Consider the following 72,089-nt stretch of genomic DNA (forward strand, 5'->3'; position numbering starts at 1 on the left):
TATGGGGAACAAATTTAATGGCTGCTGGTTTTCACCGCAACACCTTTAACTTGCAGCAGTTTGCACTAGCCATTCAAGTGATACCTACTAATTGGCAGTTGAAAGAACGCATACCCTAAGGAGCCGATAACAGCAAATTTACTACGTATTCAAAAGAAGGCCAGGGATCGCTTTTAGCAAAGTGTTTTGAAATAGATTTTCACATTCTTACATCATTTAGAAGTACATTTCCTTGGAAGGGTTGAATGGGTTTTGTCCACCGTCTACCTACGGATGTGTGTTCGTCCCGTATCGTATGAGAAAAAGAGTGACTGCGTTCGTCGTTTGTTATCTCGTTTATGGAAATTTTCCGGAACGAACAACGGGGGGAAGTTGTGCGTACTTCACCGAAATGGTCCCTATAGCCATGGATGACATGCAGCGAACCTTGAAGGAGGAAATTCCTTACAAGGATACAGACATGTGTAAGAAGTCGACGAAGAAAAATGACACGAAGTAGGACTGCGATAAACTATTAGCCTCGTCCTGAATGTCCGTTGTTGGGTGGACATGGAGAGTGAAATTCCTGTTGTTTATCGAATTGGAACGGCTTTGATTGAATGGAAATTTCTGTTCGATATGGACGAGCTATAGTTGCGTTCAGCCTGACCTGAACGAATCCACCGTGCAGTCCATTTATGTTAAAGTGCATTTGTAATTTTATTTCATTCCTGAGGGGCGTTTCATAACGTAGACCGTTTTTTAGAGGTTTTAGTCTCCAGTTCACCACGTACACACTAAGAAAAAGTCATGTAAATTTCGGTTCCCTGAGACCGACACATGTACTATGCGTGATAATGTTTGCACCAATAAGCAATGTCAAAATTTAAAAAAATTCTAAAAAATTTCATTTTCGAGTTTTTTTTTTAATTATTCAAAGGGGGTATGTTTCTCAGAGTCTTAAACTATGTTAATCATCGATCGAGTTTCCACTTGCTGCAATTATGGCCTCCACATGCTTCCGGAATGCATGGCAGCTTCTAATAATGTTTGATTGAGACTTGCTGTACTCGGGCGGCGTTTAGAACATACCTTGGCCTTCATATTGAGTAATCCAGCGGATTAAGCTGGATGGCGGCCACATATCCTTCGCCCAGAACGGAAGATGTTCCTGCAACCACTTCTGAGTGTGATTCGAGGTGTGGCATGGAGCCCCATCTTGTTGAAATACAACATTTGGCTTCGGACCGTACTGTTCTTTGATCCACGGAAGAACATACTTACTTAAAATCCCGATGTAGACCTCCGTGTTGACCTTGTCGCCTTCTGGAATGAACACCGGGTTCATTTTTTTGCCATCGGAAACCACCAATCCAAACACCATAACGCTAACAGGATGCTTGTTAAGATACACGTTCTTGTGCTCGTCGGCCACGTATTTTACCGGAAGAGAACTAATATACCGGTCGGTTCTGGAATTTGATACGGGATCGACGGTAAACATGCTCTCGTCGGTGAACAGGATTACCGGATATTTTCGCTTAAGGAAGTTCAAGATTTTCTTGCATCGTTTGACTCGTAGCTCCCGGATGCGGTTGGTAATCATGTGAGTTTTTTTTCCGTGCCCTCGACTTCGCTCCGCAATCTTCCTTTACGATCTTCCGTGCCGTAAAGTCACTGATCCCGTGTTCCTTTGCCATTTTCTTATTAAACGCACTGGATTCACCCGAATCTTCCTTTTGATAGCAGCGATAACCCTCGGAACCCGAGCTGACCTCGGACGACCTGTGGCCACCTTTGCGGATAGTTGTCCTTTCTTTTCTCAGTCTAAAACCCTTTTCACGGTCCACCGGGACACTCACACAGCGATTGAAATGTCTTTTTGCGACATTTGCGCGTGGGACAAATCACAAATACAATGCCACTTCGTCATGGTGCAACTGTCAAACTAAGTAAATCATTTTCTTTTATACACAGCCTACTACCATAGAGGTAACTCTAAGACTAGAAGGTCCCGAAATAACTTGCTCAACTTTTTGGTTCAGCTCTGGTACTCTCTTCGGTCCCAAGCTAATCGATTCACCCCTCGAAACATACAAAAAACCAATAACCCCTCATTTTATCTGTCAAACTTTCCTAGTGAATCAAAACAAAAATTGCGTAGTACAAGAATTTCGACTAGAATAGGGTACGAATAAACAGAATGCGACTGAAATTTAAATTAACTAGCAAACGAAGGAAATCTATTGAAATTTATTATGCTCATCCTTTACGGTAATTCTGGCAACTGAAACAAGCTGGAAGCGTACAAAGTGAAGTCTTTGGAATTTATTCAGAGACGACAGAAATTTTCATTTTAACTCAGGCAGAGAGTCTAAGAGATTCCGAATATTTCTTAGCACTTTGACAAAGTCTGGAGAATTTCACATATGTTTATAGATTATTATGGCAGTTACTTGATCTTCAGTACAGTTATGATAAATAAGTCTCAGATAGTGTTATGGCGAGCTGAATGCGGACTAGTGTTACTTACATGTCAGTGTCAGTTTTGAGCATGATTGACCGCCCACGGTTGCTGCTCTGTTAATGCCGGATCAGCTGCAATTACACAGAGAACCTACAGATGATGTTTGGGACTAACATTTCCTCAATGTGAAAAAAAAACTGAAGATCTAATATTTAGCAATACCAGCGCCGGCCGTGTCCGAATGCAGGTCAAATGGGAAGGAATGAATTGACGTGATACTCGTTGTGAAGGGAACTGAGAAGTCCTCAGCGCTTCGACGAGAAATCACTGGGATGTTGAATGTGGGGAAAGGTTTGCAGTAATTTTGGTAAACTAATGCTGATAATGACGTACCTTAAATACTAATGGATATGACGTAACAAGAGATAAAAAGGAAAGATCTTACCACAGCAATCAAGTGTACCTGCAACAAGCTGCCGCGTAGTTTTTTTTTCATATACTGTCCTCAAATCATCCTTCTTCTTGAAGTAATAGTACCAGCCGTAGACGGTCCATGGGGATCAACATGAACTGGTCCAGGGTTTTCTAGAATTTATTTGAAATACCCCTACTTCACTTCTGATAAAGTTTCAACGTTCATTGATTGACCATTCTTGAAATTCGATTCTAGAGGCAATCCAGAAGCGAGAAATTGTTTAATGGTTGTTTGTAGCTTGCGTGATCTCATTTGCTGCCACAGTAGCCAATTTGCAGTAGCTAGTTCCGCGCGGCCAGCAAACTGGAATTCATTGTGGAGCCCGAAAGTAGTTCTCTTGCTCTTGACCCCCGCAACTCTAACTCCAAACTTCGTGCACGATTTGGAACTAAGGTTCAACACACTGTTAAAAGCACTTTTATGGAAAATGTTATGTTAGAGGAGAAAAAATATGCTGAAAACATTCCTCATATCTCAGTGTCAGTTTTAGGAACCAAATTGTTTGTACATGCAGTATACAAAAATTCCTATATTACATAGAAGTAGGGGCCCCTGAATGTGGATGTATGGCTTTGAGGTGGGTAGGGGGCGCGCATCTAAGATATCAGTGAGTAACCAGCTCTAAATTTACCACGGCAGTACTGATCCGAGTGGTACTATCATCTGCGGTGGAATGTCATGAAGACCATTAGGGCCAACCCAAACAACCTCGAGTTTTCTTTTTTATGGGAAATCCGTTTAGAACGTAGTGCAGCATACACACTTAGAAATAACTAATTTTACGCGTGACGGAATCCATCGTTGACATAAAGGATGAGACGTAAACAAACATGTCATGTAAAGTTAAGTGCTCCGAGACTGAAAAGTTCGTTATTAGACAAAAAGTACGTTTGATTGAGCTGAATTTTGCGTCTATTATGGCTTCTTCTTCTTCTTCTTCTTCTTCTTCTTCTTCTTCTTCTTCTTCGCATTTCAAGCTTATTGCATATCGCATATTAACTTATTGCGTGCTCTCAACTTAGTGTTCTACACAGCAAAAAAATAATTTTGATATCACATCAAAGTGGATGCACTACAATCATGTCGAAAATTTCATGTAATTTTTATGACCACATAAATAAACAAATGCAGTAAAAGCAGCGTAATGTCAGTTCATGCATTGTATTAATGATAATTTTGTCCTTTTTAGCAAGTAATATTACACCATATTTTCGACATGATTGTAGTGCATCCACTTTGACGTGATATCAAAATTATTTTTTTGCTGTGTAGATGCACTTCCACAGTTATTAATTGAGAGCTTTCGATGCCTGTACCATTTTTGCATTGGTATAATTGTGTGGCAAGTCCAATCATACTTCTATGCCCAGGAAAGTCGTGAAATTTTCCAACCCAAAACATTCCTACACCGGACCGGGATTGAACACAGCCACCTCCAGCATTGTTTGCTTTGTAGCTGCGCCTTTACCGATTGAGCTAAGGGAGGTCCCCAGTCTCAAAACACCTAAATTTACATGAACTTTTCTAAGTGTGTAGGATAATTGTAAACTTTAGATTTGCTCCACTACTTGCACTACTACTGTAAATTTGGAAGGGTAGTCCATGTTGACATCCAACGATTTGGTCTTGTTGACGTCATCAGAGAAATTGAAGTCGTTAACGTCACCAAGCTGAACATTTTCTCAACTTTGCTTCAAATGGCTCATTTCAGGGCTTCAAACGACCTACGATCCATCAACCACACTTATCCCGCTTGCAGCATCGCATTGAAAGTATCTGCAGTTCCACTTCAGAACACGCACTGCTTCGATATGTAAATGGGAAATGAAATTAAATTAATCATAAAACACATTACAATTTGAATCCGACAACATCATCTCACATATTATACAGCGATTGTCTTATATTATGTTTATTATCGTGTCATTTGAGGCCACCCAAGGATATTAAACATATGTATCTCTTAATATACCTACTTCTGGTCTCGGAAAGTAGCAGTCTGCCGTATCGTTGAGACATGTCCCATGACAAAAGTAAGAACACAGATGATAGAAGAGCCCCGGTCACATCGTCGAAATGCAAAGTGGGCGGTCAAGGGGTGGGAGGGTCCTAGATTGGTACGCATTATACATATTCAAACAAAATAATTGCGAATGTGTTTTGTTTTGATTACATTCGCCGCACATTCTCTCTCACTGGTATCACTCGGATGATCCGAATGAGGCCTGGTGGCGATGCTGCATTGCACGTGGCTGACTGGCACCACATGCCAGCAGCCTATTTTAAACGTCTTCTCTATATATTAACCCGGATGGGTACGCACGCATTTCCAACTCCAACCACATTGCACAGTCTCCAACCAGAATGGGTAGGGAACGTCTTCGGTCATTGTCTTAGATGGCTGCTCTGCAAGGAAGAGAAAACACAAAGGATTTCGTAAGACCAACGGAACGGAACCGTGTGTATGATTATTGTTGTTGTTGATGGTGTTTAGCTGGTGGAATTTAATGACCGGGCGTCGGCTGTTTCGAAGGAGGCTATTCTAGCCCCATCTCACAATGTGTGACTCGAAAACATCTTAACCAAATTGGAAGGCAATGGTCGCTAGTGATTGCGGTAGAAGCATTTTAATTACCGTTGTGAAGCATGCCAAAGCCTTCAGCAGGAGTTTGTTGCTAGTATTTGAAGTGGTCGTTTGCTGGTGATATATTTTTCAGATGAACCTTGATTAGATGTTCGGGGATGCTTGGTATTTGACAAAATGAAAACCTGCTTTTCTGCAAAATTATGATACCCCTATGTCCCAACGGTGGTAGCCAACACCTTCATTCGAGTCTTAACGTTTGAGATACTCGTGATCGCATTTGTGCACTGATGCAATTTGACAAATTGAACTCTATGACATTAACAAATCAGGCTCATGCGAGATTAAGAATAGATACCCGAGCAAAGTCTGAGATCAAATTGAAATCTAAATTTGATGTTGTGATTTCGCTGATAACACTAGTTTACAGCATTTTTGAGCTCGGTAAGGTGATGATCATTTCCAATGCAAAATCCTACGCTGAATTCAATGCCGTGGTCAGAAAAAATTAAAGTAGAGCCATTTTTGAGATATACAAAAATTTTGATTTTTTGAATTTTGGACCAAAGTACGATTACTAAAATGTTAATATCTTTGGAACTAGTGCATCAATTTTAAATCTTTTTTTATGAAAGTGAAGCTAAATAAATTTGCTATCGTTTACTAGAATATTATGTCTTAATTAAAAATTTAATTTTGAAGTCATTTTAAAATTTACAGCATTTTTTTTTATTTTTCCTGCGAATTTTCCATAAAAATCTTGTTTCAATCAACATTTTTAATGGGATAAAAAGATTCAAAAAATCATTCCATAATTTATTCTTCAAGTCCATTTAAAACCGGAGAAAATGAGCCTTTACTGGATGAAATCGTTGGAAATTGTCGAAGTTATGAGCATTTTTGTAAAACACTTAAAAATGTTGCTGAAATACAACAGCTTTAGAGTTCCTTTTCTAGGTGTCGTTGTAGGCATCCAAATCGCATGTAAAGTTTTCATGAGAGATTCTTTTCTCTACATATCAATTTGATTAAGGCATATCAGGATTTAAAACCGAGTTGATACAAAAGAAATTTATTTAGGTTTTATTAAAAATGATTGAGAATCGAATGACTTTGTCTTCGATGTTTTGAACTTGTTTCTCGAATCAGAAACCAACAATAGTCACCCATCATTGCTTCATCCCAAAACCCTTGGTATCGACGTTCCATCATCTTCATTTGTTGGTGAAAACGTTCGCCGTGCTCATCACTCTCGTCACCAAGATTTTCCGGGAAAAAATCCATGAGAATGTAGGAAATGTATCTTCAAAGACATATTCACACCTGTGTTCAGTGAAATAAAAGGATTTGAAATTAATTATATGTAACAAACACAATATTTTTGATTTATACCTATTTTGTCATAATTTTTGAGCAATTCATCGACGGCTTCTTCATAATCTGGGCTTCTGAAATTTCCTAAAAAGGTTGTGACAACACGCTGGAACGATTTCCACGCTTCTTCCTCATCTGGTGTCAAAACTGTATTGAATGCGGAATCATTGAGCAGTTTTTTGATCTGTGGGCCAACAAATACACCTTCCTTTATCTTTGCGTCAGATAAATTTGGAAATACTGATTTCAAGTACTGGAATGCCGGCCCTTCTTTTTGCAACGCTTTGACGAAATTTTTGAATAGCCCAAGTTTTATATGTAGTGGTGGAAGTATTATGCGTTCTTTTACCACAAGAGGATCATTTTTAACGTTGTCTTTACCAATTGTGAAATTATCCCGTTTTGGCCAATCTTTTCGGACGTAGTGTTCCTTACGAGCTCGACTGTCCCATTTACACAAAAAACACATATATATTGTGTATCCCTGTTGCAATCCAGTCCACATGGCAACCACTTTAAGATCGGAACAAATTTTCCAATTGTGTTGATTGTAATTTATCAAATTGAGCAATAGAGCCATTGATTCATACGTTTCCTTCATATTAACGGCATGAGCTAATGGAATAGAAGGTTTCTCATTCCCTTGATGCAGTAAAACGGCTTTCAAGCTCAACTTGCTGCTATCGATGAATAAACGCCATTCAGCTGGATCATATGGCTCACCAAACTCTTCAAACAAGCCGTTTACGTCATGGCAAAAACATGCCTTGTCCTTTGTAGAATAATATTTGTCAAATTTCTTGTGACGATTCCTGTGACAAGAAATTTTGAACTCCTTGCTCAGCATGTTGTGTTCTTTCAAGCGTGATGCCAGCAATTCGGATTTCTCCTTCGATAAGTCGAGATCTCGCACCAAATCATTAAATTCGGATTGTGTAAACAGTTTTGGGTTTCTTTCCAATTCCACCTCGAAGTCTTCCTCGCATTCCTCCTTGAATTCCTCCTCACTTTTTGTAACGGTCGATTCAACAGAGGGCGCTCGTTTCTGCTTTGGATAAACAGGATACGGGACCGAGCTTGAATGTGGAACAGGTTTTGTCATAGAAGCCACTTGTGGATACTCAACTGTTTTGTGACGTCCTTGTTGCTTAACTTTTGTCAAGCAGAAATAACAATCCGTTGCATGACAAAACGGTCGACGTCATATGGTGGGCATGTCAAAGGACAAATAGCGACTGACAGATAACAAATAAGTGAGTTAGTAAGTAAGACATTAACACTTATCAAAAATAGATGAAGTAAGATAATGTCGATCAGGAAAGAACAAAGCACCACCATGCTGTACATAAATTGTTTATATGAAAGTTATTCAAAAAATCAATTTACCTTGCGCCTGACATCCACCTAGCCAAGCACGTTTTGCACGAACTACATAATACTTTTGGAATCCACGGTTCGTCAAAGTCTCCAGGATCAATTTTAAAATAAAGCCTGTATGCAGTTTGCAACGAAGCAGTGAAATTGACCGATTTTGTAAATATATAGTTGCCACACGCGTAACAAAACTTTTGAGGATCATTTTTACACTTGAATTCACGTTTTGTCGTATACATCGTTAACCAATGTTAAAGAAAGAAAGCTGTCAAATTGAGTTGGTTGCGTTAGGTTCTCGCCGAGCGGTCTCACAAACACTAGCGTATTGTTGAAAATATCCCATTTAATTTTGCGTGACAGCTGGTAGTGTTAGTGAAATGCACCGTACACGTCCGCAGAAAAGCTTACTGGAAGTGGTGCATGAACCTAGGAGCGGGACAACGGCCAATCTTGGAACGTTCAATTTCCATGATTTTACAAAAAATTTCATAACTTCGACAATTTCCAACCGATTTCATCCATTAAAGGCTCATTTTCTCCAGTTTTTAATGGACTTTAAGAATAAATTATGGAATGATTTTTTTAATCTTTTTATCCCATTAAAAATGTTGATTAAAACAAGATTTTTATGGAAAATTCGCAGGAAAAATAAAAAAAAATGCTGTATATTTTTAAATGACTTCAAAATTAAATTTTTAATTAAGACATAATACTGTTGTAAACGATAGAAAATTTATTTAGCTTCACTTTCATGAAAAAAAAATTAAAATTGGTGCACTAGTTCCAAAGATATTGACATTTTAGTTATCGTACTTTAGTCCAAAATTCAAAAAATCAAATTTTTTGTATATCTCAAAAATGGCTCTACTTTAATTTTTTCTGACCACGGCATTGAATTCAGCGCAGGATTTTGCATTAGAAACGTTGGTCAACCACTAAAGTTCACACTTTTCATGTTGTTTTGTAAACTAGTGTAATGATTACTTAGGTTGCTGTCGTTTTGGTCGTTTTAACGGTTAAAATATCACAATTGAGAGCAAACAAATCTTCCTGTGACATCATATTGAACACTATTTCTGCTATCAGTGAGAGCAAACTGAAAACTAAATTTGATATCCATTTTTCCTGATGATAACTAAACAAGTATTGAATTTGATGTTATGCTAAGGCCATGAAAACAAACTCGCAACAACATATTTCTGAAGAGCAAATGTACAGCAAAATGAAAACAAAATTAGGTATCAAATTTGTCAATTGCGTAAACTGAAATCAAATTATGATTTCAGTTTGATGTTGATATCAAAACATGATTTCAATTTGCTGTCATTTTGATGCTGGACTTTGCTCGGGTCATGAGTGTATTGATGAGGATTATTATGACGAAATATATGATTCATGTCACAGTCATATATTTTGACATAATAATCATCTTCAATAGCACATATGATAATAGGTTTTAATGAACATAAATTAAAAATATGAACTTATTAACAACTACAATGTTCTATCTAAAAATAGATCATTAAATATTCGCAGAAGATGTGGATCCCCCAAAATATTTCTACGAAGGCAGTGTTCGGAAAAACTCAAAAACTAAATCTCCAACCTGACTTTATTCGTCCATGAGTTAATCAGAAGGTCTTAATCAAAATGGATTTGAGCTTCTTTATGACGAGGCTCGGTAGCTTAGTGGTTACCGTTTCTGCTTACTGAGCAGAAGGTCGGGAGTTCAATCCTATACCCGTCCCCTTCCTTCTAATGCTTCACTATGCCTTATGTCTCTATTCATACTAGATTTGAAATAAAAACAGTCTGCTGCTTCACTGATTTGCATCACTACTCACCACAGTGAATCCTGATCTAAACATAACCCAAGCCACTAACACAAACTATCCATCCCGAGGCAACTTTTAAAGATGCAGTGGTAAACTCGGTCCGTAGTAACAACGAACGGGAGGACATGGCCGGTGTCGGTCCTGATCTATACATATAATCAGTAAACTTTTGTAAATTGAAGATGGAAATCTAATCCCATGCTTCATCTATGTGGTTCTCTGTGTAATTTCACTGGTTTCTGATCGCTTCAGTAACGTAGTAGCAAGGTCTTTAAAAAAAGTGCAACGCCTTGTTAATCAAATGATTTAGAGAAAGAGCATGAGCATGATTGGCCGCCCACGGTTGCTACTCTGTTATTGCCAGATCAGCTGTAATTAATCAGAGAACCAATAGACGATGCTTGGGACTAGCAATCATCCTCAATGTGTAAAAACTGGTAATGGGTAGGAATGTGTTGACGTGAAATTCGCTTTGATGGAAGCCGAGAACACCTCTGCACTTCCACGAGGAATCACTGGGATGTTGGGTAAGAGGGTTGGGTTTGCAGCAGGGTTCGTTTTGGTAAACGATAAGCTAACTTGATGTCCGAACGATCCTATAACGCGAACGAGCTTGGGATTGAAACCACGGTAAGCTACACGGCTCAGTAAGCAAAAACGTGCCACTAGGCAAACAAGCTCCTTTTAATCATCGAGTTGTTGTTATTACCATGTAGTCATATTAACAAATAAAACGATCGACAAATCTGGAATATGGATGGGTCTGATACTAGACACACAATGTTCTGCTCGGTAAGCAAAAACGGTCGCTCTAAGGCCACCGAGCCCTTCATTTCACATCATACCGCTATTCGAGTTGTTGTAACCATTTAAACCTGGCATCGACGACGACGACAAGTTTCGCAAAATGCACGATTAACAAGCGATTTGACCATCAATCTCTTTAATATGAATATTCCTTGGACCGAGTTTTTCTGCTCAGTAAGCAAGCCACTGGAAGCTACGATCTTTCAAATCCGAAAACTAAAAGCTACGAAAAAACAGTTAGAAATACACAATATAAAAATACAAAGCTGAAGCGTTCACTACCCGCGTCTTGCACAAAAATAACAAGGTCCGAAATAACCCTAGTAGCACCCTTGTTATAAATTGGTCTTGAAAACTTATATACGACTTATTTCAGTTATAAACAAGTTGCTGCAACTTTTTGGGACAGAATTGTGCCACTTGGGAACTCCTGTACAGGACTAGAGGCCGGTGAAAAATACTACTCCAGTAACGCAACACAAACATTTTTTCTACCTAAACAAACCGTTATTTATTTTGGAGTTGCATCCCAACCAAGTAGTACTCGATTATCACGACTGGGTTTGGGAAAAATGTTTATTTCATGTAAACAGAGACAAAATTACCATTTTTACATACTTAAAAAAAACTATTTAAAATTGGAAACGTATTTATTTCAGCAGATTTGTAAAGTAATATCCTATCGTTTAGCGTATTTTGATTTAAATTTCATTTATAAATCACAAAGTTACAGGTTTGAACCTAACACTTTTTCACCATACATATTTTTGATTTGCACCGCAGTATAGTCGACAATGACGTAGTTTTACGTCAAAAATAAATTAAAAGGAATGATGTCACCAGGTTTAGGTAAAGGCAGCTTGAGATGTGTTGATGTAGAAGTCTAAATTATAGACGGACCGACAAAGACCGACATGAACTAGTCCAATTTGTGGTAGAGCTTGCTGCGCACTTTCTTCTAAAATCATGTTTATCCTTTTCGTGAAAGTCTTTTGTTAATAACTCGCTTGGATTTACATTTCTCGGTGCGTTTGTTGTTGCTTTTGATGACCAATACAATCTGTTACAGCACTATATTGGACAATTTACAGAAAATTTGCTTCCCTTAGCAGTAGCAATTTGAAAAGAAAATCGATCATCGCGTACCCCTTAGAAATTATCGCCGATTTCGGTCATTTTTACTGAAATATGAACAGCTGAACTGTTCGGTAAAATTCATGCAACTCAATTCAATTGCTTTTCAGCTACTTTTAAACTAAATACCTATCCACTAAAATGAAAAGATTTGATCATTTAAACAAGGTTGAACATGTTTTGAAATTATTTTCAAATTCAATACCCTAATAAAAATTGTATGGTTAATTTGCTTAACGACTTGTTCTGGGTATCATCCAAACCATTTGTGGAATAGTTCAATGATTTGGGTTATCGTTCGTTTATGGTTATTTTTTATTAGGGTAGCCTTTCAAATGAAGATCAAACTTTTACCGAACGTTCAACTGTTCCGATTTTGGTAAAATTTACCGAATATGAGAACAAAATCTTAGTGTGTATGCATGCTCACTGTCAAACTTATCAATCTCGCGTGATTTGTAGCGCTGTTTGAGCTCCTCCGGGCTAACCCTCAGCAGGACCGTGAACAAGAAAGCTTTTACAAGGCGCCTTCACCAGCTCCTCCGCGCCTTCGGTTATTTGATGCCGCCATTTTTAAAACGCACACATCAAGACCAACAATAGAAATGGCCTCAACTCCATTTTGTAAACAGTTGACAGCTAAGCCCCGTGCCTGAAAGAAGTGTTTCTTTTATCCATCTCGTTATCAGGTTACAAGCTAATGAGTTTTCTATCAGATGGGTGCTAAACGTGAGAATACCTTGGTAGTAGACTTTAGTGTGCTGCCGAAGCGACCAGATGCATCTGCTGTACAGAAATTCATGTAGGGAAGAGCGCTACTTCGTCGTAATCGCCTATTTCCGTTCTATCGAGCAGAAATCATCAATAATATCAATGATTTCACCATGCACAAAACAATAATTCGTTTGTTCCGATGCGTTAGTTCATTAGCTACGACATAAACCCTATTAGAGCGTATTGTATGTATATTTACGCTCATTGTTCTCAAAACAAAAGAAGCGCTCCTAGCGCATCCCCTTTTTCTTCGTTTATCCGTAGGACGAAGAAAATCTAATGGCGTTTCAATGCGTTTGGACGGAATTGAAACGCGTAGGACGAATTTAGAAGCAAGAAGCAGTGTTAGATTTTTAATAATATCTCAAAATTGTTTGACTCTTTATCAAATCCAACGGTACGTATGGAAAGGTGGATACATTTAGAAGTTATCTTTGATGAAAACATTCCATGTTTTGTTCAAACGCTTTCCAAAAAGCGTGGTAAAGTGCGGGATGTCCTTAGTAGGACGGAAATTAGATCAAAAACCCTACGGTGAGTTGAAACTGGACATAGCGGACACCTTAAACATCCAGTTTCACAATGTTAGAAACTGTGTCTACGTCGAGATGGTAGATGCAGCAACAGCCAAGCGCTGCTTTGCATCACACCATCTACAACACACTATGCAGTGAGAAAAAAAAGCTTACAAAATTCCCGTGTTCGTGGAAGACGAAGCCGTTAACGTGAGAATCCATGATCCTTCTCCGAAAACACCTAACACGGTGATTTTAGAAAGTATGCGACCATACGGTACTATTCTTTCCATCAGCAGAGAAATGTGGAAGAATTATTTTCCCGGCATCTACAATCGAGTACGTGTAGTACGGATGAAGCTCAAACAACTAATCCCTTCCTATCTAACGATCGACGGTGAGACAACATTGATTACATATCGCAATCAAGCAAAAACCTGTAGGTTCTGTGGACAAAAGGCTCATCCCCGACAAAAGTGTAATAGCTCTACATCACGCATTACTGTAAATGACCCTACAGACGCAGAAAAGGTCACAAACGATGAAAACAGCGAGCAAACATTACTCGATACCAATCAAACCCAATCTACAATAGGCGAAACCAGCAAAAACACCCAGCGCCAACACTCTGATGGAAACAATAGCGCACAAGAATCGACGGATAGTGAATCGGATGAATTTCTAACCGTCACCAACAAACGAAGGCTGTCAACGAAACAAAAACACAATAATGCGAAACAATATATCACGAACCAGGGTTGCCAGAATGATGAATCAGCAGGAAATGAAAATTCGATTCAAGAAAAAGAAGACAAATTGTCAGTTCCGGACTCACCAGTCAAGACGAGGAGCAAAAATAAGCAGCTAGGAAGAAAGTGAAAAAAAAAAATGAATTTTAATCAACTGTATTTTCATATATTATTTTTCAGAGACGAACCAGCCTATGGCTGAAAGTCTCTTTAATAAAGAAATCAATCAATCTATTTTGTAAACAAACCTTGTAAGGCCATTTTCTCGGGAACCGAAACCAACATTCGTAAACCTAAACCACAATCGGGAAGAGGAGAATTTCTTCTACCTGTTCATTATGTTGTTTTGCCTTGGCGGACTTCGGTTCGCGAGAAAATGGTCTTACAAGGTTTGTTGAGGCCTATTCAATTGTTGGTCTTGACATGTCATCATCACCAGCAGTAGATCTGCATGATCATAGAAAATAAAACACCGCAACTGGTATCTCTGGTTTGGCCACCAGCTTGAGCTCTACTGATAATTCACCTCTCACTACTAGTGAAATTAATCTTAATCACTCAGCGGCGAAGATGTTTCGAGCAAATCAAATCAAAACAACTATCGAGCAGCCGCACCTCGAGAACTGATCTCACTTTCCACATGATTTCGAGCTGTTTCGCTCTCTCCCACACGCACACAAACATAAGCTTGTATCACTGTACTAGTGGTCTAAACGTGCCAAAACGTGCGTTTTTTAGTTTATGCAAAAACGGTCTATTAAAGCCATATAGTCTTGGGTCTTGGCCTTCTTATGATAAAAAATTACTCTTTTTGTTAGTCGAGATTGCAAATTGGTATTTTCTGCAAAGTTTTAGACAATATTAAATCAATCATTTTTGTTCCAGACGTCAACCCGCTAACTCTTATGTTTACCGAGAAATGTATTTTTTTTGTAAGAGTCTTCAGAAAATCAATGCTTTGCCAATAACTTTTCAGGCAGCAATTTTTTGACATTAGTATGTTCTACACAAATGTTTGTTTTTTTTTAATACGCCAATTTGTCTTGAGAAGCAAGTTCCTTTGTTCAATATTTCTTAATATATTCAAGGTTTTAACTCAAAATTAGCATTATTTCCAAGGCCAACAACTCGAAGTTGGGCAAAATTGGGCAAACCAGGCTAATTACATTTGAAAGCATACTTAAAATGCTGCCCAATACATACCGAATCATTAGTCTTCATTGGTATTCTCTGTCGATCTGCTTATTACCAAACTATAGTAAACCGTGTACAGATAATCGTTTTCTTGCATTTATACACAAAACAGCTCCTTCATACGTCACTTACTCTTGGTGTTAAATCGAAGTAGGCATGCAAAAAGGGTATACATTGCAAAGCAGCGTGCGGTGAAAGCAAGGGTAAAAGTTTTGATTCCAAATTCTAAATAGTAGTGACCGGTTGACTGGACAAGAAGGTGATTCGTAGTGTCTATTGTAGTGATCGGTTGACAGAATGAACAGTGATTCTTGTTTCTCGTGGCAGGTGAGTCCCGGTGTCTATTGTAGTGACCAAAAATTGACTGAACTATGATTGGTCTCTGTTTCCCCCGGAAAGTGATTCACAGTTTCGGTAGTAGTGACCCATTGATTGAACGAACAGTGGTCCTTGTTCTTCCCGGAATGTGATTGTCGGTGTCTGTTGTAGTAACCGGTTGACTGAACGAACAGAATACCCGTGGTTTTATTTGCCTGTACCGGTGCATAAAGTACTTATGAATGGCTCGACGATCATAGAATATTTTCTTGTGCCAATTGGGCAGTTATCTGAGAAGGCCCAGGAAGATAAAGACATAAGGCGCTTTCGGGTGGACCATACACGAAAAATCTCCCGAACAGCAACAAACATCGATCTTCTGAATCGTCTGCTTGAATCATCTGACCCGTTAATTTCAACAATTAGACCACTTCTGAAACAAGCAAAACTGCCTTTGTCCGAAGATGCTCAAACTCTTCTAGTTCCATCTACCAATTGATGGTGAAAGTGAATTAAGCGACAGTTCTGAAAGTGACGAAGAAATGGGTAGCGATGAGTTTTTTTTCTTTGAAATTGTATGAAATGGTTAATGAAATATAACTATATTGAGATATAGGAAGTAATCATTTGAGGTAGTGAGGTTTTTTTTTTAATGTTCATCATGCGTATTTCCGTTATGTATGAAAAAGAACAACAGTGACACAATTATACGGGAAGTCATGACCCTATAGTTTGGTATGGATTGGGCAGCATTTTAAGTATAATTTCAAATGTAATTAGCCTGGTTTGCCCAATGTTGCCCATATTCGAACTGTTGGCGTTAGAAATAGTGCTAATTTTGGGTCAAAACCTTGAAAATCTTAAGAAATATGCTTCCCAAGACAAAATGGCGTATTAAAAAAAAAAAACAAGCATTTGTGTAGAAAATATTAGCTTTAAAAAATTGCTACATGAAAAGATTTATGCAAAACAGTGATTTTCTGAAGGCTCTTACCAAAAAAATCACACATCTCTGTAAACGTAAGAGAGAGTGGGTTGACGTCTTGAGCAAAAATATTTGATTTAATATTGTCTAAAACTTTTCTCAGTACACCATTTTGCTATCTCGACAAACAAAAAAAGTAAATTGTTCATCTCCCTGCTAGGTGGATTAACCATAAAATGGCTAAGCCCAAAATAAGGGGCTTTTAAAGTACACAAACTTTTCCAAAGACAACATTTACCGTTTTTGCATAAACTAAAAAACGCACGTTTGGGCACTTTTAGACCACTGTGCACTGTTTTGTGTTTCGACGCTTCGGGGATCTTCTCGTGCCTTTGGTGTGCGGTTGATCTTCAGCAAGCACACTAACACACCGCTGGTTACAAAAAACCTAAGAGGAAGAGGAGACAATAGAGGGACATTTATGAACCAATTATCTGTTAAACCGCGAACCAGCGCCTGATTGGTCGGGCGAACGTACAGAAGCGCGAGAATTTTTACAACAGGGAATTTATTGTATTTTGACAGTCGACTGCGTTGCCCATAATGAAATATTTTTTGCACGGTCGTTTCCGCGAAAGAAGAAGAATATGTCATAGACAAAGAGAAGCCAGTTGTCTCCTCTTCCTCTTAGCAAAAAACGCACCCGTCATTCTTGCGAAAGGAAACCCGTCGTTGTCGAAAAAAAGAACTTGGTGAGCAGTTTTGTAATACAGAATTTCCACAGAAAATCAACCACGAATTTCACCACATCAAACTGACGATCACGTTCAGAAGCACTTAAATCGATTGAGAGCATCTAAAGGCGCAACAGAGCTTCCTTATCAAAATAATTTAGAATTTCTAAAAGTGCAACAGCTTTAATCAAAATGATTTTGAGCTTTCAAACTTCTTAATCAAAATGGTTTTGAGCTTCTAAAGGTAGGGTGAGGCTAATTTTTTAGATCACTCGCGGACATGTTTTCCCATGTGGAAAATTATTATTAGGATTAATTAGTAACATATCAACAATTTTGCTTTTTTCGTTAACATATAGAGGTGGCGCCAGGGGTCCAAGACCAACATGTTAAACGGTTTTTATTATCAAATAAAAAATATACTTCTTTAAGTAAACACGTGATTTTGAGATCAATTTTACGATACTTCACTCGTTCTCAAGATATATGACACTTCACTCGTTCTCAAGATATATGACATAAGCGGCGCCGGTGGTGTAGTGTTGAGCGTGCTTACCTCTCACCTCAGCAGGCCCGGGTTCAATCCCAGTCGGCGCCGCCTGGATGTTCTGAGGCATAACATCTCTGATCACGCCTTCCTTCCGAAGGGAAGTAAAGCCGTTGGTCCCCGGTTTATGAGTTGATGGGTCGATAGGTAGGGTCCAGGTGTGGGAGCTGCCTCCCTGGCGTCGGTAGCATTGGTGCTCAGCACGGAAAATAAGATCGACGGAAAACAAATCAAAGGAAAAAAAAAGAAAGATATATGACATAGCGACGTTCACACTTATCTGATCTATTTTATATCTTACTAGCTGAGTGTGCCCGGTCTTGCTCGGGATTCAATATTAGCTTGAGTTTATGCGCCGATTTAAAAAAAAAGCATGCTATATTGTACGTAGCCCTTCTATTATCTAAGGGCCTATGATTATCTCCTTATACCCCCACACTCGCCCCCACATGCCTAATTTGGTTCCATTTGCTTGATTAGTTCTCGAGTTATGCAGAAATTTCTGTTTCATTTGTATGGGAGCCCCCCCTTACAGAAGGGGGAGGGGTCTCGAATCATCATAAGAACCTTCCACGGCCCCAAAAACCCTTGTATACAAATTTTCACGCCAATCGGTTCAGTAGTTTCCGAGTCTATAAGGGTCAGACAGACAGACAGACAGACAGACAGACAGAAATTCATTTTTATAAATATAGATTCACGCTTATCTGATCTATATTAGTTAGTTAGTTATCTTTATTAAGGAGACTTTCAGCCGAACGCTGGTTCGTCTCCGTGATCTATACTATCTGATCCAATGTGGAGCGTACTAGGGCACATTAGAGGGATTTCAGGCAAAAAGGATCGCGTAATCCATCAGCAATCTTAAACATAAACCCGAGCTGCTTGGTAGCTTTTGCTAACACATCTTCGAAATGCGATCGGAAAGTGAGTCTATGGCTCAATATCATACCAAGATCCCTATATGACAGTAGTGTGAATTTGAGATAAAAATAAGTCCTGAAATGTCTTGCACTGTTTTCAAAAAAAAAATTACATTCCCGGCAAACATTTATATCCACAAAACCGATGTTTTGATATCAGTTTCCATTTTACTAAAGGTACTGTATATTTAGAAAAAAAAATCACTAGTTTTCAAAACTAATTCTTGAATTTATTTCAACCGGGTGCTGTCAAATTTCATACTTTTTTTTTTCAAACGTATAGCATACATGGGTCACTCCAGCTCAAGTGGGTACACCACCTGTGGTCGATGTCACCGATTTGAGCCCACGCTTATGTTGGCATTCTGAACAAACGCCTTTTTTGATTTTGCTCTAAAGTGCCTAGATCCTTCTGGGATACAACCGTGGATTTTCAAGATTTAAAAAAAAATTCAACTTTCAGAAGAGATTACTCCACAAACAAATAAGCTATTCGTGGTCTTAAAACGTTCATTTGAAGTTTTTTTTAATCTAAATTCATATCTATATGCATAATCGTACAATTTGAACCATTTGATGTTATTTGTACAAACCTCACTTATAACCTATCACATAAACCGTTCCTCAAATGTGGTTCTAGCGTCCAAATTCAGTTCCAACCTCCATCAGCCAAAGCAGCGTCCACCCATAACGTGAAACTGACCGCACTAGCCGGAAGGGACAAGACCCAATGAATCAAAGATATCAATTTCCTTCATGCATTCATAACCCTCGCAAGATCGTAAACAGCTGATTCTACGGCCACCAACCAACCAACCAATAACCTCGGAACGACCGGCATCCGACCGCAAGTAGGTAGAGCCGAAACCGAGCGCACCTTCTGTTTACGCCGGGATCGTAAAAACCCCAAACAGCATCTCATCTCTTTTATTGTTTCTGTTTTTTTCCTGCTGAGGTGAAATGAAATGTGTAATTTTAAATTACACCGTTTATGATTATTGTCTTGATAATGTCCGTTTACTTCGGCTACTTCTTGCTGTCTGCCAACTGATCTGGTGAATCGTTTTTTTTTTTCGGTTTCGTTTGCGTTCCAGTTCGAATTCCGCAGGCCATCCGCAGGGCAGGCAGGAGAAGTGCGTTAAAATCAAATTATGATAAAAGTTTTCAATAAGCGCTTTGGCTACCTTTGTAATTTGGCGGTTACCCTGCGGTTTTCGGGCTACCAATTGACTGTCTTTTGTCTCCACCTGCGGCGGGGGAACCCGTCATTCATTCGGCAAAAGGTCGAAAATCGATTAAAATAAACGGCATTCCGGACGCTCGCTCGGGAGTGGGAAGTCAACACAGGAGCAAATTATCGCACACGGAGGATCTTTTACGGGACACTGTAGTACGGGGAGCGATTCTCGGAATGCTCAAGAGAATGGAAACATTGGACGAAATCACGTCGGGTACTATTGGTGTCAAAGTTTTAATTGAATCTTCACACTTTTGCCGCAGTTCTCCGCTTGGCGTTCGACGAGAGGAAGGACAAACCAAAAGCCAGCGAGGGTCTTACCAGAAAAATGGAGTAAATTCAATTTTTCAACAATTATTTCCCATTGAATGTCGAAAAATATCAACGACAGACTTTGCCTCGGTCTCGCTCCGTATAGTTATGGGTTTGTATTATTTACCTGCAAAAAGGCGGCAAATTTAAATTGAATCCCATTCATGCCCGAACCCGGTGTTAGATAAGGTTAGAAATTTCCATATGAATTCTATCCATAGGAAGCATCTCCACTTTTCGGGTTGGCGTGAAATTTTCGCTCACTTGAGAGGTGAAAATATATTCCAAGTACTAATGTGGATGAGTTTTTGGACCGGGAAAATTTTGGCACCTGCACATACGTGGGTGGCAGAAGGAGCACAAGCACAACAATGTGAAAATGTGGAATTTTTGAACTGTTATCCTGAAAGTGAAGTGGGTAAGCTCCGGTAACTCAATCTCGGGGTTGGTTGTTGGGTGGCGAAAGGCGCTTGATGTATGCTGATAATAATGATAACGTCAAGTGATGACAAAATCTAGCAAAAACCAGTGGCAAAAAGTGATGATGATGTGAATAGATGTCAAAACGATGACAGATGTGATGTGCTTTCGGTGCGGAAAAGGTTCCCATCCACGGTGAAGGGTTTGTGTAACCAGATGAATCTAACGTAAAAGGACACGCTTATTAGAAATTAAATAGAAATGGTTTTGCCAGTGTGGAGTGGTTTTGTTTCAGCTGTTCTGCGACATTTACATTTGAAGGTACCAGTCCTGACTAAAAATGTTCCGGGATATTCGTGATCATAAACATTTCAAATCACGAGCTTTTTTACTTCAGCTTTTTAAGGCATTAATATCTGGGGGAAAATTACCCATACACATTATTATAGAAGCTTCTTTTGAAAGCTAATCCTAGACGCTTGCCCGTCGCTCCGAATTTCTACCTAACAAACATTCACATCCACACTTTTTTAGGGATTTTTCTGGTGTTTTATGGATTATTTGGATGTTTTTTAAGGAACGTTTTTCAACATTTTACGGATAGTTTTATCAATTCTAAAGGTGTATATTTAGAGCTGCCATCTTTTTTCTATGCTCCTCTTGTATGGTGACTGTCTCCAAAACAAAAGCGTATAATGAGCTGAAAAAAATACACTGTTATTGTTATTGTTGTTATCAACAAATAGACGACCAAAAGCTTCCGAAAACGTCCACTAGGAGCAAAAGAGTTTGTTCCATTACTAAGTGGGCCATGGTTTATCGCTACCTTTGTTTAATTTTCGATCAAACGATGGCACCTATAATTATGCTTATAATAGCATAAATTGTGTACATGGCAACTACTTTTGAACTAAGGCAGGCTTGCAATTGTTCATTACAGCTAAAATGCTAGTTTTCGTAATTATGAAACTATGGGATACTATAATGATAATTTTTATTTGTAAGAAGCAAGAAAAGGTGGTAAAGTTTGTGTATGACACATAAAATTTGCAATTTTGCTTCCAGAAGGTCACAACTAGCGATTTTATGATCGCTGATTGCTCACTCATCGCGTTGCTTATCGTTACAGTTAATCGCTATTGTGACCCTCTGGAAGCTAAATTGACAGGTTTTATGTGTCAGTCCGCAACGTGCTCTCTTGCCGTGCGGATCTATTTGCTTTTTGCTGAAGGAAGTGTTACTACTACCTAAAGCTACAACAAATTTAAACAGCACTATTCAGTGCTCAACCTGTAAAAATTTTCTACCTTGTTCAACTCTTATTCCTCTTCGATCCTTGTTTGGACCCTACCCAAGGTAATCCTTCTTGGATATCGATTTGGAAAATTCCTCTTCGATCCTTCAGATTCTTATAGTAATCTGCTTGGAAGTCGATTTGGATAAAAAATTTACTGCCGCCATGGCGCCTAAACGCAAAAGAAAGGGGCAAACTCTTGACCCCCCTTCAGATGAAATTAATTTGAATAATCAATTTGATTTGCTCACGGATGATGAGAATGATCCATTATCCAAGAAAAATTCTAGTAAACTTTCCCGGCTTAATGCCAAGAAGGAAAAGATTCCCCCTATTGTGATAACCACTTCCGATTTCCATGCTCTTCGCATGGAACTTTTGAATTTCGTGAAAGTTAAGTTTTCACTACAAATTGGACGTCGGGGTGAATGCCGTGTATTGGCTGAAACCTTGGACGGATTTAAATGTCTTCTCAAGTATCTAACTGAGAAGAAGCACAAATTTTTTACTTACGACACCAAAACTAAACGTGTGTTCAAGGTTGTCATGAAAGGACTGCCCAGTGGTGAATCCCTGGATCAGATCAAAGATGAACTGGCAAAATTACTTGGAGTTGTGCCACTCCAAGTAATCAAAATGAAAATGAAATCTCGACCTGGCGATTCGCGCAACGGGATTTCTAATGATTTTTATTTAGTTCACTTCAAGTCTAGTGAACTAAACAACCTTAAGGCCTTAGAAAAAGCTAGCCTTATGCTCCATGTTCGAGTGAAGTGGGAACACTTCAGGAAGACTGAAGGAAATTTCCAAAACCTAACTCAGTGCCGTAAGTGCCAGGGATGGGGTCACGGAACTAAAAATTGCTACATGCCAGCTAAATGCATGAATTGTGGTGATTCCTCTCACGCAAAGGACGACTGTTCTGTGAAGGAAGATCCTAAGAAATTTAAATGTTCAAATTGTGGTGAAAACCACAAATCCAATTTTTGGGAATGTAAGGCTCGCAAAGCGATCCTACAATCTCGTTCTAACCGACAGGTAAGAAACGCTCCACGTTTCCGACCAGGTTCAAATTCCTCTGCTGTTAACAACGGTCAGCGAGGAACAAATTCTACATTCGTACCCGTAGGTACAAATATCACCCCTGCTTCAAATGTTTCATCTGTACCTACTCCCCTCGCTGCTAACAATGTTCTACGAGTTAATGGAGCTACCTATGCTGCTATTGCAGCGGGTAGAAATCAAAATACTAACCAAAGTAATTCTAACGGAAATTTTGACAATTTTGACTTAGGAAGCATTACTGCTCCTAAAATGGAATTTTTACAGAAATCATTAATTGACATGATTTCTGATATGCTTAAATCTAACTCCATGTTTGATGCTATTCAAACTGGAGTAAAATTTGCTAATAATATTGTCATGACTTTAAAATTCAGTAATGGATTTTAAAGCTTTAAATATTTTAAATTGGAATGCTCGATCTCTTAAAGATAATGAAGACGAGCTATTTAATTTTTTGAGAGTTCATAACGTGCATATTGCCGTTATAACTGAAACGTTCCTTAAACCTGACCATAAGGTTAAGAAGGACGCAAATTACTTGATTTATAGAAATGATCGTCTTGATGGACCCTGTGGTGGCGTTGCCATCATTATTCATAGACGAATCAAGCATAAAATTCTTTCTTCATTTGAAACCAAAGTTTTTGAAACTTTGGGAGTTTCTGTTGAAACAAAATTTGGACAACTTACGTTTATAGCTGCCTATTTGCCATTCCAATGCGTAGGCCAGCAAAAGAATTTTCTCAAGGGTGACCTCCAGAAACTTACCCGTCATAGGTCTAAATTCTTCATTATTGGTGATTTTAATGCAAAACACCGCTCATGGAATAATGCTCAAAGCAATTCCAATGGTAATATTCTGTTTGATGATTGTTCTGCAGGTTATTACACTATTCAATATCCAAACAGCCCAACATGCTTTTCTTCTGCAAGAAATCCCTCCACTATCGATTTGATCTTAACTGATTCATGTCAACTTTGTAGCCAACTGGTTACCCATGCTGACTTCGGTTCTGATCACCTTCCAGTAACTTTTGAAATATCCCAAGAAATAATTTGTAATCCCAACAGCTCTACTTTCAATTACCATAGAGCTGATTGGGAGCAGTATCGAACATTTATGGAATATAACTTCGATCCAAACATTCCTTTGCAAACCAAAGATGAAATTAATTATGCTCTTGAATCTCTGACTACTTCTATAGTTGCAGCAAGAGCTGCCTCAGTACCAAAATTCGAGGTTAAATTCGATTCAATTATAATAGACGACGATCTTCAGCTCTTGATCCGTCTTAAAAATGTCCGTAGGAGACAATATCAAAGAACACGCGATCCTGCCATGAAGGTTATCTGGCGGGATTTGCAAAAACAAATTAAAAAGCGATTCTCTGCCCTGAGGAACAAAACTTTTGAAAATAATATTTCTAAATTAGACCCGAGTTCCAAACCCTTTTGGAAACTCACAAAAATTTTGAAAAAACCTCAAAAGCCTATTCCAGCGCTTAAAGAAGGTGGTAAAATTTTGATCTCAAATTTGGAAAAAGCTCAGAAACTTGCTAAGCAATTCGAGAGTTCCCATAATTTCAGTTTGGGTCTTACTAGTCCTATTGAGAATCAGGTTGCTCGGGATTTTCTGAATATTTTCTCCCGGGAAAATATTTTTGATGATTCCTGGGGGACTGATTTGGACGAAGTAAGGTCTATAATTAAACATTTTCAAAATATGAAAGCTCCAGGTGATGATGGAATTTTCTATATCCTCATCAAAAAACTCCCAGAGAGTACCTACCTTGTCTTTTTTGGTAAAATTATTTAACAGATGTTTCCATTTGGCATACTTTCCTGATAAATGGAAAAATGCAAAAGTTGTTCCAATTTTGAAGCCGGATAAAAATCCAGCTGAAGCTTCTAGCTACCGCCCAATAAGTTTGCTTTCTTCAATAAGTAAACTTTTTGAAAAGATAATTTTGAATAGAATGATGCTTCACATCAATACGAACTCAATTTTTGCAGATGAGCAGTTTGGATTTCGCCATGGGCATTCAACTACTCATCAACTCTTAAGAGTTACCAATTTAATTCGTTCAAACAAATCTGAAGGCCACTAAACTGGAGTTGCTCTTCTAGACATAGAAAAAGCATTCGACAGTGTTTGGCATGAAGGTTTGATTGCTAAATTGAAAAAGTTTAATTTTTCACTTTACATTATGAAATTAGTTCAAAATTATTTAACTGACAGAACTCTGCAGGTAAATTATCAAAATTCCAAATCAAATCGACTACCTGTTAGGGCAGGAGTTCCTCAGGGTAGCATTCTTGGGCCTATATTGTATAACATTTTCACTTCGGACCTCCCTGATTTGCCTCAGGGTTGCCACAAATCTTTGTTCGCTGATGACACAGGCATTTCCGCTAAAGGAAGAAGTCTTCGTGTTATTTGCAGCAGACTGCAGAACAGTTTGTATATTTTCTCTTCTTATTTACAAAAATGGAAGATTTCTCCCAACGCTTCCAAAACTCAACTTATAATATTTCCACATAAACCTAGAGCTTCCTTTTTGAAACCTAGTAGTAGTCACATAGTCACTATGAGCGGAGTTCCAATTTCCTGGTCAAACCAAGTGAAATATCTTGGATTAATACTTGACCAAAAATTAACTTTTAAAGATCACATTGAGGGCATTCAAGCCAAATGTAACAAATATATTAAATGTTTGTATCCTCTTATAAACAGGAAATCCAAACTTTGCCTGACGAATAAACTTCTAATATATAAACAAGTTTTTAGACCGGCCATGCTTTACGCTGTGCCAATATGGTCTAGTTGTTGCACTACCAGGAAAAAAGCACTTCAAAGGATTCAGAACAAAGTTCTGAAAATGATTTTGAAGTTGCCTCCCTGCTACAGTACTACCGATGTACATAGAATTTCGAATGTTGAGACTTTAGAACAAATGTCCAACAAAATAATTAATAATTTCAGGCAAAAATCGTTGCAATCCTCAATTGCAACGATTAATGCCCTTAATACTTAGATAAGATTTAGTTTTAGTTTTTAGTTTTAAGATATCAATTGTTATACTGACATGCAGGTTAAAAAACCTGTTTAAAATACTGAATTGCCAAGACATGAACAATGTAAAAACACTTAGATATATATCATAACAATTAAGGCTGGTACGTTACTGCAGTAACTGGAGCACCTAGGTTAAAAATGAAATATAATTTATTTTGAATTTGGAACAAATAAAGAGTTAAAAAAAACAGGTTTTATGTGTCAGACGCACACTTTACCTTCTTTTCTTGCATTTTGTAAATAAGAATTATCATTGAAATATCTCATAGCTTCATAAATTCGAAAAATAACATTTTAGCTGTAATGAGCTTTTGCAAGCTTGAACTAAGATGCTGATTTCTGCACAAAATGTGCCCGCGGCTCGGTGCACTGGGTCTCGACGTTCTCCTATGCTAGTGTATCGTGCATTAGTGGTAACTTGCATTGTAGTCCAGAAATGAAAATTAGGAGGAAATACACATTTTAACTCGAGAATTTCAACTTTACAAGCATAGTGTCTTCTGAAGTTATTGCTTAAAATAAGTGTGAGTTTCCGAAATTTCTGTTCGAGAATAACCCATTGTAACTTCGTATGGAATAACGTCTTACCTCTTGCAGCGTTGATGATTGAAGGTGAGGTCCGAGCCAATGCACATTGAAAAACGTGATCGCGTGGAATTACTAAAAAACCTTTCATGTTAGGCAGGGATGGATCCACCTCAGAGCTGAAAAAGAGAAAAGTATAATTCCAACTTCACTTCATATGCTCTTCTGATGGCCTCTGTTTGGCTTCATTGAATCCGTTGATGCGATGAGTCAAGAAATGCATGCTTCTTATTTGGTATTTATCGCAATGTTCCATCTAGCATCGCTGGACTAACTGGTTAGATACGCGCCTTTAGATCCCAAAGTCCTTGGTTCGCATCCTGGTTGTATTGGGTTTTTTTTATTGTCTTTTGCTACGGGAGAAGATTCAAATCGTTTCATTTAAAGAGCACATTGAGGAAAGTATATTTTATCAAAACGCACCACTTATTTCTGTTTCGTTTTGAGATTGTCTCAATTTGAATGTGTTTTCATAAAGCTGTAAATGTTAAGTTTATTGTGTCTTTGAAGAAGTTTCTAGGCATGCATCTTTCTTTTGACGGTATCCGTCGGTTGATTAATCACCCTAAAAGTGAGACACAAAATTAAGTTTTTTGAACAGTGAAGATAGAGATTGGTGTCTAGGACAAAGTTGCAGTAAATTACAATAAAAACAACCCTTCTAAAGACATCAATTCTCTATCAATTCACACAGTAAAGCTATGGAGCGTTTTTTACGGACAATCCCTAAAAATATATTTTTTAGCTACAACTTTTTCCATGTAATTTTGACGAGTTTGAATAAGTTTTTAAACTTGTCAAATTTACATTTTTGTCAAAAACAATTCTATTCACTATTCTTTGTATTTTCCTAGATATTGTAATTTTTTTTTTTTATTAAAATTAGCATATTTTTGAATTTTAATAAATCTTATATATAGCGTCTGTTTGGAAATACAACAAGAACACCGCAAAAAACGAATTGTTTTATCTACATCTGACAATATCGTAAAAATTTACAGCAGTTTTAAGGAGAGAACACAAACAAATTTCTTCTATCAGATATTTGTCTTGTTATTTTTTGCTGGGCTGTTCCCCTTAATAGTGATAAAATAAACAAATGAAAGATTTTACAACTCAGAATTACATGGAACTTCACATACTTTTTCATGAATCAATTTTGTGCGTGAATTCAGCCATTTTGACTATTGCATAATTTTTAAAATGGTGTAAGGACTGTTCATTATTGAAAGTAGACACCTGTTTCTCAAAGGAAAATATTTATTTTAGAACAAATTCATAAGTTTACTTTATATTAATGAAAATCAACATACATATGTCCGATTTCACGTGAGTTTGAATATTTACTTCTCATTTCTGAAGAATGCTCGGACTTTTCTCTTCGCCCATTAGATTCTGCACAATTTTCTTCTTAACTTTTCGTTGAGCTGCAGACCAAATTTTTCTGAATCAGTCAACAGAGCTAGCTCCTCTTCTATCTTTCTTAAGATGCCGTTTAATTATTGCCCAGCATCTTTCGATAGGACGCAGTTCAGGGCAGTTTGTGGGGTTTTGGATTTTTTTAACCAAATCGACTTTTTCCTTCTTGAGCGTCTCCAACGTAGCAGAAGCATAGTGAGCAGATGCCAGAACCGCCCAAAACAATGGAGAATCCGTATGCTTTCGGTAGATGGGTAGAACCCGTTTTTTAATGCATTCTTTTCTGAAATTTTCACCATTGATTGTGCCCGTTGTGAAATACGAAGAACTCTTCAAGCCACAGGAGCAAATGGCTTGCCACACCAAAACAGTTTTTCCAAATTTTTCGGTTCGGATCAATATCTAGTACTGGTACTGGTACTGGTACTGGTACTGGTACTGGTACTGGTACTGGTACTGGTACTGGTACTGGTACTGGTACTGGTACTGGTACTGGTACTGGTTTTCAATATGACGTACGTCACGTCGTCCATCAAAATGCACCGGTTCGGCTTTTGAAGGAGAACGTCATACAAGTTCAGTGACCGTAATTTCGAAGAAGCTTCCCGTGAATTCGTCCTTGGGGGTGCTTTTTGCTTCCTGTAGGTTCTGATATTGTTACGTTTTGACGTAGGACTACGTCTGTGATTTCTAAATGGGGGTACACTTTGTGAAAACCGAAAATGGAAATATACGATCGATAGGAATGCATTTGACTGTTGATTTACAACAAGAAACTATTGAAATGGTGGTAAATGTCAAGCATTTTCCAAAAGCGTCGAATTAACTAAAAAATCCACCAATTACGTACATGCATATGCTGCTTCCCCAACACAGCCATCAGAGTTAAATTTCTGAGCATGTCCCAACTAAAATTCATATCAAAAGATTCTTTTCAGGGCACTCATAGTCATACTAAAGAGTAAAAACAGAGAGAACCTCGCTCAAATTCCTATTTCTACACAGAACACAAGTTCCTCCTGCAATTACCAAATAACATTTGTTATAGAAGACCCCGTAGTCCTACGTCACCATTGCGTACAACCCCATAGGGCTGTCCCTTGTAGTTTTTTTTTTGACGTAGGACTACGTCAAATCATCACCAACTTTGGCAACAAAACGGCTCTTTTCAGGGCCACCAAGCTTATTACAGTAAAGAGTAGGAATAGAATTCATCTGCCTGTTTGTCCATATTCAGAACCAACGACCACACAAAATGCTCATGTAATCAAACTGGAAGCAGGGGTACAAATTATTTTAATCAACCTTGATCAACTTTGAATCGTCACGGCTGGATATTTTCGATGGAAGAAGCAACAATCTATCATCTAATTCGACGAAGACGGCATTGGTGAAGCCGAGTTATTTACGAAAGAGAGTGTCGATGAAGAGAATCGTTTGGACCTTTTGAACAGTGACGCGAGATTTGTTTTCCGTACTGAGCTCCAATGCTACCGACGCCAGGGAGGCAGCTCCCACACCCTACCAATCGACCCATCAACTCAACCGGGGACCAACGGCTTTACTTCCCGAAGGAAGGCGTGATCAGAGATGTTATGCCTTAGAACATGCCGGTGGCGCCGACTGAGATTGGACCCAGGCCTGCTGGGGTGAGAGGTAATCACGCTAACCACCAGCGCCGAAATCTTTCAAGGTGATATCACGGCGAATGAGATCGACCCAAATTTGAGTTTAGTTATCTCAGAAATAAGAAATAAAGTGCAGGAACTCAGCGATGAGTATATTTGCCTCATGTTTTTCCAGTTTTTTCCAGGATTTTCCAGGGAAAAATTCCCGAATTTGAGAAAAGTAAAGATTGGATTCACTCAGTCTATTGGTATTACTTCGAGACTGAATAAAATTTTCGTAAATTTCCTCATTTTCTGGCAGATTTTTTAGGTTTTCCACAGGAAACCATGAGACAAATTTACTCATCGCTGAGTTCCTAAACTTTTGGCGATTATGAGTGAACTAAACTAAAATTTGGGTCGTTCTCATTCGCCGTGTACGAAAAAGGAAAAGAGCCAGTGCCACTACTTGATAGCAAACTATTCATAATGGTAGGAGTCTTTGTAGCTTTTATACCACTTGGTTGCACATCATTCTGCTTTAACCTGAAAAGATATAAAAGAGCGCTGCTGTATGGCATTATATCATGTTTGTTTCGGACGGCGTGGTGAACAGCAATAGCAGCAGTAGGAAGGTGGTGGCTAGTCCACTCCTTTACACCTAACAAGCAACAATTGACTGGTCGTGGCAAAGGAGGAAAAGGTTTGGTAAAGGAGGTGCCAAGCGTCATCGCAAAGTTCTTCGAGATAACCGCCATCGGTCGTCTGGCTCGCCATGGTGGTGTCAAACGTGTCTCCGGTTTGATCTACGAGGTTTGCTGAAGGTGTTCCTGGAAAATTAGGTCCGTGATGCTGTCACCTACACTAAACACGCCAAGCGTAAGTGGCCATGGATGTCCTCTTCAATAAAACGGTCCTTTTCAGGACCATCAAGCTTACATCAGTAAAGATTTGGAATAGAATTTATCTGTGCTTGTTGGTCCATATTCAGAACCACAAGCCCCCAACGACCACACAAAATGCTCTCCAGAGTTGTAATCTTGTAACCAAACTTGGAAGCAGGGGTGCAAGTGATTTCGATTGATTCTCTTAATCAACTTTTTCTTTGAAAAAAAAATATTACAAATTTGGTACGCTTACAATTCAAAAACGATCAATTAAAAGAACTGAATGCTCTTCAAGTTTATTCCGTCCACTAACGGTCCTACTTCAAACTTCCGTTCGTGCCCCTAGGCACAGATCCTTCTACTTTTTATATTTTGCACAGTTCTGACGCTTATGTCCAATTTTTTGGCAATTTCACGAAAGGAATACATTTTATGCGATTTCACAAGGCTTACTGCTGCCAGCTCGTTTTTTTCTGGTCCGATGCCCCTTTGTTGCGCCCAGATTTCGGTAAATCTTCAAGAGAACACGTTTTTTCAAACTTCTTAACAATCTTGAACACTGTAGATTTACAGCACTTCACGCTTTATGCCAATTCTCGAAACGACAACTTTTCGGAAAACCATAAGTGCAGAATTAGTTTGCGAGTTGATAAGCTAATCCGACCCATCGTTCGAAATTTCTCAATTTATCAGGTGTGTTGCCAAAATAAACAATGTTTTTACACTCTGAGCGAAAATTCAGAATTTTTCGTTACGTTTTAACCCTAAACCATTGATAAACAGGTGTCCACTTTCTTTAATGAACAGTCCTCATTATATATTTATCAATAAATTATAGCACAAAAAAGGCTCATCGAATCTAAATGACGTCCGAGATAAAGCTGTAGGAAACTAGATTGCTTTTTAATTAAAAAAAAAAAAAAACAAATATAGATACTTTATGATTAAAAGGTCGTATGTAGCAAACGTAAAAAAATAGATTTTAAAGCTTCCAGACACTACTCTGATAAATATTCCTATAAGCAAAATTTGAACCCACCACCACATTTATGTATCATTTTCTCATTTAAAAACCTATTTCTCGAATGTGCCGACCGATCAAAACATAGCTAAATGTTATATACAATACATAACTTCTATGAGGGTGTCAATCGTCGTAAGTAACACATTTGGCCGAAGCTGTACAAACTATACAAATTTTACAAATCTTCAAATAATAACGGTTGCGTGGTCAATAAAATGAAAACTACACACTAATTACACTTTTGAGTCATTTTAAACCGCTAAAATTCACGCGGTCGAATGCAACATCACGGCATGCAAAAAGTCGTAGAATATTGATTAGTTGTAAAACGTTTTTTTTTAATAGGAACGATATCAAAACTTTACTAAGTCGATAGCAGCATTTCTGAGATGTTAGTTAACGAGAATTTTAAATGAATTATCGATCTCATTGAAAATAGAAACCATTTATTGTTCATCTAAACAAAAAATATCGTTTCTCTAATTTGCAATAATGTTACATAAGACCTAATCAAAAAGAACTCTAGAACTATTTATATTTCAGCCTACACTGAACCAATTTGACATATTCCTGTTATGTGGAAATCTAATAAATTTGCGCTATAAGATAATCCATTGAAAATGATATGATTGAAAATGTGTCAGGTAAATTCTATATGAATATCTGATACATTTACAATGCTGATAATTTGGTAACTTTTATGTGATCGTCATATGATAAATGAAAATCAGTCAAATTATAATAATTAACTGAAATGGATTTGAAACCCATAAGCATAAGCTTTACGTTTCACCACAATATAATATATGTGTCATAAATCAATCGAAGTAAAGTTTATGTGAAAATCACATGAAATTTACTTCTTCTTTTGACACATATATTTAATCGATTTCTAAAAATAAATCGAAAAATAAACATCAGGCAGTGGAGCTTTCACAGTGTCTTTTTTTATTGTAGCTGATTTGGGATTCGATCAAGAACTGTTGAGGTGTGATGCTTTCGGTTTCTGCGCTCGATTCCACTGGGCCACGGCTGACTTCAAGATTGAGCTCGTTCAATTAGCATGAAGTAAGAACAGCTCTCCCGACATGGAATGTAATGCAACTTTATGCTCGTTTTGCTAGAGTGAAGACAAATAGCACTGACAAGTTTATGTTCCGTTTCGGTGGTGTCGTTTGTTCAAATCTTTCTTAATGCGCCTGTGTGCAATAAAACAACGACTAAATTATATGAGTTGATGGAACTGGTTCATGAAGTTCGAGTACTAGGGCTGGAATCTGAATTAGCTGTGTAGAATGCTTACAATTAGAATCACAGCAAAGTAAATATTGCAGTAGAATCATTTTTTTTTTCAATCTCAATACATTCTTTTTCCGGAACCCCTTATCTTATGAAACAATAACAAACAAAGATTATTCAATACAGTATCATTGTTGTTAGCAATATTTACAATATCAACAATATCAACTAATCATTTTAATGAGTGTACGATAACATCGTTGAAAATTGTTTCAATAATTTATGACGAGCAATCATGTAAGATGTATTTTATTTTGAGCGATATTCATCCCAGAAAAACATGCCAAAACAAATGTTTGCTGTTGGATTTCTTAAAAGGCAAATCTATATGACTATATAGTGATTGGGTTAAATCTGTTTACAATCTTTAAACCTCAAAAATCAAAGGAAGCTATTCCAATGAGATATGAGATATACATGTTTTCCTATACTGCAAAGTTAAATGACAGTCCAATAGTTTCTACATGTCTGTTTACACGCGACATATCAACAAACGTCAATTTCTAATAATGCAAACTTATATGATTTTCCATTACTTTCTAGATGTCTGTTCCCACATATATCAACATGACATATCAACAATTTTTCACCATGAAATATATCAGACAATATTCATATACTTTTTACCTATCGCTAACCACGTTCGAAGCAAAGTATTATCAAGTACAAAGTATGTGAAATTACGATAGAAATCATTCCATATCGCAGTCAAAGTTTTAAAGTGATAATACAATGGAATCTATCAAACATCACATAGAATGAATAAATCTGCTGACATTGTTATGTTATAAGATGGATCCAGTAAACGGTACATGTTGATTTGTTTCAGTGTAATGACCCATAATGAAAGAATTAAAGGCTCAACACCAAAAACACGATAATGCCTATGATAAAATCGGTCAACTGACTTCTTTGTCCCTGTTGAAAATATCCAGCATAATCAAAATATCAGTCCGTATGTAAAATGTGCCTACACTCGTTATCGTCAACATCAAGTAGTAACTGGGCTTGACTACAAAATAGTACTACTGTATTACAAATTGGTTCCTAATCAATGCTCAGTAAAGCAATCTCATCTTAGATTTCGGCCAAGAAATTTTAAATTTAAATCCATGCATCAACCACTGACACCAATTGCTCACAATTTTTTAATTAAGTCGCCAATAAAATTCATATGACGCACTTTTATTGCCCATTCCAAATAGGATTATCGCAAATTCCTCCATTCTTATTAGACAGCCTGGCAATGTGACAATCCTTTCAACATTTTCCCCTTCCTTCTAGGATTAAACAACTGGAACCAAAGCAAAAAATCTAACGAGAAGAAATCCAATTTAGCACATTTTGTGCAGCCCATCCTATTTAGAACTCGACCCAAACATTCGAGCAAATAAAAGTAGGTATTCACCGAACGTGAATATCCGCTAAAAACCGTGCAGCCAAAGGCGAACCTTAACCCCTTTCGCTTTCAATAGAACCACGGCTTTTCCCAGCACAAGCGTGTTGATGAAGCGCCGCCACCTTGCGAAAGGATGCTGCGGAGTTAATAAGAAGTTTTTTTTTTTCTTTTCGCCCGTTTCCCCTAATCTCATTCACAATAAATGGGAAGGTTGTTGAGCACTGATTTCGGGTTGAATTAAAAATCGTAAATCGTTAATGAGGGAGGAAAATGGGAAGGAGATTTTCATGCCAGTGACGCATCTTCTGCGATGTCAACGACATTCTGCTAGCGGTCGTAAAAAAATTCTTTGAACCGAAAACAGTCATAACATAAACACTTGATGCAAATTTCGAGGTGCCATCGATCAAATTGGAATTGTCTCGAACAGAAGCCCTGGTGCTATCTTTTGATCGCTGATTTGCATCTTAAGCCTGGCGTTGCATGTTTTTCTTCTTCTGGTGCCGTTTTCTTCCTTTCCAGAAGAGAACTCCAAGGAGCAAAGATCGTATGTATGCAAAAGAGCGATCGCATCAGTACACACCGGTGGCCAAGAAGACGCCAAGCGTCATTTTAAAAGTCATAATATTTAATTTGTTTTCACCTTCTGGGTGTTTTGTGATATCACATAAATTTTTCGCCAACATTTCTGACACCAAAATTTGTACCTCTGCCGATGCGCTCTTGCATCATTTGGCCAGTGCAATGGATCTGCTGCCAGCCTAAATTTGGCATTTGCTTGCTTTGCCAGTTTTGTCCACTGCTGTTCCGTGGCAATTTTTGGTCCTTTAAGAGAAATAAACCACCGATCAAGTACTTCAAGCCGTCGTTTTGTTCTTCTTTTGGGATCAGGAAATTATTGGCCCTCTCGTCTGTAATTTATCGATTCCCTTTCGGAATCACCGTTGGTTTGCTTTCGGTGCAAGTAGAAATAATAAATCATTTAATTTTTATTATTTTTAGCCTCCGAACTCGTTCCTTTTGGCTTTGCTTCATACTTGGCCCATCGTTGTGCGTTCGATGGAGTAGTTCTGGTGCAGTTTCAATTTCGTTCTGCTTTATGATGTTTTATTTTATGTTCCATTTTTTTTCCCGAGGAGTGTTCCAGACCAGCCTCCTTTTCTACGAGCGGGACTCGGAACGCCAGGTTCGGAAATATTGAAATCATGCTCTGCAAATACCTTTGCATTGAAGGGTTGGGAAGAGATGCCCGAGGAAAAAAAATGTGTTGTTGAAAAAAAGATCAGTAGAAGTTATTATTTGGACAAGACATGAATTTGTGGGGACTAGGGTAGGTCAAATTGTAAAAGCATATCACTACCTCCTGCTCCTCACAACTCTTTCTATTTCTATTGAGGTAGTCAACAACTATGCCAAATTTGACCGAATTTAGTTGCGATTTGGATTTGTGAGAGAACTTTAAAGTTTGTAAGGGAAATATATGGGAGACCGATAGAAGCTGCTCAATTCCTGAACAGAAATCGATAACATATGAATATCTTAATGTGATATGATAAAGGGTTTTTTCGATAAAAATGGCACACACGTATTAACTTACCAATTTTAAACCAAATAAAACTAAGCATCAAATCAACTCGTACTACGATAAAACATTAAGTTCACATAGATTAATGAGCAAATACAATGTAATTTTTGAAATACAATATTACAAATTTTGTTCGAAAAATATGGTTCAAATTTTGGTTTTCATCCAAAAAAGTTTAAAGAAATGATAGGGGCATATGCGTAGCCAGAGGTGGTAACTCCCTCCTCCCCCCCCCAAATTCTGCAAGCTTCGAATATATATTTTAAGTTTCATGCATCTAGAAAAAATATTGAATTTTGTGTTTAACTAGCTTTTGTCAACTTTTTTTTTATGTTTATTTATTTAATTGATTCCATCAACAGGCTAAGCCCCAATGATGTTAAGTAATACAAAAAACAACATGATTGTCTGTGCTTAAAACTTAAACATTACACTGCTATTCACGGTTACCTGTGTCCGAAAATATCGAGGTGAAACTACGGCGAAGCGTCTGACGTGGTACGTGAAAATCGAACACTGAGGCAACTCTGTTGAAAACTCACTGCAGTCCGTTTATTGATCCATTCATTCCGTAGTTCGTGCGACGAAAGGGAAGTCTCAGCATAAGACTGTTTCTTAGTGCCATGTTAGTGTTTGCGTGGGCGTACTGTGGTTCGCGTGTAAATGTCCTTAGAAAGTTTGTTTACAAATACTTTTGTGCCGTTATCAAATGTTATGCCTGATTTGTTGTTCACATTGCAAAAATTCATGTGTGGGACACATAAAAACAATCTGTGAAATTTTATCAGTCTGCGAACTCCTGCTGGTAAATTTGCTGGTTCATGGTCCCAGAAGTAACGAAAGTTTCGCTTTTCAGTCCACTACAGCAGATTGCTTGATAGACAAGAAACTTATTGGGAAATTTTGACTTCTTTTTGATTTTGCATTCTTCCGGGGCACTGTTCCGGTTAACCGAGGTACACAATTCCTGCTAATGAATTTTATCGAAAACTGCTAGGAGCGGATCGACCGGGATTTTTGTTTCGAGCGTGCGGGATTGAATCACGACGTGCTTGCTCCGGTGAAGCCATGATGTAAACAAATGAATTTATCCTGACAACCAATGGTTACTGTGAAATTTTGAAAAGTTAATGGCAGTGTTTTTAATGTGTCCAGAATGGCACATGCTACTTATAATCAGAAAATATGCCATACTCCATATCACAAGTCATGATATATAAATTATTGAAAAAAAACTGAAGATGGCCAAGCAAAAGATGCAAAAATGAAGCAATACTCGAGAACAGGAGATAAGTAGATTTAAAATAAATTTATTTGACAATCTCAATCAATCTCATTACAACATAAAAAATTCTAGAGCACAAATATCAGCTGTCACAAAACATACAACAACGAAACTGGAACTTCGCGTTTGCTGCAGTGCATTACACAAGGATTTCCAATTTCATGAATGCACGCAACATCACAAAAGCATGAACTGCTAGTTCATTTGAATTCATGACTTAGTTCCTGTAAACGTGATCGAGTAAATAACATTTTCATGAAATAAATCCCAAATCCATGAACTTAAGTCACGCCTGTTCAGCGCGACCATCGATTTCATAACGCTACGGAAAACACAAAATTAAATCATGATTTCGTGATCCATGAACCCATAAGTGAGATTTTCGTTCCTGAAATTATAAACTTGGATCACATGCAATGCTGCAGCTGTCATTTTCAGTTGTTGTTGATTTTATTCTTATAGAGTGCTTGGATCCGTCGAGAATAGGGTCTCGATTATTATTGAGTGAGCTGAGCCGTATCATCAGAATGGTGGTCCGGAACAATGGCAGTGACTGGTACATGTCATCATACTGGCCGTCCTCGAAGAAAAAGAATCCCCGAACGCATCCGTTGTTCTTGCTCCTGCTGCTCCGATGGAAGTCGAAGGTGGTGTTGATTTGTTGAGCTGAAAACTCGGCTGAAAGTGTGTTCATTCCATCTGCTGGACAGATACCTGCTGCCAGTTTGGGATGCGGGTAAAACCTGCATCAAGGGTTCCGTTGTTTTCATTCTACTTCCTCACTCCATTTAAACTATTGGTAATGGTAATATCGAGAACAAGGTTCACGGTATCAATCACAACGCATGAACATTAGACTGATGCAAAATTTGAAATTTTCGCTCCACAGCGTTAAAACGGTTCCAAATTGGGCCCTGATTAGCCTCCCAAAATGTGAACTCATTTAGTGAGAAACTGACTTGGCACAAACCATTTGAAGTTTATATGGAAATTACTACACAGAAAAAAATTCTGAATTTTCACTATCGCGTAAAATCTCCCTTCGTTTAATTTTGAACTACACTTGGCATAAACAAGGAAATCGTTTACAAGCTTGCATACGATATTGCTAATTTAAGCGATATTGCTCTTAAATTTACACGAAATATCGTGTAAATTTATGCCAAATCTAGCGTTAATTTTATGTGCGCTATATATCGCAGAAGTTTACATGAATTTTTCAAACGGTGTATGGAGAAACCATGATTTCGATTCATATGTATCTCAAAATTCACCAGTTCACTCTACTTTAGAAAATGATAGCTAAGCTTCTTGAAATTTTTTACAGCTACAACTTTGTTGAAGACCAGTTTTCGATCAAATGTAAGGAACAAAAGTTATTAATGATTCAAGTCACTGATGTCTTATGATCATGCTCAATCATCTGTTCAGCAGGCAACATTGGTGTTTATGGCGCGTAGAATAGAGGACAAAAACCATGGCTACTATGTCACACTGCAGAATACAGTGTTGTTCACAATACAGTTGCTTAATCCTGCCATAAGATTATCAATCTCTTAAACAATTAATAACTATTTAATTTGACGTTTGGCTGCAAAGTTGTAGCTGATGAAAATTCCCATAAGAATAACAGTAGAATTTGTTAACAGTACTATATGTAAAAAGGTTAAAAGACAATGAACAAAAAGTTTTGTTTTCCCATAGTAATTTTCATATAAACTTCAAATGGTTTGTGTGAAGTCAGTTTCTTATCAAATGAGTTTAAACTTTCGGAGGCTAATCAGGACCCGATGTTATACCGTTTGAACACTGTGGAGCGAAAATTTCAAATTTTGCATCAGTCTAATGAACATAAATCACGTTTGCCAGAACTAGATCATGATTTTCCGAATGACTTTTGTTGCCTTTGCAGGCGTTACGTTTATTTTGTGGAACAATGTTCACGATTTCATGATTTTTATTCATGGTGTACTTTCGTAAACGAAAAATTTAGTTGTTCCGAAAATCGTGACTGGAGGTTGACGAATTTCGGAACGGATTGTTTCCCGTGTGATGTCAAAACAGAGTCTATGATTTTTGCTCTAGAAATCTTTATGTGACAAGGAATATCAGCCATCATGACGGCCATTTTTGGTCGCTTCAAGTAATCACCTTAAGAAAGTCTTGCCTTCCTATCTGATTGTATCTGATAGGAATCAATTGTAATAGAATATGTATTCGTATTTTTATGAGGATCTGAATTTAACCAAGTTTTACTAACAAGGAAATCCAAAATATGTACATAGGACCGAAATCACAGGTTACTTCTACTGTATTTTATATCAATATCTAAAAAATGCACGAAAATTTCACTAAACAGCTGAACGTAGTCTACGTCAACCATGTGGTCGTATCTTGTACACAACTCCACCATTGGGCCACCAATTTGTATTATTGTTCTGCTCAGTGTTGGCAAAATCATCAATCAAATTATATTTTTTCACTCTCATACGCTCTCAATATCACGCGTGATATTGGAGCAAAATATCATGCTTGATATTGATTTTACAAGCTCTTTTGATATTGCGAGACTATTCACAACGTGCAAAAATCAAGCGGAGAGTTGACTAGACAAAAAAATGATTCCGTTGCTCGTTTTCTTTGAGGGGGAAGGTATAATGAGGCTATCTCGTTTTTCTCTTCACCGATGGCAGACACGAAGTGACTGCTGCCAGCCGTTATGGAAGTGTCGGTTGCGTTCGGGTGTGAAGCAAAAATCATTAAACTCAATCTCACCACAGTTTGTTGAGATTTGCAGCTGGTGAGTTTTGTTAGCTTGATATTCCGAGCTGCGATATCACAGCTTGCAAAATCAACCACACCTATATGCTTGTTTATTTTTGTCTACGAAAATCAGGCGTGATCTTGGGCATTGGTGAGATTTGATTTTTTGATATTTTCGCAACACTGGTTCTGCTGATAATACTCAATCAAAAGCAAATCCATTTCGCAGTTTACTCGGGTTCGCACTCATTCCGGCACTGGTCGACGAGATCGCAACTTTTTCCCCTGTGGCGTAGGCTTGCCACCATCGCGCGCATCCTCTGTCTCGGTGTACACGACGTCGACGAGGCGAGCATGGGATACTTACCCCAAAAACCAAAACACCGACCCATCATCCACCGGGTACCAGCGACTGGAAAGAGCCGTGAAACGGGAGATAAACGACGAGCCTTCGATAAGTACGATGTCCGTTGTAAATTTATTGTCGATGAGACTGGATAGCGACGTTTGACTGCTACCGGGCATTGCAGATGCAACTTGAATGATGCACTTTTTTTGCGCTCTTCGTCTCTCTCCTACGACGGCAGTGTGCAGGAGAAGATCCTACCAGTCAGCCAGTCAGCCAGCCAGCCAGCGAAAGTGAATGAAAGGAATGAGCAAAATGCAGTTACCGTGATTTTGATTTTGTTTTTGGTGCTCTTTTTATCGAATTTCATTTACCTACCTTCGTCCGATCGGTGAGTTGTTTTAGTACTGCATTTTGAGGTGGAAGGTATAATGTACATGGCGAAAAAATCTCTAAACCAATGTTTGAAATTGCAAGCTTTGTGCATCCCCGCGGGCGAATTTTGGCTGCATGTAAGAGGGAAGAAGAAGTACGGGGCTTCGGAATCGTGGTCAAACGTAGCACGAAATGCTTCTGGCGGCAGGCAGTTGTGGGATCCAGTTCATTCAGAAAGAAATATCTGTTGAACAAGGTTCGTGATTTGGGTTCACCTATTGATAATTATTCAGATATGCAGAAGAAATTCACTTTTTTTTTTTGGGAAAAATCTGTTTGCATTATGATTTTTAAAGTTACTTATTTCATTTGAATTTTAGGCTACAATGCGTTGAACATACATCGATTGGAAGATATCTAACCAAATCGAAATTCAAGCATTTTGCAAACACACCAACTAGATCACTTAAAATGTGATGGATGGAATAAGGTTGTAGACCGCGCTGTTGAAAATGACCTCGACATTTTTTGTATTGAGTTTTTGCTTCCCCCATATTATGCGCTTGTAGTAGTGATAAGATAAGGAATGTTCTCAGCTATTAATTGTGAAAGTGCTTAAAAAGCACTAAATTTAAGCTAAGTGTAAGGTTTCAGTTTAAACGAAATAGCCATGAAGAATAGAGAGAAGAGGATACATAATCAAAAAGCGGTGTTCTCTAGTAAAGTATGATTTATTTCATATTAGTTTATTTCAATGCGTCTAAATAATAAAAACCGTTCAATTTATACAGATTCTTCATCATCAAACTAAAATTGATCGTGTGACTTCAGATTGACTTTTGATGCATGTACATCAACCTTGATTCCGTAGTAAAATTATCAACGGCGGCCAAAGCATACAACAACATACGAGCAAGCAAAAACATTGTCATCATTATCCTCACTCAGGTTCTAACTAGAGAGGCAAGTGATCAACAGAAGCTACTCACTAAACACCATCGTCAGTCCAACCAAAGCACACCTACTGCCCGGCACTGACCAAAGGCTCATCGAAGCTATTAGTGGTCTATTCTCTTGATGCACTGTCATTCCATCAGAACGAATGCCCTCATCTGGGGCATAAGCGCCTGTTGGCATGTTCAGCATCGTCGTCGTCCTCATCAGCCGCCAGGACCACCATCCATCAGATGGCACGTCGGTGAGAAGTGCGCTTCAGTTGAGGCCTACATCTGCCTGCGCATAGCAGCGATTAAGTGAAAGAGATACGCCATCATCGTTCCTACACTCCGGCTAGCTGAAGGAACATAGAGCCACCAAAAACAACAGCACGATAGGCGGTTCCCGAGCAGTAGAACAAACCTGTGTCCACACTTTCCAGGAAGGCCTCCGTTCAAGGACCGAACTTGGCGGTGGTAGTCGGGTAAACATACGTCAGGAATGTTTCATTTTTCACTCTCGTTCGCCTCGAATAATGGACAAAACCACATCGAGCCACTTCTAATGTTTGCTCTTGCGGCCGTCAGAAAAACGCTCACGCAGGATCCGTCTAATGAGAATATTATCTTTTTCTAGTTCAGAAAACAAAAACGGCTTTCCATCTTTTCGCCGGACCACGCATATTCGATGGCTCTGGAAAGAGGCCAATTCCCCGTTTCGAAGATCGAGAAACCGAAAGCAAACTCGTCCCGAATGTTACGACAAGAGCCAAAGCCAAAAGGGGAACGTTTTCAATCAATTACCTGCTCTTTAGCGTCTCGATGACTTGCATAATTCGGAACTCATCAAAAGCGCCTGTCTGTCAGAGAGGCTGGAAAAGCGTTTTGAATTTCAATTGTTGCTGGCTTTCGGTGATGAATCGTGTGTTTGAGCCAGTTTCAATGTTTTGATGTGTTGAAACTATTTTTAGCTTCCTGATTTGGCTTAGCAGTTGGATAATACATTTTCAGTTTTGCTACATTTATTACACAACATATTTATCTGTTACCTTTATAAATCAAGACATTGGTGTAAAGATGCTTAGAATGAAATACTGAAATAAATCGATTTTGTATATGTTGACGTTGAGGAAGCAGTGAAATTACTTTTTATTTACATTGATTAAGGTGTTACATTTGATGTTACATTTCGTGTGAATTGGCCAAAGGCTTCTTCATCTTTGAATTTGAAATTAAATTATTTATATTAAATTTTCATTTATCGTTATTCCCCCTTTTTGCAGTATAAAGCTGATGTACGATTTATTTATATAGTTTAAAAGTCCTATTTTAAGCTTATAAAACAAAAAGTAACGGTATCAGATGGTATGCTTTTTTTCTGTCGATATGAAACAATATGGATGAAACGAATTTTCCGAAGACATGCAACACGCAAGCGGAATGGAATTTTGCGGGCGGAATTCCGCAGAATGAAACGGAATTTCTTTAATGATTTTCTATAATTAAAAAAAATATATTAAATAAAATGTCCGTAATCAGAAAAAAAATTGAGAAAAATGTTGTACAGGTTGATTTGTTGAAGGATGCAGCGTAGGGTGTTCTCCGGATCATTATTTTATTATTACTAACATGTTAACTTAATAACTTTATTCATATTAATTACTACATTCACGAACATAAACAAATTAAATTAAACACGCGACGGACGTCTCCGGCATGCTATTGCCTAGTGTATGGCTCCAGGTACACTGAAATGTATTCAATATACGATCGATCGTTTCGGTCCATTTGATCGTCACATATTCCAGTAGGTAGTGGTGGAGATGCTGCGGTTCGGCTGTTGAACAGTGATCAACGGTGAGTGACCAGTGGGGAGTCCGTTGATGATCGACATTCAGATGGCGAGGTGGTCACTTCGGTATCGAACATCCTGCTCCCGGAAGAAATGACCATTTATGAAGTCTCCGGCTTCCAGATTATCTCGATAACATGTAAATAATTAAAACCCGGTAGAACTTCCCAATAGAGCTTAAGAGATTAGACAGGTCCTTACCTGGACCTTGTAGTTTGTGGGCCTTGTATTTTGAATTATTCTCAGCGACTTGTTGGCCAGGTTGATCCACAAAGAAAACCTCTAGCCCGACTGCGGTTGTAGTGCTGCTGACGTTGATGGCTGATCGTCGACTGATGGTGGTATTGGAAGTACGCAGATTTTGTGCCGTAGGACGAGTGAGACATCCGGTTGCAGTTTGCAGACTGACTACTCATACTATGCCGTCCTTTCCTGGGAGTAGATCGTGGATTCGTGCAGTGGCCCAGCGCATTGGTGGTTGGTTCACGTCTACGATGACTACGAGCTGATTGTTGTGCAGTGGTACAGGCGATTTGCACCACTTACTACGTGGTTGTAGCGAAGCGTCTGGGACGGACTGCAGTGACGAACCGATCAGAAAGTGTCCCGGTGTCAGGGCTTGTAAGTCTTACGGATCGTCGGATAGTTTGGTGAGCGGCCGTGAATTGAGACAGGCTTCAATATGCACTAAGAGTATCTCCATGTCGTCGAAGGCTAGCTTACGATCTCCGAGTACACGGACGTAGTGCTTCTGGGCAGAGTTGATTGCAGCTTCCCATAATCTTCCGAAATGCGAATCACGGGGCGGATTGAAGTGACAACGAATCCCATTGGTAGCACAATCACTGGTAAAAGTGTGCTTAAAGTCTTTGGCGCGTAGTAGTTTCTGGATTTCATTCGCTGCCCCAACGAAGTTTTTACCGTTGTCGCTGTAGACGTCTGAACACAAACCTCGACGAGATACGAAGTGACGGAAAGCCTGGAAAAACTTGACGGTACTAAGGTCCACGACGAGCTCCAGGTGTACAGCTTTCGTGCTGAAACACACAAATACTGCGACGTAACCTTTCGGAGGTGCATCTCGGCGGTGTCAAGACTTGAGGTAGATTGGTCCCCAGAAATCAACACCGACGACGGAGAAAGGTCTCGAAGCAGTAACACGCTGAGTTGGAAGTTCAGCCATGAATTGCTCGACTGCCTTCGGTTTGGCTCGAAAACAGGTGACGCAGCCGTGAACAATGCGACGAGTGATGTTTCTGTCGCCCAGGATCCAAAACCACTGCCGAATAGTGTTGGTAAGCAGCTGTACAGCTGCGTGCTGATGGCGTTCATGCTGACAACGTACGAGAAGTATCGTGAATGGATGCGAGAATGGCGAGAATCATACGGTTGTGCGGAACGACTCAATCGTCCTCCGATGCGTAAAACGTTGTCAGGAGAAATCATCGGATTGAACCAGCGAAGTCGTGAATTCGAGGAGACCATTTGATTTGCCTGCTGTGCCGTCTATTCCACAGGAAAGCTGTCCCCTTGAACAAGTCGAACGAGTACTAGTTCGGCGCTACGGAGTTTGGCTGCTGTTAGCGGTGATAAAACGGTTCGCTCGGCCTTGGATAATTGAAGGTTTTCGAAATACCGCCGCCAATAAGCAGTGATGCGTAGCATACGCTGGTAGTTGGAGAACCTGCTTACGTATTCTTCGACGAATGATGGAGAAGAAGAAGCGACTGCAAGCGACGATTTCTTTGCTTCCTTGGCTGTCTCGTTATCAACACTTGCGTCAACTGGAACTGTCCACGATTCCCTTTTTCCTCGAAGCCATAAATGACCTTCCCACCACAGTTTACACTGTATGAAGTCCTCAGCTGGAAGTCCTCTGGAGATGATGCCAGTGGGATTCTCTCGTCCTACTACGTGGTTCAAATCGCAGTTCTCCAGGGAGGGACATCCGTTCCGCCATAGGTAGTACTGCTGCAGCGGCACTAGGTACTGCAATCCCGGACCGAAGAAATGACTGGTTTGACGGTGAATACAAACTGTTAGTAGAGGAGAAGAATGCAGCACGGGCGAGAATGCTGCAACACCGCACGAGATTGAATGTGGAGCGATACATACAAGCGCAGAACAGACAAAACTCGGTTTTCCGAAGGAAGAAGCGTCAGCAGGAAGACCGAGATCGCGAGGCGATGGAAAATCTGTACCACGTAAACGACACACGGAAGTTCTACGAGAAGATAAATAGTTCGCGCAAAGGCTACGTGCCGCAAGCCGATATGTGCAAGGACTTGGACGGTAACCTTCTCTTGAACGAGTGTGAGGTGATTGAGAGGTGGAAGCAGTACTATGGCGAGCACCTCAACGGTGAAGCAGCCTCGGAAAAAAAAATCCGTTCCCGAAAACGGGAACGGACCGTGAACTAAAAATCACGGCCAACTATCCAGAACAAAATTTTCTCAAATATACACCCTGAACTATGGTTCACGGCTGTAGTTACCGAATATGCCCGAGTAGCACATGTCCGATACTAACAGTTGCAGAAACTTGTTTATGACTGGAATAAGTCGTATAGGAGTTTCCACAACCGATTTGCGACAAGTGTGCTACTAGGGTGGGAACTCTTTTTTTTCCCGTCCAGAAAACGAAGGTGGCACGGCAACAGACCTTGAAGCACGCACAGAAGGCTACTGGCCCCTGATCTTCAAGAAGTTGAGGAGGAGATCGGTCGGCTGAAGAACAACAAAGCAACTGGTGTAGATCAACTACCAAGTGAGCTATTACAATACGGTGGTGAAGCACTGGCTAGAGAACTGCACTGGGTAATTGCCAAGATTTGGGAGGAGGAGATATTACCGGAGAAGTGGATGGAAGGTGTCGTATGCCCAATGTACAAAAAGGGCGACAAGTTGGATTGCTGTAACTACCGTGCGATCACATTGCTGAGCACCGCCTACAAGGTATTCTCCCAAATTCTATGCCCCCGCCTGTCACCTTTTTGCAAGAGAGTTCGTGGGGCAATACCAGGCGGGATTCATGGGTGTCCGCGCTACCACGGACCAAATTTTCGCGATTCGGCAGGTTCTGAAGAAATGCCGCGAATACAACGTGCCCACACATCATTTGTTCATCGATTTCAAATCCGCATCCGATCAAGATCAACTATGGCAGATTATGCACGAGTACAGATTTCCGGATAAACTGCCGCAATTGGTCAAGACAATGATGGTCTGCTAATCAACATTGCGTTAGAAGGTGTGATCAGAAGAGCTGGGATAGACACGAGTGGCACGATATTCAGGAAGTCCATCCAGCTCCTTGGCTTCGCCGATGACATCGACATTATGACACGGAACTTTGACATGATGGCGGAAACGTACATCAGACTGAAGGCTGAAGCTGGAGGCGGATTGGACTTGCCATCAACGCATCAAAGACAAAATACATGAAAGGAAGAGGTTCTAGGGAAGACAATGTTAGCCTCCCAACCCGAGTTCAGATTGACGGTGACGAAATCGAGGTGGTCGATGAGTTTGTGTATTTGGGCTCACTGGTGACCGCCGAAAACGATACCAGCAGAGAAATTCAAAAACGCATTATGGCACACAATCGTGCCTACTTTGGACTCCAGAGGACGCTCCGGTCGAATAAAATTCACCGCCGCACGAAGTTGACTGTCTACAAGACGCTGATTAGACCAGTGGTCTTCTACGGCCACGAGACCTGGACTATGCTCGTGGAGGACCAACGCGCCCTTGGTGTTTTCGAACGGAAGGTGTTGCGTACCATCTACGGTGGAGTGCAGATGGATGACGAACCACGAATTGCACCAGCTGCTGGGAGAACCATCCATCGTCCACATTGCAAAAATTGGGCGACTACGGTGGGCTGGGCACGTCGTAAGAATGCCGCACGATGACCCAGTGAAAATAGTTCTCGAAAGCGACCCAACAGGAACAAGAAAAAGAGGCGCGCAGCGGGCAAGGTCGATCGACCTAGGCCACCTGCGAACCCTTCGCAGACTACGAGGCTGGCGAAGTGCGGCCATGGATCGAGTAGAGTGGAGACGACTGCTTCGGACAGCAGAGGACAACAAGGCCTTATCCTGAAGGTAAGAATTCACTTTTCTTTCCGTTTGATAGGCCCAAGAAAACCCGTAGGCCAAGTTGAGCAGCTAGAAGCAGTTTTGCATTTTCAACAATAAACGAATATTTCACGACCCCTAATCAGAACTAAATAAGGTAAATAGGAAAGGTAAATAAATATGGAAGTCATATGTAAAAATAACATTCCGTTTGGTGCTAAACTACTTTAGATTAAGAAAGACTAAGTGTGAGTTGTGCTTAATAGGCCAGGAATGGGGTAGCTATCCCTACATTTCACATTTTTCGGTTTCAAATTTTCTCGCATTGTAATTGTAAGCAAATCTTACATCCCACGGTCGGGTGTCAGAAAAGGTTATTTTTTACAGTATTTTAAGTCGGATTTTGGGACTTTGTCTGATGATAACATGCTAAGATATTGACGATGTTTATAAAGAATGAGAATGATTCCATCTTACCTTACTTTTGCGGATCTTTACTTCACCGAACTACTTAGCTGATACACTTACCTAAAATAGGTGAAATGGCTCTAATGTTGGCCTATGGATCTAAAAAAAAACTTAGTCAGCTACTACTTATGGCTGTTGGAACGGTTGAGACAAGCTCTTATTGGATATCCATTTAAGCTTCTATACAGTCTCTAGTTGTGTGTGAAGAACTTAAAAGGTGCTTATTCAACTTTTTCCCGATTATCTTGAAGCCAGAATAAATATTGTCTAATTTTTTTGATGGAGGAATTTATTGATTTTATTTAACTGCGAATCATCGAACTATTTTAGTGTCCTCTTTCGCGGTCCCTTTCATCCAATGAGTTCCCCCGTATTCATTTTGTGGTTTTGCTGCCCCCTCGGTAAAGATGAAATTTTGCGCTCTTTTTTATCAAAACAAACACACCAAAATCAGAGATGTCCCTTTTTGTAATTACTCGATTAACAACTAATCGATTTTTTTTGTTCGCTTTGCTGCCATTTTTCCACCAATGAGAGTGCAGCACACGTATGAAACGATCGGTGATGATCCTCTAGAGATGTTAATGCTTATTATATCGGCATGATATACGGTAGGTGTACCAGCTATGGCCATACGTTCCTATTATGGTGTGTTCCAGTTATGGCCTATGGAATTTCCATAGGCCATAATTGGAACACACCATAATAGGAACGTATAGCCATAACTGGTACATCTACCCTAACCGATTACAAATATTTTACTTTTCGGTTCGTTAATCGATTAATCAATTATTCAAATGAAAATCGGCCATCACTAGATGAATGTGAAACGTCATTTCAAATATAAGGACCGTACATAAATAATGATACAACTTGAAAGGGACCGGGGCTAATCACAAATTACGTCCCCACGGTAACTGAAATAAACACGAGTGTTCACCGGTTGCTACCAACTTCGCTACGCCACCACTTTGAACAAATCTACATGACCTTCTACTACTAGATTGCAGAGTAGAGGCTTTATAATAGTGCACACGAATCACTTTTCTCGACTAGTTAATTCAGCTTTGCAAAGGAGTGGAGTAAAAGCTGTAAAACTGCACAAGTCTAAAAATAAACCTGGATAACTTTAAAATTGCTGCCAAAGTAGAGCTAACATAGTTTATTAGCTGAGTACAGGCTATTTAGTAGTTGAAAAAGCATTTTTGATGTTTATGTTATTCAGCAAGAGTTGTTGGTTGTGTAGAAACCATCAAATGAATAATATAGTCACTTTATTACCTTTGTTTTGCAACTACAAGTTGAAAGTTGATTAATATTTGCGTAAAAGTGACATTCCTCGAGGAGGGGAACATAATCCACCGTACATCAGCCAATACCGACATCCCCCAATAGCCAAGAGCCACTGGCTGGGAGGAAAAAGTTTGCAATCGAGACCGTTAAACATCGAAAGCAAAATTAAGGACCAGTTTAGGGCAGCAGACAACTCGGCGTCGCTAAGACATTCCGTCGTGGAGATGCTAAACTCCGGGTACCCCAGGCTTACGCACCGTTTTACGAACGGGTCCAAATCGCTTTGGGGTAGGCATTGCGGGAAAGATCTCGCCAACGAGCTTGAGCCTACCGCCACCATGCTCTGGTTTTGCTGCAGAGCTTCTTCTTCTTCTTCGCATTTCAAGCTTATCGCATATTAGCTTATTCCGTGCTGGATAAGGTTCTAGATGCACTTCCACAGTTATTAATTGAGAGCTTTCGATGCCTGTACCATTTTTGCATTGGTATAATTGTGTGGCAAGTCCAATCATACTTTTATGCCCAGGGAAGTCGAGATTTTCCAACCCGAAAAATTCCTAGACCGGACCGGGAATTGAACCCAGCCACCTCCAGCGCGCCTTTACCGACTGAGCTAAGGGAGGCCCCACTGCTGCAGAGGCAGCGGCGATTTTTGCTAGTCCAACATGCCCACTCATCCCTGGATTCAGGAGATCATCAGACATGCCCCCCCCCCCCCCCCCAACACAGTATTCGCTTGGGTTCCGGGGCATTGTGGCATCACTGGCAACTCCGACGCTGACAGACTAGCCGGGGCGGGACCATCGGGTGCCAGGTAACCGTTGAAGTTCCCCTTCCGGACATCAAGCGATGGGTCGAAACTTCCATACATGCTAGGTGGCAAGAAGAATGGTTGGCAAACCAAGGACCGCTTCTAAGGAAAATCAAGGAGAGCACGCGTCCATGGAAAGACCTTGGGAACCTGAAGGAGCAACTAGTCATCTCTAGGCTTCGTAAAGGTCACACCTGGCACTCACACCATTTCGGCGGAGGAGTTTTCCGAAAGACCTGTGTGGTCTGAAATATTCCAGCCACCGTTGAGCATATCCTCTGCGTGTATCCAAAGTAAGAGCTCGTGCGGCAACACTACGGCCTTTCGGGGAATATCGGCGACCTACTGGGCGACGAACCTTCGATCCTGGCTACCCTGATCTCCTTCCTGAAGGACGCTGGATTGTTTTTCAATGTTTGATTCCTTCCTTTCGGCCGTCGGGGCATCTCTACCGGATGGGAGCACCGCCTTCCACGGTGGAGCTTTGCCTTGTTCGGATTAGTCAATAAGTTAACTCAATGTCAATGGTCTAGTTTGTTCTTCTGTGTTTCCCAAATTTTAAATGTCGTCCAACCAAAATTCTTTAAAATCCAACTGTTTGTTTTTTTCAAGGCAGGCCTTGTACCTCTCATATTTTTCCTGCAAAGCGAAGAACTAGCCAATGGCTAAATAAAATTCACTAAAATAAAGAAAATTATAATAATAATAATGGTTGTGAAAAACTTGGGTAAATGCTCTCCTAAACTATTTTGCTAGCTTCTGCTTGTAGCTGTACCTGCAACTTTGGAAATGTTAATTGGGAGCTTCTAGCGATTTACTGGCCATTATGCCAATTAAAAAAAATACTTATGCGAATTGACAGATTTCAAATTTCTGAAAAAGTATTCATTAGATCTAGTGACCCTTTCAGCCTAATCACATTCGGTCAAATAGGCTGTTGGCATCTAGCCTAATCTTCCATTTTCAAAATAAAATTGAATTCAAAAAGCCGGCACCGGTGGTGTAGTGGTAAGCGTGACTGCTTTCTCACCCCAATGGGTCTGGGTTCCATCCCAGCCGAGGTCGGTGGGATTTTTCTGAGGCATAAAAATCTCTGGTCACGTCTTCCTTCGGAAAGGAAGTAAAGCCGTTGGTCCCGACCCATGTGTGTTTGAATGGGTGCGATATTCTACGCAGGTGTGGAAGCTGCCTTCCTGCACATTCGATTGCCGTCAATGGATGGCAATCGATGTCCGTCGGTGATTGGCACTAGATTTCGGAACAGAGACCGACGTTAAATAAATGAAAGGTAGAAAATAAAATTGGAAACGCCCTTGCGAATAACTAGCGAATGAACCGAACGAGCGAACGAATTTGTTGGTCCAAATACCGCTTTGTACCAACTAGGCCCCCTTCTTTTCTGGGATTCCCATTAATATCATTCTAATTACAATAAGTTAAAATAATAAATCCTAAATGAACGGTATCGCATCTGAGGGTTTTCTTTCCTTCGTTGACGATTGATGCGGTTTGATGGGCCACCGACAGCGGAGGTGCTACCATGTGCTACCAACCACCCATTCATTGCGATGGATGACCAATCTGTATCGGACGATAATAGGGTAGAGGCAGGTTGGAAATGCTTTCTTGCTGGTTTTTTTTTCCTTGGAAGAAACTAGCCGTCCAAAAGAACGTGATTTCATGAACTCCGTCGAACCGCGGCGTGGTGTGGATCGATGGTAGAATGTAGCAATAGCTCGGCAGAGGCCACATCACCGAAACTTCCGCAGGGGGACAGAAGGTTTATTTGCGTTCGCAATTGTTTATGTTTCTTGCTGTCTGGGCCAGCTGTGTACATACAATTGGTGGTGATTTTTAGGGGGTGGTCAACAATTTCTTCGCAAAGTATGTGTAAATTTGGGGATACAAGTATAAAATCTAACTTTTTGGATTATGCTATTTACTTGTACAGATTTCCAATAGAATTGATTAATTTCAAAGGATATATTTGGTCACAAAGGAATATATTAAAAATGGAATCTATGATGCGATCGACTCATGAAATGTTTCAATGATGACAATTGAAAAACAGAACGAATAATTATATGGCAGTTAATTTTAAACACCCCTAATATTACCAAATTACCAGCCACAGGAAACAGACGGAGCACCGCGTTGCTTTTTTATTATTTGAATTTATTTTTCTTATTAGAAAAGATTTTCCCGACGAATATTCCTGATTGAGATGAAATTGGATTATGGGGTGGTTTTAGAATCGTGCTAAAGTGCGCATACCTTCGCTCTCCGTCTGACTGCAGTTTCCCTCCCGACCGATCCGAGTGATTCTTCGAGCAGTTCTCATTGGTTGGATGGATGGATGGTTTGTATCTTTACTTGAGTTGGGATTTTTTTTGTAGTCTATTTTTCTGTCATCGTGGTCCTTTCAAGGCACGCTGCCAGTCAGTGCACACATCTGCACCGGGTGAAGGGAAGTGAAAAGTGAGTGAGTGATTGTAGGTACATAAAACTGTTTTACGACAAATAACGTGCTCTAGCAATGGCCTCATCAAGTTGATGGTGTCGTCCAGTCGTCTTCGCTGTTCACAATCATGGACGTGTTACGACCTGGATGGAAGACCTGCTCAGGGGGAGGCACCAGTATACAACGCATGGAAAGCTTATGATTAGAATAGGGACAACGGTGTGTTTGCATTTTGTACATAATTTTATTTATTTTGTGGTTCCGCGTTGATGGTAGAAAAAATTAAAGAGAAAATTGATAGGTTAAACAAAGTAGCTGATGCTAAAGGCGAGATGAGGATTTTGGACGCACTGACGTAGCAAATGGGGGGGGGGGGGTTGAGGGTTACACCATTTTCCTCCAGAGCCTTGAAATTAATATTAAATTGTCTTTTATACAAAATGTGGATCAACTTTTACACTTTTTCATATGCACAGAATGGGAATCGATTTTTGCAATGGACCACTTTTCGTTCAATCCCATTGTATTAAAAATATCGATGACAAGTTCCCCGATGAAAATTTTGTGTAGAGGTATCAACATGCTCGAAAAATTGTTTTGTTTTAAATCGTGGAGATCATGAATTTTTTTTTTTTTTTAATTTCATTCATTATAACAAGCACCCCATGGGAAAAAAAATCAATTATGAACTTCTTTACAACCCAACTAACATGTTCAGCTTTAAAAGCCTACTTTCCCAGCCTTGTGCTGTAAAGTAGCTGAACCAAAGCTGCAGATACAGCTACAAGCAGCCACTAGCAAAATAGTTTTGGAGAGCGTTTACTCAACTTTTTCACAACCATTATTCAATTTGTCAGTTGCACTGAATAACATCACACAATAAACGCTTGTCACTTCTATGCAAATATTAATCAACTTTCAACTTGTTATTACTTATATGATGGCTTCTACACAACCAACCACTCTTGCTGAATAACACAAACATCAAAAGTGCTTTTTCAACAACTAAAAACTGTGTTAGCACTACTTTGGAAGCTATTTTGCAGTCATCTAGGTTTATTTTTAGACTTTTGCAGTTTTACAGCTCTGCTTCTTTGCAAAGCTGAATTAACTAGTCGATAAAAGTGATTCATGTGCGATATTATAAAGCCTCTACTCAGCGATCTTGCTGTAGAAAGGCATGTAAATTTGTTTACGACAGTTCAAAGTGTTGGCCTAGCGAAGTTGGTAGTATCAAGGCTCGCCAATGCGGTCGTCTTGAGTTCGATTTCAGGTGGGCAAAGGCACTACTAACTGTATACCACGACGGTGCTATCGATTATTGCACCCATAACACAACTGAGAATTCGATCTATCAACAAGGACTCATATTTCACCACGAAGGAACGTGCCTAGTTCAGAGAGGCATATGGACCACAACAATTGAAACTAACATTATACCTAAGGAAGATATAAGACATATTAATACCATGCACAAAAGTCTGACTAACGCGTTAGATAGAGTTAAGGGTCTAATTAAAGACGACGTTATATCCGAGTTAACAATCGCGGTAGAGCAACAATGCAACGTAGCTATCGAAGAAATGCAGGCAATTAATCAATCGAGAACAAAACGAAGTAAGGGAATATTTGGCTTCATGAAAGATTTGCTATTCGCGGGCGATGACTTGGAAGATCAATTACAAACAATACGACGCGAAGACGGTTTAAAGTTGCATCAATTATCAAGTTTAATTAGTATATGAAAAAAAAACTGCTACACTTAAAAGTCAATGAAGTGAAAAGTTACATGGAATTCATGAAGGATGAGAACGCCTAACTAAACAGTATAATTCAAAACATGCGGAAATCGCAACAAAAAGATTATTGGAAACCATAGTTTTAGTACGTCAAATTGTTGAAAGTATGTTGAATCGATACAAGGTAGTTAAACTTAACCCGATTTCTGAAACAGAAAGATTGGAGATACTCAAAAATATAGGAGAAAAAATCAAACGTGATTGTGTAATACCAAAAGAAGCATTTGCAAGCCATTATGACGTTGGCACAAAAAACGATTCTCTTCAAATTATAATGAAAACAACAATCATAAGTCGAGAAACCTTTGAATTATTCAGAGTTATAGTGATCCCTAGAGTACATAATTGATCCATTATTGCGATAAGCGATGAGTACATAGCAATTAACCATTATGAACAATACTTTTATACCTCAGAAGATTTGATTAAATAAAATGATAGTCATTATCTAACCCAACAAAATACCTTTCTTACGGAACATACTGCATTGCAGTTGCTATACTACACAAACTTCCATAAGAGATGTGCAGAATTACCAAACTTAAAATAAACTATTTTGAAATAACACCATTATCTCATCCCAATGTTATACTATACTATGCTCAAAATCCTCGTGCAATATTGATACATTGTGGAGAAACAACTGTAACACCACCACATTATGCAGCAATAGTTTACATGGATCCAGAATGTGAAATATGAACCAAAAGTAGCGTAACATACGCAAGTAGCGCAAGAGAAATAAGAAGTAGAAAGATTTTCTTTAAGAGTAAAGAAGAAATTCCACATCAATTAGATATAAAACCAACAATTTTATTCACAAATATAACAGAAGAAAAATTTACATCCGGATCAACCGATGAAACTAAACCAATAAACCAGCATCACTAGTATTAGTATTAACTATTGTTATAATATCTACGCTACTGTTAGCCATAATCATAACTCTCTTGTATTACGTGAAGCAAGGACAGACAAAAAAACAACACATCACGTCGTGTCATTATTTGTTCGTAGCTCTGCAAGTTACAATTCATGTAGTGATTATTGGATTATTGGGAAAAGGTTGAGTAATCACCTTCCAAGTTCACACACAACTAAACAGCAGGATAACAGCTGTATAGAAGCGTTAATAAATACGCAATAAGAGCTTGTCCCAACTGTCACAACAGCCATAAATAGCTGACTAAGTTCGCCAGGTTAGCTTGTATAGAGGTTGAGTAAAGGTTTCCTCATATCGTATAACGTTTGAATACAGCTTGAGGCTGTATAAATGAAATTAGTAAAGCGTTTACATTGTGAAAATTGTATTGAAAAAAGTATTAAATGAATTTAAAAATGTTATTTGGTTTTTTCTAATTAACTCTGGAAGACCTATTGAATTTCCCCAAAAATTTCGTTCGACTTCTCTGGAAGTCAACTTGTTCCAGATGATAAATCCAACTACTCCAGGAAGTGTCATCCGACTTCCATAGAATTTTTTTCCAAAGTTCCCCGATTTATTGTGACTTTTTCCAAGAGTTTCCTCTGATTTCCTTTGAAAGATTCTTCAGAATCCTTCGAATGTTTTGTTTTGGCGTTCTCCAGAACATTCTTCCAAAAAATCAAAATGATTCGTTTTCTATATTCTTCTAAAAGAATCTTAACGCCATTCCTTAAAATGTATCCAAGCATTGTTTAATTGTTTACCTCCACTTTCTCCCATCTTTCCGCCTAAGCTTGTTCCAGTTTTATCAACATGTTTTTTATGACTTCCACCGGAAGAGTCCTGCAACTTCTCCTGGAAGTAAATTCCGGTTTATCTAGACTTGACCAGGAGGTTTTTTTCTGACTGGCATTGGCCAATTCTATCGATTTATCTTGAAAGCTCCTTCCGAGTTCGCTCAGAGGTTCTGCTGACATGCCCGGTTTGCCGACTCCTTCTGGAAGTTTTTCTAAACTTTTTCTGAAGGTTTATTTGGACTTGCCCCGAAAATTTGATCCGTCTTGGATGTCAGGAGTCTATCAGCTTCCTCTGAAAGTTTCTTCTAACTTTCTTCAGAAGTTCTCTGGAAGCTCTTTCCAATCTCTCCAAAAAGTTTCCATCAGCATCCATTCAAAATTTCTTTTAATTTATTTATAGTTCATCGCAGAATTAATTTCCCGGGAATGTAGTATTTAGACTTTTTTCCAGAAAGAATGTATGTTTGGCATACTTTTTTAACTGTTTACTCTGTTAATCGAAATAATGTCCATAAAATTAAGTGAAGTAAGAGTAAATTGATTCAGGGCCTCCCTTAGCACAGTCGGTAAAGCTACAAAGCAAGACCATGCTGGAGTCGACCGGATCCGATTCCTTGTCCGGGCTTGGAATTTTTCGGGTTGGACAATTTTTTCGACTTCCCTGGGCATAGAGTATGATTGTACTTGCCACACAATTAGACTAATACAAAAAAAAATGGTACAGGTATCGAAAGCTCTCAATTAACAACTGTGGAAGTGCATCTAGAACACTAAGTGAAAGATGTAAGAACCACTAATGAGATCACGCAATAAGTTAATATGCCATAAGCAATAAGCTTGCAATTTGAGGAGGAAGAAGAAGAAAAAGTTTTCGGCAAATCTGTTTGCTTTATATAATTTTGAGTCACTCAAATCGATCCTGAAATCAGATTTTGTTAAATGAACGATTTCGTATCATAAACATGAGTAAACCCGTAAAAGCCCAGAACACACTTAATTTTTCAAAAACTTGTATTGTTGATTAAATGGAATTTTTTTTTACATTATTCCGATAAGTGGTTCTTACATCTGTTGGGGGTACTCCCTTCCCGGCCCCTCCATATTTGTTATATATTCAAGAATGTGTTGGCACGGGGGTGATTTTTTCAATCTTTATCATATGTACATCTTACTTATCATTGCGACAACATTTTTTTTCATGTAAATCGCGGTAATGATAGAGAACAATCATAAGACCACATGCCTACCTTGGAATCGGTTCCGGATGTTCCGGATTATGGTTCCATATGGTCAAATTTATTATCTACCCTAACCATATCATGCGACATATCTAATCATATCTTCTCAAAGAATTATGATCGATGGTGCACAAAACGACAACCATAGAGCCATATGGCCATAGAGCCTTATGCATCGTAGAACCGGTTCCGGAAATTCCGGATTATGGATCCACATGGTCAAATTTGATATCTTTCATAACCATTTCAAGCGACATATCAAATCACATCGACTCGACGAAATTCGACAATTGACACTGAAAACAACAACCACGGAGCCATATGATCACCGAAGAACCAGTTCTAGATATTCCGGATCATGTTTCCACATGGTAAAATTTGACATAGCTCATATCCATTTCAAGCGACATATTAAATAACATCTACTAGACGAAATATGATCAATGGCATGCAAAACGACATCCATAGAGCCATATTGTCTCAGTAGAACTGGTTCAGGATATTCCGGACATGGTCAAATTTGATATCTCTCACTGTAGAACTGGTTCCAGATTTTCAGGTAAATTTCGTTATCTTTCGGAATCATATCAAGTGTTTCAAATCACATTTACTCGACGGAATATGACAAATGGCAAACCATTATGGTCATCATAGAACAGGATCCAGATATTCAGGATTAAAATTCTACGCGGTTTAATTTGTCATTTACCTTAACCATATCAAGCGACAAGTCGAATCACATCTCTTGGACAAAATATGACCAGTAGCTCTGACAATTAATAAAAAAAAGCCTTGTGGCCACCAAATAATCGGTTCCGGACATCACGAACTATGGCTCCACATTTTCAAATTCGTTATCTATCATAGCTGTGTCAAATCACATCTACGCGATGAAATATGACCAATATTATAATAGAGCTAAACTGAATCCTATAGGTCCGAAGTCGATATCAACAGAATTTCAGAAACATAAGTGGAAGTGAATTAACGATTCACTAAGGAAGGGCGGAGACGAAAGTAAGTGCTGGATTAAAACCATAATCTACGAACTCTTCTAGAGATCTGAGCGAAACAAAGTTTTCAAAACTTCCAGTTAGTTCCCAATCAATGCCTGCTGTTCTGAAGAGCATGACAAACTTTTACGATACTCGCTACTACAATAGGTCGGGTATAATCCACATATGTAGATACTTTTACTCTGTTTGGACATATGTATTTCGATACTACAGACATTATTGCAGTCTTGGTTGATTTGGTAGAACAAATCAACTGAACTCCAGGACAATTTGGAGAACCTAGAATAATCGGTATACAAGACAATTACTAGCATTTAAACGATTCGTTCATGATTTGACAACGAAAAATGTCATGTTCATATTGGAAAAAGGAAAATGTCTTACATTGGACAGACCTCAGGGAATTTCCGTGTAAATCCGGTGTGACTTATGGAATTGCGATCAGTAAAAAATTGCGAGCCAAATGAACAACAAAATTGATGACAGCAAAATAATCCGGGAAAGAAAGGTTACAATGAATTCTACAATTTTTGTGACAGCACATCAGTCCCTTCGCGATTTTCATGACATCATTTAATGTTTCTGCGATTTTCGCGACTGAAAGTTCAAATTCACGACCAATCCGCGAAAATCGTGAAATCCGCGAAAATTGCGCCTGTTGTAACAGCCCTGGAACTTCGACGCAGTTCAATGAATGTCAACGAAGTTTTCAAAAGTTCTACGATGCTTCTTGAAGGTCTATGAAGTTTATGATTTGGGATCCTCATAAAAAGTTTGGGAAACTTTGTCATAGTTATAGGAATTTCGATTAATTTGCAAAGCTTCGTTAATTTTTAAGTTTAATGAACTTAAGAATGAAAGAGGTTGTATCCAAGACACGACCGTAGCTTTGACGCAATCGCATGGAATTTTTGGTTTATTCAATAGATTACAAAAGAAGCGAAAATTGATTGGAGGAATTCCTTGCAAATATTTTCCAATCGTGAGATATAAGCGATCAATAATATGAATTCGATTTTTTTGCTTTTTTTCTGTTACGCATTTGATTGCTGGGTATATTATCAAAGAGCTTTGGGGGTGATGTGACTGGCAGCAAGGCGAGTGAACGTTCATTAAAAATCAACTCTTAAACAACAATAATTTATGGTGTGTGTGTGTACAATCTAACACCCACTGTCCGGCAGTGTTATTATGGAAGAAAACTGCTTTCTATTACCCTTAAATTAAAGCAGGTTTAGTCCGGGAGTTAGAAGGTGCTAGCTCTATTGCAGCTCCAGTGACCCATTTCAGAATGCCTGGTAATTCACGACCACTCCGAGGTCACTTTTACTTACAATAAGCCCCGCATGTTCACTCTACCTTTATCAAATGGATAATGGTATCATAAACACACTTCCAGATTCAAAAAATATTATTTCCAAATCTGGAACGTGTATAGTTTTGAAATATATTCAACTGTATTAAATCGATTTGAATGGACATTTCTTATCAATTTTGTTTCGAATACATCTTGATTCATCTGCTGGCAGCACTTACTGGCCCTTACCGGTGACCAACTCATCTGCCCGTAAATGCAACAACGCCTAAATCTCAAAGCTCTCCGAACGTCCCCTCGAAAATGTAATCGAGATATGTATATCTTCAACTGGAACGTACTCACCAAATCAATACATCCGGGAGAACATTCCCGATGCTTATTTTTCTCTCGCAGACCCGTCGTCGTCGAACGGCAAAAAAAGGAAACTCGGTGAGCAACTTTGCCAAGCGCCGTACAGTCAAAAATCGGTTTTCTGAAGGAAGAAGCGTTAGCAGGAAGACCGAGATTGCGAGGCGATGGAAAATCTGTACCGCGTAAACGACACACGGAAGTTCTACGAGAAGCTAAATAGTTCGCGCAAAGGCAACGTGCCGCAAGACGATATGTGCAAGGACTTGGACGGTAACCTTCTCACGAACGAGTGTGAGGTGATTGAGAGGTGTAAGCAGTACTATGACGAGCACCTCAGACCTTGGAGTACGCGCAGAAGACGACAGGCTACCGGCCCCTGATCTTCAAGAAGTTGAGGAGGAGATCGGTCGGCTGAAGAACAACAAAGCAACTGGTGTAGATCAACTACCAAGTGAGCTATTAAAATACGGTGGTGAAGCACCGGGTAGAGCGCTGCACTGGGTAATTGCCAAGATTTGAGAGGAGGAGATATTACCGGAGGAGTGGATGGAAGGTGTCGTATGCCCAATCTACAAAAAGAGCGACAAGTTGGATTGCTGCAACTACCGCGCGATCACACTGCTGAGCGCCGCCTACAAGGTACTCTCCCAAATTCTATGCCGCCGTCTGTCACCATATGCAAGAGAGTTCGTGGGGCAATACCAGGCGGGATTCATGGGTGCCCGCGCTACCACGGACCAAATTTTCGCGATTCGGCAGGTTCTGCAGAAATGCCGCGAATATGACGTGCCCACACATCATTTGTTCATCGATTTCAAATCCGCATACGACACAATCGATCGAGATCAGCTATGGCAGATTATGCACGAGTATGGATTTCCGGATAAACTGACGCGATTGGTCAAGGCGACGATGGATCGAGTGATGTGCGTTGTTCGAGTATCGGGGACACTCTCGAGTCCCTTTGAATCTCAAAGGGGGTTACGGCAAGGTGATGGACTTTCGTGTCTGCTGTTCAACATCACGTTAGAAGGTGTGATCAGAAGAGCTGGGATAGACACGAGTGGCACGATATTCAGGAAGTCCATCCAGCTTCTTGGCTTCGCCGATGACATCGATGTCATGGCACGGAACTTTGAGACGATGGCGGAAACGAACATCAGACTGAAGACTGAAGCTAGGCGGATTGGACTTGCCATCAACGCATCGAAGACAAAATACATGAAAGGAAGAAGTTCTAGGGAAGACAATGTTAGCCTCCCACCCCGAGTTCAGATTGACGGTGACGAAATCGAGGTGGTAGATGAGTTCGTGTATTTGGGCTCACTGGTGACCGCCGAAAATGATACCAGCAGAGAAATTCAAAGACGCATTATGACAGGGAATAGTGCCTACTTTGGACTCCAGAGGACGCTCCGGTCGAATAAAATTCGCCACCGCACGAAATTGACTGTCTACAAGACGCTGATTAGACCGGTGGTCCTTTACGGCCACGAGACCTGGACTATGCTCGTGGAGAACCAACGCGCCCTTGGTGTTTTCGAACGGAAGGTGTTGCGTACCATCTACGGTGGAGTGCAGATGGATGACGGAACGTGGAGGAGGTGAATGAACCACGAATTACACCAGCTGCTGGGAGAACCATCCATCGTCCACATTGCAAAAATTGGGCGACTACGGTGGGCTGGGCTCGTCGTAAGAATGCCGCACGACGACCCAGTGAAAATGGTTCTAGAAAGTGACCCAACAGGAACAAGAAGAAGAGGGCGCAGCGGGCAAGGTGGATCGACCAAGTAGAAGGTGACCTGCGGACCCTTTGCAGACTACGAGGCTGGCGAACTGTGGCCATGGATTGAGTAGAGTGGACACGACTTCTTCGGACAGCAGAGGACAACAAGACCTTAGCCTGATTGGTAAGGTAAGTTCATTCAGTTAATTTGTCAGGGATGTTATGAGTACTTCGAGGAAGATCAAAGAACTTCGGAGCAGTTTCATTAAATAATTGCAGGAATATTTAAGAAGCTCAAAGGAACTATAAAATATTCTAGGAATTTCAGGAACGTTCCAAAATTTCAGGAAAATTGCCGGACCTCAGGGAAGCTCTATGAAATTTACTGAAAATTGCTGAAACGTTAGACAACTTGAGAAAAATTCTTGAATATTTAGAATCTTCAGTAAGGAATGAAAACTTCAGGCATGTCCAAAGAAGTTCAAGGAAGTTTAGAGATGTTAAGGGAAGTGCCATGAGATTCAAGGAATTTCCGAAAACTTCAGAGTGGATCCAAGTTAAAGTTCTTTCAGATTCTAGGATTTTTAAAAATTTCTGTGAAGCTCAGGGAAGCCTAGAGAAGTCTTATAAATTTCATAGATCTTTAAGGCAGTTTGAATAGCTTCAGAAAGTCTAGGCTTTTGGAGAAGTTTAAAGAATTTGAAAAATTAATAATGTTGATTCGTCTCAAGAAAAAGAGCTGACTACAGTTTTATAGCCACCGACGATTCGATCGATCTTCTTCTTCTTTTTTGCATTTCAAGTTTTTTTTTGTGCTTATCGCATATTAGCTTATTGCTCTCAACTTAGTGTTCTAGATGCACTTCCACAGTTATTAATTGAGAGCTTTCGATGCCTGTACCATTTTTTTATTAGTCTAATTGTGTGGCAAGTACAATCATACTCTATGCTCAGGGAAGTCGAAAAATTTTCCAACCCGACCAGGAATCGGATCCAGTCGACTCCTGCATGGTATTGTTTTGTAGCTGTGCCTTTACCGACTGAGCTAAGGAAGGCCCCATTTCGATCCAGGGATCTTCATGTGCTAGTTTTAGTTCCATATCGTAAGCTTTTTGTATTGAGCGAAAGACGGTACAACTTTACCTGGTAGATGACCAAGTCCAAAGTCCGAAACTTAGTCATAAAACATCGGGCGCATGGGTTTGTGTTGGGCGGGGGCGCACTTAAAAAAATTAAGTAACGAGCTCTAAATTTGCTTTGACAGTTCTGGTTACAAACAGTAAAGAAAAACAGCCAAAAGGGTTGTCTCATTACATAAGAATGAATGCTACACAGCTAACTTTAAATTAGTTTGTCTCTGACTTCACACCGACCATATGTGCTCAACATCTTCTGTGAATCAGGCTATAATTAATCCTTAGACTAATATTTGATGTACACAATTTGATGTTGTTCATTTTCAAATCCATCAATGATATTTCAAATCTAAACCCACCGTTCCAACGTAACCGATAGCGGCCATGGATTTCGTTCGCTGCAAAGAAGTATACACGGAAAACACGAAAAAATCACATCCTGGAAACAGCCACAACAGAAGCGTAATCTATTTCCACGATTTTACCCTCCCATCAGCGGAACATGACACAAAAAAGGTTTGGTTTCCCGTGCAAACGAGAGACAGGACGATCTAGGAAAAAAAAAAGGATCACCCAAAGAGGATGTATCGAAATTTTTCGCATTTAATAGCGAAAATATGCAAATGAGATTTATTTGATACATTCAATGGGTGCGCACTCTCTCTCTCCCTTTGGCTCGCTCTCTGTCACTCGCACACGCATCCATTAAATCCGTCCGTAGAAAATCAATATCAAATGTTCAAATGGCAAAGGCCACACAGGAAAAAAAAAGCCATAATCTTTAAATCGATATAAATTATTTGGTTACACAGCCGCCAGCTATGGGAGCGCAGATCTCCTGATGACGATGGGTGCCATTATTCCTCACAGGCCGCTGCACCGAATTTATATATATGGGAGACGATTTCCGTTTGATGAAAAGGCTTCAACATTTGCACTAGACAGACCTGTGCAACCTCAGCAAGAAATCCAACTATAGTGTGTATTAACACAAACATTGAAAGCAGAACACCACCACAGGGAATGAGAAGATTTTAAATCCAGCCCGAGGTCATGATGTCATTTCCTTTGTAACTTACAGGGAGTTTCCTCTGGCTAGGGCTGATTGAATCGATTTTGCAAAACCTCAATTTTGACTAAACAGGCGAGGCATTTCTAATTTTTTTTTCTGGAACGTTCTCAAATCAGGATTTCCTGGAACCAAATGCTGTGCGTGTTTGAGCTCATCACGTTCCAGAAATCGAAGCACCCCTAACTATGTACCCAACCAACCAACCAACCATCATACACATTTGAATCGAATTTCATCATCGGCACCAGCAACAACAGCAGTCCAGGTTGAAAGGGTTCAGCATCGAGTCCGGACCCGAGTTTGGATTGATTGGGTTTGGGTCGGAACCCTGGTGGTGGTGGTGGTTGGTGAATTGAACGAGAGTGAGAATAGGAAAAAAATTGACACGTTGGATACACACAATTTTTATGCAAATTTTGTGCAGTTTCATTTTCTATAAATGAAATTGAAAAATTGAAGGAAGCATTGACGAATGGTGCCAATCGGAGAAATGAGTATGGAATAGGAGGGCAAATCGAACACCACTGACTGAGTAGGGCAGGGGCGCCCAGGAGCACTCCGGTAGCTGCTGGGTTGGAAAATTGTCAAACTTCGTTTACCCGATTGTGTCAGATGGCATTCAACATAAATCAAACTCCGGGACAAGTATTCTCTTTTCTTGCATAAATTATAAGTTACCTGTGGTGGAAATTATATTGATTGAACCATCTGGGCATCGCCAAAGGTGCTTATTGTGTTGCATACAACTTTCCTTGGAGGGAAAGTGTGCATGGATTATGTCTGGATGAACTGAATGGTTAGGTTCACTTGTAGCATTATGCCCAAACCAGCAAGCATTCGTTTCTTACAATATCTAGGGGGAAGTGGAAACACTTTGATGGCCTATTTTCATGATGGATAGATCCCAGCGGAAAATCGGAACCTAATGCGGTTTTCTCACAGGGTCACAGGGAAACATCTTATGAATACTTTAAAGCCTCCAAAGTATAATATGAATAAAAATAGTCCGTTTTTTATAAAAAAAAATTCTTAAAGATGTCCAAAACGCATTTCTAAAAATGGCGGGGACTTGATTCCCTTTTGATGACATGCAGTTTTGTAAAGGAGAGTGATTTTTTTTTATATATCTTGAGTATCTGACATAATATTTACATTCCTTAAAGTATGTTTTTTTTCTGAAATTTGGCAGGATTCGCAATTTAAAAATTTAGGGGAGACTTGGTTTTTTTACATCACGCGATCAAGTGTGCGTAAATTATATAATCTCCTCAAACAGAGTACTGTTATTTAAACAATCACATTTCAGGGGTAAGTGTGTCTAATCCTTGGGGGATCAATCATCTACTAACTGAGATTTCAACTTCAAATTTATCTGAACAAAAGTTCAATCTGAGCAACACCAATTAAATGATTTACTTATTCTAACCTTCAAACTGCACACTGAATTCAGAACCCCTGAAGTCAGTAAAATGTTAACGGGTTTTTTAAACAGCTAAACAAGTAGGTAACATTTCAAATGACCGTTGCACGTAATATATCAATAAAATCGATACATTTAATGTTTTATCATTATATGGGGTTATCTACGCACTATGAGGATTCAGATGACACATAAGAAGAAAACTGACTTTCACCGATTTAAAAAATATGTGTATACCATATCATAGTAGATACTTTTGCTAAGGTAGTCTTACGATAGTTCTGCCTAATTTGATGACTAGCACAGTCATGGCATAATCATTAGCAAATTGAAAATTTTTCGCTCTCAAACGCTTTTAACATCACGCGTGATATTGGAGCAAAACATCATGGATGATATTAATTTTACAAGCTCCTTTGACAGTGTGAGACTATTCACAACGTGTAAAGTAGAAGCAGAAAGTTTAGTTGATGCAAAAAACGATGCCGTTGCACCTCGTTTTCTCTTCAATGATGGCAGACACGAAGCAACTTCTACCAGCTGTTATGGAAGTTTCGGTGGCATTCGAGTGTAAAGCGGAAATCATAGAACACAATCTCACCACAGTTTGGTGAGATTTGCAGCTGGTGAGTTTTGTTAGCTTGATATTCCGAGCAGCGATGCCACATATTATAGATTTTCAATGTGTATTTTCATTGCAAAAAATCTGTAAAGAAATCTGTATTTTAGCAACAACCGCAAAAATTTAGTGTTGCCAAAATCGAACGGTTTTATTTTTAAATTTTATTTATGATTTAGATGATTACGAACCACCGTGAGTCATCTTTATTACATAGAGGTTATGAATAATTATTGAAAATTTTAATCACATGGAACAAAAACCTTATTTTCAAAATCCGTACTGTACTGTAATTTATTTATTAAGATCTCAGTGTGGATTTACCTTCATTGATAGTTCAGCAGGAGTTTGAACTTGAAAAATAACTAAAGTTTCCTTTCTAAAGAATTTCCTTTTTGTTTTTCGAGGGGCTGTTAATTTGAGTATCTTCGATTCATCTACCCGAGTTGAAAAAGTGAACTTTCTATGTTTCTGTATTTATGTATTTTGAAGTGTTTTGTATTTTTGTATTAAAGTGAATTAAATTAATTACACCATCCGTAGGCAGTACCAGCGTAGGTAGTAACCTGAAGACCAATTGCAACCGTTTAAACCAAATCATCCAAGCCAGGATGGTGTACCACATAAATAACGATTTTTCTAACAAGATTCGCTCTCTCCCAGATTGTGCTAAGCCGTGAAAAACGTCAAAATTTTTAAAAATAAGCCGAGGCCCATACCTTTCTTTCCCTCTCTTAATCAAAATTTGGATCCATCCTTACTCATAACCCCAGTTGAAAAGGTCAATGATAGTGATCAACACTTTGTGAATTCACTTAACCTTGACCAAGCCATGGTGAGTGCCCACGAGCCATTGTCTAGAGTTGCTGCCACCCCCGTAGTTGTCCCTGACGGAAGTAGAATACCGGCTGATGAGGTGATAGCAGCGATTGAATCAACCAAGAACATGAAGGCCGCTGGTGTCGATGGAGTGATCAACTTCGAGTTGAAAAAATTGAGTGTTGACTTCTTCGAGCACCTTGCAGCGGTCTTCAATAAGTGTTTGGTGCTTGACTACTTCCCTTCATGCTGGAAGTTTGTTACCGGCGGGTAACATTTTGTTTTCCATCTTTAGATGTGGGGAGTAGGGCAAATAAAATTGTTAGTGTAGCTAACGGTCGATTTGAAGTGGGGGCGATCAACGCCCGACGGTGTGGATCGCGTGTGCCGTCTGATAGCAGTAGGTAGCTGATAGCGCTCTACGCTACCTACGATCGTGGGCGGATGGAGAGGATCGCAAACGACTGGCCGAAGCAGAACGGAGGAGAAAGATCCCGACTGAGCGACGAGATCAGTAAGTGACGAGCCTCTGCCGAGAACGAATGAAATTTGGAGAAAAACCAGACGTTTTCGGGATCAAGACCCCCGTTTCGACCCACGCGGTTTGTGAAGTGTCCGGTTTCAGTACGGCCGTCTAATCATCTCCAGGTCCGGGTTATCGAACCAAAAGTTATTCAGCAACTGTGCTTGTCGGGTCGTCACCGAAGCGCCTAGCAAGAATTGGCCTCTCGTTGCCGTGAAAGCGCGGGCTGTTAGTTCCAGCAGCAAGTCGACCATTGTGGCCGCCAACCACCGCTATTACCAGGCCAAGCCGCCCACGTACCGGCCAGGTACAGCGATCATCCACGGTTCTACTTCCACGGATTGCCCGTTCGTCGGTCGCCCTCCCGCCGGCCTTCCACCGGCGCCATAGCGCAGTCCGCTAGTCCCTCATCACACCATCGGACAACGTCGGCCTCTGCTGGCTTCGGGCGACCCCACAACCAAAGTCACATCGCCGTAGCCAGGCTTCCCGGCGGTTCAAGAACACGCCCTGCTGGTCCGCTATTCACCAGGCTATCATCACTCATGGTACAGCGTCGGCGGTCGACGACGCCGAATAGTGAACAGGCGCAGTTGAGCGCTGGGTCCATAGCCGCCACCATCGTCGCATCCATCACTGCCACCAACGCTGCAAGAATCGATTACCTTCCTGGCGACCGCCCGATCACCGTCTAGAGCGACACTACCGCCCGTCATCCCGCCCGAGCTGCCAACCTCGGTATTCTTCAGCCACGTTGGGCCGAAATATTTTTTTTTATAAAACCACTTTAAAGCAGCCAAGCTGTACTTGTACCTGTCATTGAAACTGCTATAATGCTACCAATCCCAAGTAACAAAAATTCATAGAATTATGTTGAGGAATCTTATTTACAACCAAATCCAGTCATTCAAAGATTATATATGGTTTTCATGGTTTGTAGACTTCTTCTTCTTCTTCTTCTTCTTCGCATTTCAAGCTTAATGTATATCGCATATTAGCTTATTGTGTGCTTTCAACTTAGTGTTCTAAATGCACTTCCACAGTTATTAATTGAGAGCTTTCGATGCTTGTACCATTTTTGCATTGGTATAATTGTGTGGCAAGTCCAATCATATTTCTATGCCTAGGGAAGTCGAGAAAATTTCCAACCCGAAAAATTCCTAGGGAATCGAACCCAGCCACCTCCAGCATGATCTTGCTTTGTAACTGCGCCTTTACCGACTGAGCTAAGGTTTGTAGACAGAAGGCGCAATATTTCTTTTTGAAAATTTAGCCTTTTATGCACAACATATCAAAAATTAGCAGTTTGCGTTTATTTTTCGTTTTAGAGTTATATATATATATTTTTTTTAATTTATCAAGCTCTGCGACTAGACTACCATGTGTTTCCATTGATTTATAACCACTGTAATATGGTCACATGCCCCGTAGCGTGGTTAGATCTCCTTTTCTTGGTACGTTACGAGATTTAAGGTCTGCCACCGATTCCTAGCCCTGACTACTTCAAACTAGGGGAACAGGATTTTTTTAGTATCAAAGGAACACTTCTTAGTCCTTGTTACTTGTTATGCCTTGTTGATAGTGACAAAAATCGGCTGTGTCCACCGAGGATGATCTTGAAACAAGAAAAAATGAATCCTTTCAATTTGTCGAACCTCTTAACGGAATCCCTTTATGAACAGCTTTGAGTGGGTTGGTTTATTTCCTTTAAATTCCGTTATAGTTGCTTATCTTTTGACAGATACGCGTATTTCGTCTACTACTTGCAGACTTCATCAGTGCCAAGTACTCAACACCACTTGGCACTGATAAAGTCTGCAAGTTGTAGACGAAATACGCCTATCTGTCAAAAATAAGCAATTATAACGGAATTTAAAGGAAATAAACCAACCCACTCAAAGCTCTTCATAAGAAAAAAATGAGTTAGTTAGTCATCTATGTGATTCCTAATCTTCTATTCGTTGTTCCCTAGTTTGAAGTGGTTAAGACAAGTGTTCTGATGCATGATCATTATCGATGTCATTCCTTAATTTTGTTGCTAAGGAACCCAATTTTGACTGACAAAGGGGCGCGCCTTCGGAGAGTTTGTTAGTTTAGTGTCAAACAGTGAAGTTCTTATTTTGCTTTAAATCTTGATTTAAAAATCGAGATGAAAGTGTGCGGGTTCGAAAAAAAATATCGCTGTGATCCGAAAACGAAGCTCTTTCAGATGATGTATAAAAAACGATACATTTTTTTCAAAATTAAAGAACCCAATTGTACCAAATCAAAAAAATATTAGTTTTCGCGTGTGGATAAGTGGAAATTAAGATCAATCACGTTTTAAGAAGTTTTGTTTTAGTGATATTGTTATTAACGTGAAAAATCTGGTATAAGAATTTGTTTCGAGTAGCTGTGTTGCTGTGGTGCCGCGTTGGTCGTTTTTTTTCCTTTTCGTTTGTTTTTGGTGCTTTGCCTCCCTCCCAAGAAGAGTTTTACCGGGATTTTTTTTCTTTTCTTGATGCTGGCGTTCTGCCTTCCGGAGGATGCACGGCAAAGATTCGGTGAAAATGAAAAACTTCGTATGTGAGTAAAGCGGTGCTTTTTCAAAGGCAAAATTTGGTGCGATCCATCTATTTATATATCAATCAGAAATGCATGTTTCCATATATTACTAAATACGCGCCAGATTTCGAAACATCACATTTCGAAATCTGGAAGTGTGTTTGTAGTACCATTATTCATATAATAACGGTAGTGTTTACATACGGGGCTTATTGTATGAATGGACGTGAATTACCAGGCATTCTGAAATGGGTTGCTGAATCTGCAGTAGAGCTATCGCTTTCTAACTCCCGGACTAAACTTGCTTTAAATTATTACATCAAGGATTGTTATAAGCAAATTTCTTCCATAATACCACTGCCGGCCAGTGGGGGTTAGATTGAATACACACATATACACACAAAGGGGCGCGCCTTTGGAGGGTGTTTCAACACTTCGAAGGGTATAAATAGCGGGACCTTTCAATTAGAGTCGGATCCTTACAATAAATGCAAGAATGACAACTGTAAAACAATCGAATACTTCATCATCTCTCAATAGTGATGGAGTAATACGACAGGCACTAAACTAAGGACACGGGATATACTACAATAGATAAAATTACTGGTCGCAGTGGTGTAAGGTCCCGAACAGAGGAAAAACAATTATCACATCATCTAAACTTATTTCAATTTTTGAAACCCAAAACTTGATAACTTCAAGAAAATTTAACTCAAAAAGTCATTTTTGGAAAAACAAAAATGATTATTGGACCACCCTAACATGGAAATGGTCGCCCTAATGACAAAAAAATACGAATCAAATATTTTGCGATAAGAAACAAAACTTTGCAGCTGACCATTTCACACACATTTACACCATTTTGGGAAACGTGTTTATTGGCAACTAAATCTAATATTTTTAAAATCGTTTAACTGGTTCTGGAGTTGTAGCCGGAATATGTTGCGTTAAATAGGAGCTAGAATCAACCTGAAACGTGACCCATCATGTGGCATATCATATCGCATCAGAATTTATAAATTAGGTCGATGGGGTCATGTTGAGCATCCAGGACCACATTAGACACATTCAGACATGTTGCAGATACCCCAGGGAAAGTGACCAGTTCCAAACTTCTTCTTCTGCCCCAGGGGAATTGGCTAGTATTTGACTTGGACCAAAACCCATCATGTAACACCACACATGAAAATACAAAAAAGAGATCAATAGTGTTCATGTTTGCGAGCAAAGGATTATACCAAATTGTGAACAAGTTATGATACCCGGTTATTAAAATTTGATAACTGAACATGTCATCATTGTTGTTGAATAAACAGCCAACATAACAAAAATTATTACTAAATAATACTCCTTGGATAACCTTGCATCATTTCATATTCTTTCATGATAACAACTGATAACAAAATTAGTGGAGGTTTACAAGTAAATTAGTTGTGCGATATTAACTTAAAACAAAATGATATTTGGAATAACAAGACTTGTTTTAAAGATGAGATCGGGATGTATGCTGCATAAAACGAGTGTTGTAAGTTATTGTTTACCCCATGCTTGGAATAGGGTCTCGGGGGTTCTCCACCCTAGCTACACCCATAAATATAAACATAATTTCTACCCCTTGAAAACTACCGCTCAATTACCAATATGCACACTCATGCTACAAAACTTCAAATTAATAAACACTCATTATCCTTCCAGCCACGAGAGGGGTAAGTACCAAAAAAAAAAAAAGAGTCATAATGAAAACGCGTCGCCTCCGCTGAAGAAGCAATTCTGGCTGTCTACTTAGAATGATTTAGATCACTCATTTTGTACAATCAGCCCCGCAACATCGGCAGCCCAAGCGGGAAAGCGGAACGCAACTCTTTGAGCCGAAGAACGCACCATCCATATAGGCTGTGCGACGACAATATTCCAAGTGCTAAACACGCAAATTCTACGCATATGAGCTTTATGTCTCCATTCGAAACCCCTCGTGTCCTTCGCAGTTCCACCAACCAAGAACCAACACGACGACGGTTTTCGGTTAAGGATAAGGGAAACTTTTCCACCACTCCGTACATGTCTACTATTTAAGATAATTACGTTAAAAAATTATCTCGAACGCAAATAACTCGCAAAACTGCGGCGACTGACTGTCAGAGCGTGGTGTGGTCCTAAGGATACACATGGTAGAAGCACGCGTTCGCTTGGTATCACTTG

At 39.5% G+C, this 72,089-nt stretch overlaps 1 pseudogene; it reads left to right on the forward strand.

The window, feature by feature from the left end:
* The first annotated feature begins 12,745 nt into the window (after positions 1-12,745).
* LOC135707815 (uncharacterized) lies at positions 12,746-44,962 on the forward strand (annotated as a pseudogene).
* The last annotated feature ends 27,127 nt before the right edge of the window (positions 44,963-72,089 follow it).

This window comes from Ochlerotatus camptorhynchus, unplaced genomic scaffold (genome assembly GCF_037179485.1).
Source record: "Ochlerotatus camptorhynchus isolate MF236.1 unplaced genomic scaffold, CSIRO-AGI_Acam_v1.1 ptg000319l, whole genome shotgun sequence".
Lineage (NCBI taxonomy): Eukaryota > Metazoa > Arthropoda > Insecta > Diptera > Culicidae > Ochlerotatus > Ochlerotatus camptorhynchus.